We start from the raw sequence: 72,089 nt of genomic DNA on the forward strand, positions 1-72,089 counted from the left end.
CCAAAACAGTTTTAGAACGCTGGCGAAAAAATGGAAACTTGGAAGAGGAAAATATGCGGTTACTCAATTATGCTGTTAAACCACGTATTCTTAGCCTGGAAAATTTATGTTACATAACTATTAGAAAACATATGTGTCATGTCAAAAGGCATGCTCATCATCTCGGATTACCTGACTTAATGGTAAGACGTCTCACCCTCGAAGAATGGTAATAATATTCTTTAAAATAAGATCCCTTAGCCACCCCGCATTTCCCATTTGAAGAACCCATCCTATCTATTCTTTTTTTAAATGTCTAGGGATGTCATCCGACGCATTCTCTCCTCCAAAAAAAAAAATGAGTTCCTCCCACCTACCCCAAAAAGAAGAAGAAGAAGAGGAAATTTCCCATGAGTCTTTTCGAGAACCCTCCCTCTCTATTCCTATATATAAAAGAAGCCGAGAGAAAAGTTGTCTTTTCTTTTTTTTCCATCTCGTCCTCAGGAGAGAGAGAAAACCAAACGCCATGGAGTGGTTACGGCGAGAGTCTTTTTCCTTCGCGATTGGTTTCCGTTTCGCCAAGACGATTCCCCTCACGTTTTACTTGGGGTCGGGCACGCTCTATTTTCGAGGATCGGAACTCGTGACTTGCCTTTCCCAGCAAGGAACTTGGATGAGTCCGAAAGGTCAACGGACCCTTCAGCAATGGATCTCTCGAGCCCCTTTTCGCCCTTACCGATCCTTAACGACGGATCTCTGGATCGATACGTTGGACCGCCCCAGCCGGATTCTCCGCCATACCCCTTTTATCACCTTCGATTCTCTGGAAAGACTGCTCAACGATTTGGGTCCAGACGCTCTCCTCTTTTCGACCTGGCTTCAGAGTGTGATGAGAGAACCTCTTCAAATCCAAGAAGATCCTCAGACCGGGGAAACGTATTTTAGTCCCGTGGAGAACAAGGTGATGGACTTTCAGTTTCAAAATTTATCGGAACTGTTTCAATGTGCTTTATGTTTTTATTTTTCTTAAAGTGTGGGGAGAAAGAAAAAAACAAAAATTGTAGAATAATCATAAAAAATAATTTTGTTTTCTTTAAAAAAATATTGAGATAGTCCAATCTTGGGGATGAAGGTGGAAAATTCAAAACTATTATCTAAAACAGATGTGACGGTCAGTCCATTTCGATCCACGGAGGAGGATATGTGTTAGATTCTCTGATCCATAGAGGGTTTCAGAAAAAAAAAACTGCGAAAGTTTCCCCCCTATCTCCAAAGAATGGGTATCCAGGTTGAATGCACACTACAGACTGATGGGAAGCCGAAACTCGAGTTCCTTAAATAGAAAAAAATGAGAGCTCCTTCTAGAAACAATTTTGGATGTCTTGTTGTTTGGATCATCGAGTCGACTGGGGAAAAAATTCTCAGAGCTCTGGAAAAAATTTTCCAAATGATGAAAGAAAAAAAAAACTTTTGGTTAATTTTTATCATCTCTTATAGACATGATAAAAATTAACTCTCTCTTCTTTTTGTCTGGGAATGATGTCTCACCGTTTCGAAAAATAGAACATACCCCATTCTTGAAATTCTATTATTTTAGAAAGGATGATGAGTGATGGTCTATTTTTCGGAACGGTGAGACATCATTCCCAGACAAAAAGAAGAGAGAGTTAATTTTTATCATGTCTATAAGAGATAATAAAAATTAACCAAAAGTTTTTTTTTTTTTTTTTTTCGAATTTTGCTTCCAATGAGTCCACGCATCTTGGCCCTCTTCCACTCTGCTCTGAGAAAGATAAGGTAGATTGTTTTGGGTGGACCGTCCTGTTGACACTTCCGATTCATATAGAGAGCTATATATAGATAGGTTCTCTCCTAACTCCCTCTATTATGACTATTAGTCTTTTCTTTTTTTTCAAGAAATATACAGAGAATGATCCACAGTTTTTTTCCGTTAATGAAAAAAAAAATGCTTCCACCTACCGACTTCTTTTTAGTACCTCTTTAGGTGTCTCCTCCTTCTGGATCTTTTCCTTCTCCTCTCTTCCTCACGAGCAGGGAATTGGAAATGCTGTTCAGGATGCAACGCTCGTAAAGGCTCCATTTTCTTCCTGGAGAGGGCGTCTACGGCAAACACCGTCTTGTCATGAAATTGGAGTTGGTAGTAAAGAGGTCCGTGAATAATGTACACGGAGCGAGCTCGCAGTCGATAGGGAATCATACGATACCCGTCGGCTTCTGATTCCATTTCCCATCCATAAAGACGGATGGAAGCTTCTCCGGTTTGAAGAATATGAACCCACTCGGGTGAAACGTAAAACAGTTTTAAAAAGGTTCCAGCATCGACGGCGATCACATTTTCCCATCGCAGATAAGCGTGTAAGCGAAAGGTTCCTGCCTCCATCATCGATTGGAAAGCAAAATGCTTGAAAGCTTCGATGGACGAAAAATAATGCAGGATTTTTCCATCGTAACAGGATAAATAGCACATGGTTTCTTGGACGATTTTTTCCATACGCTCCGGGTCCCGAAACCATTCTTCGAAACGGGAGAGAAGTTGAACGGAAGACTACAAATAACCGACACGGCCTGCAATGGACCGAGGGTCGTCTTTCCTACGAGCATCTTCCTACGATCCTGAAAATGCTGACCGAAAATGTGGAGGCGATCTACGTCAATGGATACGATAAAGCCGAATTTTTCAGCAAGCTCTGCCAGCGATCCGTTTACGAGTTTTACATCCCAGGGGAAACCGAGTGGCGGAACAAGTCGAAATGCACGCGACACCAATATTTCCAAAAGATGATTCATTGTGCCGAGAACAAGGTGAGAAATTTTCGATACCATTTGATGTAGGGTAGTTACGTTTTTCGGAAATTACATTGTTACCCCTCCGAGAGCAAAGCTGTCGAAGACGAAGAGGAGGCGGAAGAATCTCCCCAGGAGAACTCGTGCGACGATGAGGAGGAGGATGAGGAGGATGAACTTTCTAATAATAATAAATGTCTAAGTTGGGATGCTTTAGAGACCCAAGAATATTGGTCTCAACCCTTATCTCACCTAGACCTGAAAGAGGATCCTCAAGTGTACTCTTTGTGGTCCTCTTCTAAAATTTGGTCTTGGAGAGAACCCTTGAATGTTCATGAATGAAATGGTATGTAAATCCCTAGAGAAAAAAATAAATTTTTGTAATTTTTGTAATGTGTTGATTTCTTTCCAATCCCATTTCTTTTCCATAACTCCACCCCAATCGACGAGAAGAAGAAGAATCTTCCAAGTTACACAAGACGAATCTTCCCCCCATAGCACAAAACATCCTCAGGATGTCCTATTTAAGTCGCAATATCCCGGGAGATACTTAGGATGTCCTAAGGATGTTGATTCTCAGATGTCCTGAGGAGATCGTAATTTAACATCCTGAGGATGTCTTATTTAAGTCGCTATGTCCCGGGATATGACAGGATGTCCTGAAGATGTTGATTCTCAGATGTCCTGAGGAGTTCATCAATTTCACATCCTGAGGACATTCATTCTGCATTGTCCGGAGGACTTTCGTTGTCAAACATTTTGAGGATATTTGTTCTCAAATTTACCAGTTTTAATTTTTTGACATTGCACATCTGAAACTTGCACATTATTTTATTTTTCATATGTATTTTACTAAGTTGTTTCTAAATGCTGTACATTAAAAATATTGATATGATTGATGATTTATTCTTGTTATTTTGTTATTAATTTTAACTGCTATTTTTTCTGACGTTTTTAAAAGTTTATTTAGTCACGGAAAAGATTTTTTTCAATGGATTAGCATTTTCTAGAATATTTGCAAAATTCTAGATAACATATATTTTTTTTATAAAAAATGTATAAATTACATGTATAATTACTTACAGATTACAAACCCTACTACAAATATAGGTAAAATTAGATATAGATATATTTAATTACGGAAACGAATTTTTTTTTTTAAATTTGGGTATAGAGACATTAGGTATTTTTTTTTTGGAAGCAGGAAACATGAAAAATTAGCAACTGCCTTCGCCGGGAATCGAAGGACGGACCTCTGGAATACCGGCCCAGTGTGCAGAACCACTACACCACGAAGACACGCTAGGTGTGGTGGTGGTGTATTTAATTATGCCAAAGCACACTAGGGCTATCTGCCTATGGGGAGGGATGTCTTCGTGGAGGACTTTCTAAGGGAAACTGGCTCGTATACACGTTACACGTGGGGAAAATCATGAAAACACCCATGCAGCCAGCCCGTACGCGGGATTCGAACCTCGGATCGCACTACCAGGGTTCAGTGACTTTACCGCTCGGCCGCTGGTGGGCCGAAGACACGCTAGGAAAGCGGGAGAAATACCTTATATTACTTCTCTTTTTAAAGGCCGACATTTTTTTAAGGGGATCCAATCACTAAATCCTGGGTGTGGATATACCTCATCCCACACCTTTTTAGTTCGGGCGCCACTGTAGAGACATTAGGATTTTTTGGGAAGCCGTAGAGATGAAAAATTAGCAACCGCCTTCGCCGTGAATCGAACCACAGACCTCTGAAATACCGGCCCAACGTGCAGAACTATTACACCACGAAGGCACGCTAGGAGAGCGGGAGAAATACCTCATAAGGAAATTTTTTTTCCTCTAATTACAGGACAGAAAGTGTTTTTCAATCGCGCGATCTGTTATTGATATTGAATTACAGTCGTGCGATAATTTCGCAGTAAAGATACATCTCTGATGACTATCCAAGATTCTAGAAACTTTGGTCTTATATAGAGATGGTCGTCTTATAGAAATAATGCTTAATATCAATATTTATTGATAATCTCAGAACTATTGGTCACTTTCAGAAGTGGTCGTTTGAGAGGCGATATTCTATATATTTATTTACTGATACTCTCAGATTCCAAAATTTGTTTATATTCTCAGAAATATTGGACGGAAGGTGGTCATCCCATACATGCAAAAATTTACATTTCATTAAAAATGAATTCGGCATTATTTAACTATTTCCCTATTAATTAATTAATTAGATAAAGAAAAAATTAGGAAATAGTACTGTTTATTACGGAATAATGTAGGAAGTTCTACAGAACTATATTCTTTCGCGTCATTGCACATTGTATCCGGCAAACTACTAGTTCCTAGTATTGTTCCGCAAATCCGTAAACATCTGTCTGATTTGAAACGAAATCCAAAATGGCTGCGCCATGAAGATGTATGGATGTATATGTATGGATATTTTTTGTTGCATGGACATGTATGGATATTTTTTGTTGCATGAAAGGTAAGTTCAGTTGCAATACTTGTATGTTTACTTTTTTTGCTTTTCGAATTTATGTTATTTATGTCATTTTGACAGTTAAATGTTTCACAGCTTTATGAATTCAATTGTTACCATTCTATCGTGAATTACGTGTATCTCAATGGCTGGCTGTCTTTTCAAATATCTAATTTGCCCTGCTATCCAAATGTTTATGATTGAATTTTTTTTAGTCTAGTTTATGCATTCAGTTTCAAAATAATATGTGTGATCAGACTGCTTATTATTTTATTGCAGCAATAAATTTTTGTTAAATAGTTTGAACAATTGTATAAAAATAAGAGTTTGCATTGTTTTGTCCAAAATATGTATGGTTGAAACATTATCTTAATCTAGTTTGTAATTCAAGTTTCTTTGGGGGGTACTGTTCTGTTATTGGGACCAGAATCGGAAATGTATGAACCTGTGTTCGTAAGTATGTGCATAGATGTGTATATGTAGACACACAAACATACAAATATACAAGCATACATAAATACATTTCTGAACCCGGTCCTGATAACAGAACGGTACCTTTTTTTAATCTTTTTTGAATATTTTATAAAAGGATTAAGCACTTTTCAAACTGCATATCATTTTAAGATTCAACTTGCAGGAAGACAAAATATGGTCATTCAATCAAATGCTTATGATTGCTTTTAACATTTTCTCATAAATATTGTTTGCATTTTTATTGTATTTTAGATACTTTAGTTATGTAAAGTGAACATGAGAATATTAGGAAAGCTGAAGAATATGAATAGCTACCATAATACGTGTATTTTTTCATCGAGCCCATTGTTTTAGAAACCAATGCACCATTATTATATGCTGGCTTATTTTATAGTTATATGCAGTTTAATTTTATGTTCATGTTACTGTAGTATTGTCATTATAATAAAAGTATTGATAATTTTTGTTGAATCTTGCAAGTTGCCTAACATTCAGAATTATTACTACCGAATTTTACTGATAGGTTTTTTCGAGTTGACATAATCTGTCTGATAAATAAAATAAACTGGTGTTTAAATTATATGCATTTCTCTTGATGTTTCATTGAAAGTGAGATGGAAATATAAATGCTATCCAAAAAAGTGAATTCTTTTTGCCTGAAATAACAAACTGTACTAAATGATTAATGTTTATATCATTTTAGAAATGTCAATATTAAAGTTTCTCCCCCTTCTCTTCTTTGATTTTGAAATAATTTATAATAAAATAATATATGCATAAGTGTAATTAATGTAAAGTGTCATTCAATAATATAATTTATTTTTACTGATATTTTTATATTTCTTATCTGGGTTTTCTTTTGGTGTTCGAAGGAGGAAGAGACTGTAATGTTTTAATTAAGGAAATAATTAAAACATTACAGTCTTTTAAATGACACAGTTACAGTAATGTTTATTGAAGCAATCAGTACTGTGTGATTGCCAGTGATTGAATAATGTTAAAATGCATTGTTCATAAGAAAATTTGCTTATCTTTGTGTTATAGATTTTATTTTGACACAAGCTGAAATTTGAATTATTGGAAGCACTTTGAAAACCCAAATTATTTCCTGAATCATTAATCAAGTCAATATATAACATACAAATTTTCATACAAAAATATTTCTTTGAGCATATTATAAAGAGCTCATTTAATTTTATTATTTGTACAAATTTTAGACAAAAGTAGCATGTAACAGTTAAAGATTTATTTAAGCCTACTTGTTACTTGTGGTAACAAAGAAGTGTAAAAGATATTGCCACATTAGCGAACATGACGATATTGATAGTTTAGTAATTTAATAATATATTGAGGAATGCTGGGAACTTTCAGAAGTAGACATTTCGGAAATGATGGGCTTGATAAGAAATTTACATGGTTTTATTATTTATTCTTTAGTTAAGAATGGATTTTAGATGTTCATGTGAAAGAATTCTGTTTAATTATATGTGAAAGAATTGTTAAAGTTTGGCATTTAAAAAAATTAATTAATAATATGCAATTATCTTTTTACTATACATATATTACTATATATTTCTAATGCGCTATGTAAATGTCAGTGCTAAACAATTGAGATACTATTGTCAGGGCAATCTTTTCTTGTACATGAAAAATTCTGATATTTTCTTATCATCTGCCCTCACAGCTTCAACTTATGCTAAAACAGCAAGAGTATGCACACGATAATAGCAAACTATGAATATGCATACCACACACATGTATTTACATGCTTTATATTTAATCTTTATTTCTGAATAGTATTCCATTGGATGAAAAATATGTGAATATTGACCCAATATATATATATTTTTGTGTGTGTGCATCCTAAAATTTCTTGTTTCTTATAAAGTGCTTATTTGAATTACTACTTGTGAACAGAGCAGTAGATATGAACCATAAACTAAGCATTTTGCCAATTTTCACAGCTTTGCAGATAGTCAGAAAGCACCAAAATTTGTAATAATGTTAAGTTTAAATGATGTTCTATACTTTTGTGTTAATTTTTCTATTCTATTAATTCTATTACTGTGTTATCAAACTTTCTGCAGGAATTTCAACTGGTTAAGATGTTATTACCATGTGGAGAAGAATTTGGTTTTCAAGCTAGAAAAAATTGCAGCTGAAGGATTTTGTAGAAGGTCAGTCAAACTGGTTTTAGTTAATTATAATTTAATTTTGGGTGAAGAATTCTCAAATTTATTTATCATAAGTGTCTAAAGGTCTTCTAAATTAAATTCTGCTTGTTTTTGAAATTTTTCATGACATTCGTTCTTTGATTATTATTTTTTTTTTTAATTTACTAACTTATGTCCAGGCACATAATGTTGCATTTAATGCCATACCTTAAATATTGTAAAATGTTAAAATAATACATTTCATTTAAAAATGTGGTTGTGACAGTAAATTTTCTGTTACATTTAATCATATCTATAAACATTGGTATACATCATTTTTCAATAACCTGTATATTATTTTGTGCATTTCTTTTACATCCAAGATCTGGCATATGACTTGCTTTTCAAACTGATAACACGGTGTAATAATGTAATCTAATGGTTAAAGTTTACTATGGAACAGGCCAAATTTAATAAATTATTCTTTGATAGAAATTTATTCATGTGTTCAGTGTGTCTCATCTCTTTAAATTGCTAAAGTAAATTTTATGTACTTGCATTTAGGAATTTTGACTGTATCAGAGTAATTTTGTTTCAGTTATTATAACATGCAAGGGAAAAAATTCATTCATAGCTCCGTATTTAAAATTAGTTAATTAAAGTCCTTAATAAAGAGGGACGTTTTGTTGTTTTTAATGTCGACAGAACCGAATAAAAAATGAACTAAACATTCTCGTTGACATTGAGAGTTGAATAAAAGCTCACCTCAAAATAAAATGAATTAATAAATTTATGGAAAATTTTACATTGCATATATTGAGCAGAAAGAGTAAACTGAATATACTTAATGGAATCAATGATTGGTAGAGTTGATAGCAGAATAAAATGCCTTAATTGCATGGTAAACAGTAGATCTTTTGAAGTTTTTCTATGTTGCGTAAAATGCAGATTTAAATTTTTGATATTGATTGTCATATAAATGGCAATTACTGTTTTATTTTGCTCTGAAATGAATGGTTAGTAATAAAATTCTGGATGAGACAACCTTTAACATGCGCTAGAATTTACAAAGTTTAATTTGGTGCTGATTTCAACGGGTAAATTTCATTTTACTGAATTTTGCGTAAAATAATACCAATGAACCATTGCAAATTATTTTCAGAACTTTTTTTTTTAATCTAAAAGGGCTATTAGTTTTGAAATGTGACTTCATATCGTCAGTCGTAAACTTGTTTCGCTTTTCATTCAAGTCTTGCCATTTGGCAAAATTTAACATATTTACCTTTAAAATCTAATATATTATTGACTAACAAGCCAAGCTATTTAAAAGCATTACACACAGTTCTTAACAGTGCTTTTTTAAATTTTTAATCTGATTGATTTAAAATGCATTTAATTCATGATATATCTAATTGAAAACATTTTAATATTTCTACATAATTACATGATATATTTCTTCATTTTTCAAATATATAGAAGACATATAACTTTCTGGTCTCAGTATCATATAAAATGTTTTGCTATTTCCACTGCCCCATCTGTATTGATAATCTATGCATTCATAAACTTTTAGCCTCTTTGAGTGACTGCTAAAATCTGAGGCCTTTCAGATTTTTTTTTTTAATTGTATAAGCAGAAAGATAGAATTTTAGAAGAGCTTCTTGAGTTACCTTTTGAATGATATAAAGAATTGTTAACATAATGTCAAACTTTTACAACTAAATATTAAATATATAAAAAAAGCCTGCAGCATTCTCATGTTACGAAAACATATTTATTTATTCTGAGGCTAGGAATTGATTTAGTTTTAAAAATACAATTTATTCCTTTTAACAATTTTCCAACAGTGTCATCAAAACACTATAAATTCCTTACATGTTTTAAAGAAAGATGATTCATTTATGTAAAGATTATTAAATGGGTAATTTTATTATTCAATTTTTAATACAAATTAACTGAAATTAGAGACTGATTTTGTAAAATAATTTAATTATGAATTTTGTAATCTTGACGCGATCCAAGAAAGACTTTGTATTTTTTTTAAATAGGCGGGGGGGGGGAGAGAAAATGTTCTCACGACCCTCAGATATCTTTTCATAAATATATATTTTATCAAAGTGTTTCTTTCATTCTGATCCTTTTAAGAGGTTGGAATGACCCTGACATTTAGATGGGGTCGCGATCCCGACAGATGTCGTGCGAGTATAAAAGTGTGTGTCCTCCGCGAGATTTCTTCAGAGAACAGAAGAAGACGTGAACTGAGCTGGTAAGTCCCTTTGGTCCTATGAATATGGTTATCTATAAAATCGATTTGATTCTTTGTTTTTTTAAATAATCATAATAATCATAACTTCATTAAAGACCTTTGAAACTTTGAAACTTCTTAACCCTTTGAAAAGAAAATGTCTCTTTCAAGACGACGACTCTAAAACGTTTTATTGTTTTTTTTTTCCCCTTTCTAGATCTTCCCTGTTATACATATATACCTTTTCGATTCTTTTTTTTTTTTTTTTTTCCTGTTTGTGGGAGACATCACCGTATTCATCGCCATGGCGTGTTCAGAAAACTTTATCGTGCTCGATCTAGAGGGTTTCCAGTCCTACAACCACAAGAAGGGTGAATTTACCTACGTTTTAAAAGAATTGGGCTATGCGAAAAAAGATTTTTTGACCGTGCGATCGTTGACGTTTGCTCCTCCTCAACCCTTCCACCAACTGAGTGAAAAAAACCAAAAGACGAATGCCTGGCTGACGAGAAACTGGCACGGACTTCGTTGGAACGAGGGTCATATACCCTACAACCATTTAGGACGCATTCTCCAATCGCTCACTCACAGCTTCTCCACGATTTATGTGGTGGGATGCCAGAAAGCTAAATTCTTTGCTAAAGACTTGGATTATCAAAAACCCGTGACGGAAATTTATGTGCAAGATGGAATCATTTGGAAGTATCGGGGAAAATGTGCCCGACATCATCAAAGGAGGAAATATTTCCATTGTGCCGAAAACAAAGTGCGCAACTATGGGTGGCATATTATGGAAGGAGAATTTTATATCAATCACGTCTATCCGGACGGAACGGAGAAAGAGGAGAGGATCCAGGAGGAAGCAGACAATCCTCTGCAAGCTTTTGATAAGGCCTACGATCAGTTAGAGAAGGATCCGTCCCCAAAAGCGTAGGATGACCTCATCCAGAAATGGGATAATCTGTCCTGTTTCCAAGTGATGGAACATCCGGATGAGCATACGCCTTTCCACTTGATGGGCTCTTCTTCTTCTTTGTCGTCAACTTCCTCCAATAACTCGAGGAAGACGGAGGGTTGGGGAGACATACCTGAAAATATTCCCCATTACGATCCAGCAGCCTGTTGGGACGAACCTTCCAAAGAATCTCCTGAGACCCCCAAAATATCTTCAGAGGATCCAAAGACAAAATCCACTGAGTGTTGGGACGATGAACGGACGACTCATGCTCCAAAATCCACTAAGACTATGTCCACTGAGTGTTGGGACATTGAACGGACGACTCATGCTCCAAAATGTACTGAGACTATGTCCACTGAATGTTGGGACAATGAACTGACGACCCATGCTCCAAAATCTACTGAGACTATGTCAGAGTGTTGGGACGATGAAACCGAAAAGACGACAGAGAATTGGGATGACTGTTCTCAAAAGTATTTGAATTGATATATACATAAACTCAGGAGAAAAAAAAGAAAAGATATTTAGAAATAAGTAGGGAAAGGTTCTCCGCTTTCCCTATATTTATGGAAATGGACTAAGAAGAGAGAGAAACGAATCAGAAGACCAAAAAAATGGGTCTTGGAAGGAATGAGTGCAAATGCATTCGATGATGTTATTTTTTTATTTTGTGGACTGCCCTATTTGTATTGGAATATACTGAAAAGGGCGTTCATGTCGGTTTTCAGTATATTCCAATACAAATGAAGCTCGATCCAAGGAAAAAAATTATGTCTTTTTTTTTTTATTTTGTGGACTGCCCTATTTGTATTGGAATATACTGAAAACGGGCGTTCACGTCGGTTTTCAGTATATTCCAATACAAGTGGAGCTCGATCCAAGAAAAAAATTATGTCTTTTTTATTTTGTGGACAACCAATTTTGTATTGGAATATCCTGAAAACGGGCGTTCACGTCGGTTTTCAGTATATTCTAATACAAATGGAGCTCCATCCAAGAAAAAAATGGATGTCTTTTTTTTATGTTGTGGACTGCCCTATTTTGTATTGGAATATACTGAAAACGGGCGTTCGAGTCGGTTTTCAGTATATTCAAATACAAATGGAGCTCCATCCAAGAAAAAAATGATGTCTTTTTTTTATGTTGTGGACAGCCAATTTTGTATGGGAATATACTGAAAACGGGCGTTCGAGTCCTTTTTCAGACAATTTCTATACACATTCCACTATATCAAAATGACGTCATCGTTGAGTCCAAACAGAGTCGTCTCCGGAAAAAGTCGTCCCCGGACAATTTTATACCGAATTTGTATAGAAGTATACTGAAAATGGGCTTGAGGGCCGCTTTCTAGTATATTCCTATATACATTCGGTTGCATTCAGAAACAAAAAGAATGTCTTTTTGAATGGACAGGATGACTATGGAAACCGGATCTCTCTCTCTCCCAATATTGGATGAGAGAGTCATTGAAGACATCAATTTCAGACGAAAAGGGTTTTTTATTAATTAGTAACACTGAAACATCAATTTTTAAACAACTCTTTTACTATTCTGTATCTTTTTCGTTTGTCTTCCCATCCTTATCTTTATCTATTATTACAAACTCGGGAATTTCTGATTTATATTCTTGTAAACGATGAAAATAAACCAAAGCTTCCTGAAAAGCACAATATTTTGTTCGGCCTAAATGTTTAGAACAAAATGATGTGTATGTATCTGTACAAGATACACTCGTTTAATCGCATAAATTTTCCCTCTCTGATCGAAAATTCACTATAACTGGACGAGCGAGAATCTCAGATAAAAGATTAATCTTCCAATAATCGGGACAATAAATGGTTTTATATCCTTTAGTTAATGAAATAAGGAATGCTTGTATTTCATCATATGGTAAATGTCCTTCGTTCCACGAAAAGCCATGCGTGCTGTCAGCTAAAGGTAAGTAAATGGAAGTCGGTTTTCAGTATATTTCAATACAAATGGAGCTCGATCCAAGAAAGAAATGATGTCTTTTTTTATTTTGTGGACTGCCCTATTTGTATTGGAATATACTGAAAACGGGCGTTCCCGTCGGTTTTCAGTATATTTCAATACAAATGGAGCTCGATCCAAGAAAAAAAATGATGTCTTTGTTTTATTTTGTGGACTGCCCTATTTGTATTGGAATATACTGAAAACGGGCGTTCACGTAGGTTTTCAATATATTCCAATACAAGTGGAGCTCGATCCAAGAAAAAAATGATGTCTTTTTTATTTTGTGGACAACCAATTTTGTATTGGAATATACTGAAAACGGGCGTTCACGTCGGTTTTCAGTATATTCTAATACAAATGGAGCTCCATCCAAGAAAAAAATGCTGTCTTTTTTTTATGTTGTGGACTGCCCTATTTTGTATTGGAATATACTGAAAACGGGCGTTCGAGTCGGTTTTCAGTATATTCAAATACAAATGGAGCTCCATCCAATAAAAAAATGATGTCTTTTTTTTATGTTGTGGACAGCCAATTTTGTATGGGAATATACTGAAAACGAGCGTTCGAGTCCTTTTTCAGACTATTTCTATACACATTCCACTATATCAAAATGACGTCATCGTTGAGTCCAGAGTCGTCTCCGGACAGAGTCGTCTCCGGACAAAGTCGTCCTCGGACAATTTTATACCGAATTTGTATAGAAATATACTGAAAATGGGCTTGAGGGCCGCTTTCTAGTATATTCCTATATACATTCGGTTGCATTCAGAAACAAAAAGATTGTCTTTTTGAATGGACAGGATGACTATGGAAACCGGATCTCTCTCTCTCTCCCAAGATTGGATGAGAGAGCGGCCCCTATTTGTATTGCAATATACTGAAAACGGGCTTTCGAGTCAGTTTCTAGACTATTTCTATAAAAATGGAGCTCTATTTACGAAAAAAATGATGTCTTTTTTATTGTGTGGACAGCCCTATTTGTATTGCAGTATACTGAAAACAGGCGTTCGAGTCGGTTTCTAGACTTTTCCTATACAAATTTCACCATCTATATAGAAATGATGTCCAAACAAAGTCGTCCCCGGACCATCTTGATGACCGAATATGTATAGAAATAGTCTGAAAATGGGCTTGAGGGCCGGTTTCTGGACGATTCATCTACAAATTCGGCCGCATCCAGAAAAACAAAAATACATAATTTCTTTTTGGGTGGACAGGAGATGATAAATTTCTTTTCTCTCTCTCCCAATATTGGAGCAGAGAGTGGCCCAAAAAAATTGGTCTCGGAAGGAATCGAATGCATCTTGAAATGCACTCATTCCTTCCAAGACCCATTTTTTTGGTCTCCTGATTCAACTCTCCAGTCTATGGTATAGGGAAAGCGGAGAACGTAATTGAAAAACATAATACCAAAATCGGTAACAACTTATTTCTCGCCCTTTTGGCGATAAAGGTAGACCTCGAATGAGGTAAAACTTCTTGAAATCTGCCACTTGCAGTAAGAATGAAAGATTAACTTAAGTTTGCAAAGTAACATAAAATTTTACTTATCTTTGTAATATTCGGACATCCTTTTCTGGGCCCAGTCCTTAAAGGTATTGCAGATAGTTGTTTGATTTATCCTCCTTCTTGTACGGGCTTGCCCTTCAGTGCCTTCCTCTGGAAGCTTCCTTTTTTCACCAGTTCGGTCACCCTTGAATACCTTCTTTTTCTCCTCTGCTTGTGGTCTTGGCCGTTTGATGGCAGCTGGTCTTGGCGGAACCGGGAAGCTTCTTTCGTGTTCCTGCTTGGACCTCGTTGCTGGCCGTTCAAATTTTCCTTGTAACTTTTCCTCCGCCGCTGATGGCCCTTCCGCAGTTCGGCGACATTTGCTGCGGACAGTCCTGAGAGATCTTCCGTTTTAGAGCCGGGTTATAGTTGCCGCCATTTCTCCTGGTTCCTCCTGCTTAACAGACCATCTATTAGTTCGTAATGGGCTGCCCTATTTCTTATCGCCACAATATCTTGGTGGCTAAAATTTTCAGGATCCTTTAAATACTCATAAATGCTTCCAAACTCAGGATCCTTACCCAGTTCGGTTATTACAGTTTCTCGGGAATTTATTGTACATGCTGTGAGCATTGCCACCTTTACGGTATTACCTTGTTCATCTATTTTAATTCTTGATAGGGCATCTGCTACGATATTTTCCTTTCCGGGGGTATGCTTGATTACCAGATTATATTCTTGCAGCTTGAGTGCCCATCTTATTAACCTTGGGGATAAGTTTTTCCTTGAGTACAATCTAGTTACCGCCGCATGATCAGAGTACACTGTTATTGGCGCCTTTTCAAAATAGACTCGAAACTTTTGCACTGCTAACAGAACTGCAAGTGCCTCTCTCTCGGTCGCGGAATAGTTTCTTTGTGTTTGATTTAAAGTTCGGCTAAAAAATGCTACGGGCTGCTGATTTTGCGAAAGTACCGCTCCTACCGCATAATCCGAAGCATCCGCTGAAATTTCTAAATTCTCATCCTTTTCAGGAAATTTCAACACAGGGGCTTGCGTTAATGCTTGTTTTAATTTTTCGAAAGCACTATTGGCTTCGGCCGTCCACGAGAATCTTGCCTTTTTCCTTTTTAATTTTAACAATGACTTAGCGATAGCTGCAAAATCTTTTATAAAGGACCTATAATATGAACAAAGTCCTAGAAAAGAAGAGAGCTTCTTTGCAGTGTTTGGAGTCGGATACTTTTGTACAGCGATTATTTTTTATCCATCTGTCTCGATTCCTTTTTGAGATATTTTGTAACCTAAATATTTTAATTCAGGGGCTGCAAATTTGCACTTTCCGACATTAACTTTTAGACCGGCCTCATTTAATAAAGAAAACACCTGTCTTAAATCCTGTACATGTTGGTCGAGATTATCACTAGTAATAATGATATCGTCTAAATAGATAAATGTGGAGTTTCCAAGAACAGGTCTTAACACAATGTCCATGCATCGCTGAAATGTTGCCGGGGCCCCTGAAAGGCCAAACGGCATACGCAAAAATGCATAAGTGCCAGACTTGGTTATAAAAGCAGTCTTAGGCACGTCCTCAGGCCTAACCCCTATTTGAAAATAACCAGTCGTTAAGTCTAAAGTCGTCATAAATTTGGTTGATTTTATGTTCCTTAGAATTTCTTCAATGATCGGTAACGGATATACCGGATATTTAGTTATGGAGTTTAATTTACGGTAATCAATAGCGAATCTCCACCTTTTTGGATGCGTCAAAGGATAGTCATTATTTTTCTTACATAAAACCACCGGGCTAGCATAACTACTTGAAATGGGCGTTATGATCTTTTTACGTAGCATATCGGTAATATGCCATTCTATAATTTTTTCCTTTTTCTTATCATACCGGTATGGTTTTTGGCGAACTGGCATTGCATCTCCGGTGTCAATACTATGGTTAGTAACCTGAGTAAATCCTGGAATATCACTAAATAACGAAGCAAATTCACTTACCACTTGTCGGATTCTTCCTTGCTCGTCATTAGGGAGGTGGTCAAGTTTTAACATCGGCGGTTCAGCCTTTTCTCCACGAACTGGTTTCATTGTCAGCTTAAGGGACGCTTCATTAAAATCCAGTGTTGCTTGTGTGTCTGAAAGAAAATCTATTCCTAAGATTATATGTTCTTGCAGATTCTTTACTATAAAAAACATCACCTTTACTTGTTCGTCCTTGATACGGATATACAGAGGTACTTTACCTATGCACTTACATCCTTCTCCTTGCGCAGCTAACACTGTCGTATTATCCGAATTATATATGCGATATTTACGAAAATACTTCCTAAAAAAATCTTCTGCCACACAGGAACACTGCGCGCCTGTATCCAGGAGTGCGGTGGCTGGGATATTATTCACCAACACTTCAATCTTCGGAAGAGTCAGATTTTTCACCATTACTGTATTTAACTTGTAGGAAGAGGGTTTTTCGTGGCCTTCGGATTTCCACACCCTCTCGTCAGCAGAAATCCGTTTTAGTTTAAATTCTTTTTCGTTTCCGTGCTTTCCTTCTTTTTCCACTGGCCTTGAGACTTTTTTTGCTGGATTGCTATTGAACTGTCGACGTTCGCCGGCTGTTTTTGAATGCTCGGGTTTCCTTGCCCACTGATTCGCTTTTTCTCCGTAGCCGTGTGCTTGAGTTTGCTGTAGTCTTGGCGTACCAAATTGGTTTCGCTGTTGATATTGGCGTCTTCTTTCAACGTCCGCCGTTCTACTTTCAAACTGGATTGCTAGCTCAAATAACTTTTCCAGTGTAGTCGGATTTCTTAATTCAATAAAGTCTTGCACTTGGGGCAGTAACCTCGGCAAAATCACTTGAATTATTTCAGGATCCGGACAGTTTCCATACAAGAGTTTGAAGACGTGAATTTTTCTTAAAATAAAGCTTGAGAAGTTTTCGATTCTTTGTTGATATATACTAAAAAGTTCCGTTTCTAATTTCGCACGATCCCTTACGACAGGGAAGGCTTTTAGTAGGGCAGTCTTGAAATTATCGTAAGTATAGGTGGGACTTCCTGCTTGACCCAAGAGACTTCTGCCTATACATTTGAACCAGTTAAGCGCTTGGCCCCTCAAAGCGCTGGTAGCTAAGGTAACTTTTTGAAACTCGTGCACGGGGTAGAGCATGAAGTGGTCATCCAATTTTTCCAAAAAACTGGTTACCGGTGAGTTTCCATTAAATGTTGCTTCTGGTTTCATCGAAGCGCGCATGGTCTGGACGATGTAACCAAATCCTTCCAGGGCGGCAGCTGGCATTTCTGGATTCTGAGCCGTTTCTGCAGGCAGCACAGGTTCTTCTTGAAACTCGGCCATGGTTATTCTTCTTCGTTGGGCGCCACTATCAGGGTCAATGTTTCTTCTTACCTTCTTCGGGAACATGCAAGGACCTGACTCGGAACAGGGAGCTTACTAAAGCTATGTTCAAAACTGTGGGAAGTAGATAGGATACACAAGAAGGGTATACAAAACCCTTTATTTTCTCTATTTACAATGACTTCCGTACTTCGGAATACACCGACCCGCTACTTGGGGTCAAAACGTAAAAGTATAAAAATAAAACTAAACTCTAATTTAACTTTAGAATAATAAACGTGGAAGATTGGCCTTATATTAACAGGAAGCGTATGTAGTACAGAGAACTGTGAACACTACAATACGTTTAAAATTTATCAAGAGGATTAAAACCTCTGGCCTGGAAGGCAACAAGCAACTGCGTAACTTCTAAGGTAAGCGGCCTGCTTCGACTCACTGCTTCCTCTCTCTCGCTTGGCAAAAAGCCACAACTTAAATACTTGGCGTTCGCCAGACAAACTTTGCATAAAAACCTTAACGTTTATAATTCTGGCCGGAAGTAGAAAATAAGAAGTGATAGTAAAGATTTAAAATAAAATAAACGTTAGTAAAACTTAACATCCTTACAAGTTAATTTCTTACATTAAAATCATAACCGCTTGTACTCTTTTTAAGATGTCCCCGGATAAAGAGCCATTATTCTAAAATAGAAATGATAAAATCATTTGAAATATCATTTTTCCTTCTCAAAAACTAACTATTTATTTCGCCAAAATATAATCGAAAATAAATTTAGAGCTATGAAATAAATTCAAGAAGATGAATAAATATTTTAAAATTCATTCAGTTGTATAAAAAAGTAAATAATGGCAGCACAACATTATAATGCATCATCATAATATTAGCTGAGAGCTATAAAAAAGTTTCTTTCCTACCAAAATGGTTTATATAACTCTCCTTTTATAAAAGCTCGAGAAAGAAAATATATGTATACGAGGGCCATCCAGGAAGTAGATTACGTTTCCGTCTGTGTCCGCTAGGGGCGGGGCTAGCGCGGCCATCTTGGGGTCAGAGCGTTGCGCAGCTCAGTCTGCATCTAGCCGTGCTAGTGAGAGGTTCGTGCTGTGCTCCGTTCAGATACTGTGACGGTTTGAAATGTCTGCGTTAATTGAAAATCCCGCGAGCTGCGAGGTGCGCTCAGTAATAAGGTTTCTGACTGCAAAAAACTGTAAACCGATAGAAATCTATCGGCAGCTTCGTGAAGTGTATGGGGACAACATTATCACTGAAGGTGGAGTGCGTCAGTGGGTCATAAGATTTCAAAATGGCCGAACCAATGTTCACGACGAAGATCGAAGTGGGAGACCCAGCATAGTGACCGCCGAACTTCTCGAAAAAGTCGATGCTAAAGTCCGTGAAAATCGAAATTTCACAATAACGGAACTTTCTTTGAATTTTCCACAAATTTCGCGAAGTTTGTTGCACGAAATCATCAGCGAAAAGCTTAGTTACCACAAGTTTTGTGCAAGATGGAAGGCAAGAAGAGGTAACGAAGTGGTTGAAGGCGCAGGCGGCCGAATTTTTCGACGAAGGAATTTCCAAGCTCGTACATCGCTACGATAAATGCCTTAATTTGTATGGTGACTATGTAGAAAAGTAGTATTTGAGTGTGGCTTTCATCTGTATATAATAAAATTTGTTTCCTATACTTTGTTTATTTTTTTATTCCAAAACGTAATCTACTTTCTGGATAGCCCTCGTATATCATGTGCATTTGGTGAATTGACGTATTAAAGGCATTATTGTATATAATATAAATATTTGCTTGTGATTTTATGAAATAACAAGCAAGCCCCCCAAACAAGCAAGTCTGAAGCCCATTCAAATACCCTGTAAAATTATAACAAATTATTTTGCAGGATACAAATATGCACATGCTTTTTATGAAATATGCAAACCTCATGCAAATATAATTCTGTTTTATTAAAATTAACGATTATGAAATTTATTTTAATATAAATATATTACTCTACATAAAGAAATCTGCAGGCATCTTTATTCTCATTATTTTTCTATTATTATCATAGCAAAAAAAAAAAAAAATAATAATAACAGTCTTTTTCTTATAATAAGCTAATTAGATTAGTTTAAAAATACGACCTGCGAAACTTTTTATCCTCCTTGCTTCAGTTTTTCTTATGACAATTACGCACTTTCTTTAACTGGTTGATATAAGATCCATTTATTTTAAATACTTTTCTAAAACGTATTAGAAAAAATAAGAAAATAATGCTAGCGCAAAATATTTGGTTGAAAAGTTATGTAAAATTGGGTTCAGTACCCAAAACAATAAATAAAAAATGAAAACAGACTTTATATTAGTTCAAACGGGCATTTTTTTTTTTTTTTCATTTACAGACACATACATGTTTCGAGAGCATTTGGGTTAACGCCACGTTGGGCTAAAAATATTTAGAAACAGCATATCATTAGAATTTCCGATACACAGGCTCGCAGGCTGTAAACAAAAATGTTTTGTTCCTTACAGTGTTGCCATTGCTCGCTTTGAAACTGTTGAGTTTTTAAAAATCCGGTAAAGTTTTACAGTATATGAAATAGACAATAAAAACATATTCCAGATTCTAAATTCGGCCTTCGAAGTGTCCTTGTTCGAGTGCAGGACTATGTGATCCAAAATGTGATGACTCCAGGTAACGTTGTTTTTCCGCAATGCGAAAAACATACTTACGTTCATGTAGATTCTCATTATTTAGTTTCTTTAAATAAATACAGGGCGATAATATTTGGTGGCAACAGTTTGAAAAGTAATTCGGGCATTTAATGTGATTCGACGCAAAATGCCGTTTCGAAACTAACAGCCCTTCTGTACTAACGCTCATTTGGATTTCAAAAAGGAATTATAAAATTAGAAACATTAAAATAAAATCCCGAAGCTTTCAGATTTTATATTACGCTCAAATGGGCTTTTTTTACGCTTTGTGTGTTACCTTTATTTATTAAATACCCTGTTCTTCGCAATTAAAGCACATAAATTCCAGTTCAACAGCAATATCATAAAATATTTAAAAACAGCATATCTTTAAAATTTCCGATAAACAGTCTCGCACGCTGGAGATAAAAATATTTTATTCATTACAGCGTTACCACTGTTCTCTTTGAAACAGTTGACTTTCCTAATCAAAAATTCGTCAAAGTTTTACAAAATATGCAAGAGATAATAAAACAAATTCGAACTTAAAAATTCCAGTTTCCAGGTTGCATATTCGAGTGAAGGATTAAGTTATTCTTAATTTGATGGCTTTAGGTACTGTATTTTTAATAATACAAGACATATATTCATTAAGATTCTTAATGGTTTAATTTCTTTAAATATACAGGACGATAATATTTGGTGGCAACAATTTAAAAGTTGATTCGCCGTTTATAGTGAAACACTATAAAATGTCGTTTTTAGACTAGTAGCCCCTCTGCCCTAGCGCCCCTTTGGGTTAAAAAAAAAAAAAAAAAAAACTACGATTTTTGAAAAACGAATTTGTAAATATATGTATGGTTATAAAATCCGTTCTTAAATTTTGTATATATTATGTACATATTTGTTATAAAATTGAAGCGTTTTGCAGAAGATTTTCCTACAAAATTGTACTCACAGAAATGCGTTCTTACATTCGGTTGAACGTATTTCTCTTGCGATACTGAGAAAAGTTTAGCTCTATTTCTAAAAACAGAAGAAGTATTTTCAAATAGGGTGCATGTTGAAAAGAAGCGGTAATGTGAAACGACTGGAAGAAAGAATAGAATATACGATGAAAATTAGGTGAGGGACGATAAGAATGAAAGGCAATGTGCATTGTCATTCTACGTATTATATATGGTTTGGTTTTATTATATTACGGCAAGGCACTAGAGGGCTATCTACTTTTAAGGGGGTATGCCTTCGTGGAGGGCTTTCTAAGAGAAACTGGCTCGTATACACGTTAGACGTGGGGAAATCCACGAAAACGCCCATGCAGCCAGCCCGTTCGCGGGATTCGAACCTCGGACCGAACTACCAGTGTTCAGCGACGTTACCGCTCGGCCGTTGGTGGGCCCGTATTATATATGGCACCTTTGATGAAAAAGACTTCTTTTCTGCTATCCAGGAGAGTCAGTACGCCCTAGACATGTATAACTATTATCTGTTCGTATAACTTGGCTCACGCTGTAAAATTTAGAACGATGCGAAAGAAAATTCGAAAGTGCAGTTTACATTTAAATTTTTCCAATATCGATATTACCTGCTAATTGCATTAAAATTAGCTAATTACAGAGCACAAGAAATATAGTAAGACTAGAATTCTCTTATTGCGAGTGTCGAGTTTAGTACTGTATGCGAATAAAATTTTTAAATTGGTTTCATCTAGTTAAACCTTGCTAATAGCCGAATGATAAAACACTTGCCGATAATTTGATTTAGGTTCGAACATAGGTGAATGGGATGACTGGATCATAGGGTCAGTTTCCCTTAGAAAGCCCTTCACGATGGCAGCCCTGGTATGTTTGCAATAAGTAGCTCTCCTATGTTCTACAATATGCAAATAGTAAAAACTATTTTTTATTGAAAATGATAAATTACGAGTTTTGCTTTGTAAAAAAGAAGTATCTTGTTGAATTTTAGTTTCTTAGAGGAAAGAAGGAATAAAAGATTATATATTTATTTCTAACTGAGCCAGCCAGCCACGTGAACAAAACTTAATTGTGCTTTTTTTAGTTGAAGTAGAAATATATTGTGCATTTTGGTGAATAAAAATAATTTTACACTTCAGTTTTGCCTTAGAATGTCTGCTTTGTATTTTGTTTTACGGAAATTAAAATCGTTAATTTTTTGTTGCAAACCCTAGATGGAAAAAACATTCTCTGTATAAAAAAATAACAGTCACACGTGTACGTAATAATAAATAAGTATGAGCCTATAGAAAGCAAACCCGCCAAGACTTTTTTAAATATTCAGATAGATTGTGATCATATTATCCCGGGTATTCGTTGAAATTAGTTGAATTTCTGTTGCAAAGCTTACTTCTACTTCAGTGCATGTTTTATATAATTTCTAACATTTGCACTTTGAGCATGTGTGTTCTTGAACACATCAATATTCTTGAGAAAAACCTAACTGAAAGAAGATGAGTCTAATCATGATCAGTTCTACACAATTTTATTTTAAAATTCGTTACCATTTGCATTTTTTTGAGCGCAAACATAATTTTTTTCTTTTCATATTTCAAAACTTTCACCCCTTACACCCTTTAAAAATAACTGCATATTATTATACTGAAAAATAAAATTTCAGACAGTATAGAATTCTGAGAAATCTTAATTCATTATATCGAAAACCAAATTATAAATATAAATATGTATAAAACTATATGTTTCTGCATTAGGTAACTACACTGAAAGTAATACTGATAGAAAATGTTTAGTAAAACTATGCTTTGCCTCTATTTAACTATAATATTTTGAAAAAAATATTTTAAATTTTCCTACTGCACATACAAAACTTATATTCAATAAAACGCATCAAGAGCGTTGGCCCATCAGCAAACGAGCAATAAAGTCTCTGAACGCTGATAATTCGGCTGAGAATTCGAGTTTCGGCGAACGAGCTCACTGCGTAGGCGTTTTCTTTGTTTTCCCCATGTGCAACATATATATGAGACAGTTTCCCTCAGAAATTCCTCCACAGAGACATCTCTACTCTTAGGCAGGTAACCTTCGAGTGCTTTGCCACAGTCACATTAAATAAAATAAAAAAAAAAAATAAGTAATCATCATGAGCATTTGACTAGAGTCACTGTTTAATTCTTTCTATATGTATAGAAAGAGAAAGAAGTAAAGCTATAGAGATTAATAAAATAATAAGAATCAAACTGTCAAAATCCGATGTCTTTTTTTCATTAATGCTCTTATAATTTTTCAATGCAGGAATTTCTAAGAGCACCTGTTTATTTGCTCTTAGCCCCCCCCCGAAAATAAGTAGTGGAATAGTAAAATACACTGATATTTTCTTAGATTTTAAAGAAAACAATATCATTATGGCACAATTAATAAACTCGCGGCTTTCCTTACTCATGGCTATACACAAGCGGAAAATTACATGACAAAAACTTAGACGTCTGTAATTATGATTATCAAATAAACAAGTTTTTGTTTCACGTTTAGTTAATTAGTTCTATCATTATATCAAGTAAATTGTGAAATATTATTTATATCCGTAGCGTCAAATAAACTCTGGATCAAAAATACCCGAAGTTGCAAATAAAATAAGAAATTTTCTAAGTTAAAAAGATATTTTATTAAAAAAAGTAAACTATCTTGGGAACTATCGCAAATCATATTGTTTTAGTGAGAAAATATTCCTTTTATCCTAGCAAGCAATCGTATATACGTATATTCCAATGAAAGTGCGTGAAGGTGTTGTGATAACCTGAAACTTGCTTATTTTCCACAGATAGTCTCAGGTCCTCCATCTGTGGTTACTATGGAAAAATAAGAAATGTTAAGAATATTTATACAATTTATTCTTCTAATTTGAATTTAAATTTATTTAATAATTTTTAAATATATCTAAAACTGAGCAAGAGACTTGAAATGAATTATTAATGCAAAATATTATAAGAGAAAATTTTGCTTTAAAATATTAATAACTTTCCTCAAGACTTTGTGTAAAACAAACAATTAATTAATGTAAAAACTATGTATGCTAGCTAGACCTAAAAGAAAATCCTCTTTGAAACTATGGCTGAAATTGTAATGAAATGTGAATAAAAGTAATGGCTGATTATTTGTGTTATGTTTTTCTTTGATAAAGTTAATATATAAAATCATTTTTTTCTGATTAAAGTAATATATACATAATCATAACCCTTATTTTCTAAAAAATATTTAAAAAAATCTTACCTTTCTCGAAATCCTTTCAAATAAGAAAAACACCATAATTTTATCATTCAAACTTCTATTTATTTTTTTTCTAAATAAGTTTTTTTATACTGACACAAATGTATGATTCTGCACATATATATACATATTTTTTTCACATACAAAATTTTATTTTCAGATAAGGTTCTAACATAAAAAGTTCTTCAATATGCTAATAACCATACGGCAATGTGCTCAAGTCTTTTTGAATCACCCGTTTATCTAATACAAATCTGTAAATTTTTGTCTCGGGTTTATTCATCACCTTTCTTCTTTTCGCTTCTCGAGTGATTTTGGAGGGGTTATGAATAAAGATGTTTTCTTTTTCGTCCAGACTGCAGACCAAGCGTTTGATACTTTCAAAATTCAGCAACTGAGAATTGCGAAAGTTCAAGGAAAATCCTCTAACTTTGCAGCAGGTTTTCCTAGTTGCCGCCTGATAAGCATAGTTCTTGGGACCTCCTGAAAAAAAAATCATGAGAAAAAGAGATAATAGAAAAAAACATGCATTAAACATTTTTGGTACGCATTAAATAAAGAACCTTTTAAAGGTCCTTACCATCACGGTAAAAAAAAAGTTCGCTCTTTACAGGCAAAAGTTTTGTAAAGTTACAGAAATCAAAAAGTTACAGAAGAATTTCCTGTAATGGTAACAGGTTGAAAGCAAACTGTAGTGGTAACAGCTGATTTGCTTGTAGCATTACAGATAATGTTTCAGTAGCCGCGCGGAAGAATCACGTGACTGACTGGAAATTAGCCAATCAGGAGATAAGTGTTTGAAAGCTAGTAGCAGAAAAAAAACATGGCTGAATGCATGTTGGTTGTATAGCGCAGGTAAGTAAGAAAATGTTTACAATTACTACTTGAAATATTTTTTGTTCATTTTATGCAGATTATTCTCATGCACTTTGCACTGTTATATGTAGTGAGTAAGTATTTAAACGTTTAAGCTTTGCGATTAATTAATATCAGTGTTCGTAATGTCTAATGAGTTGAAAGAGTGCAAAATATTTATTCCAAATGCAGATCTAATAGTAGTATTTTGTCATTGTGCATCCGATAAATTACGCCTTAAATTGCCCGTATTATTATATAAAACTAATTATTCCAAAATTTAATCACTGTTTGTGGTATTTAATTGAAATGGTAATGTGGTTGTTGAAAACAAAACTAATCATGTTAGCGTTCTTTTCCAATTGTCTGACCAAAGAACGTTCGACATCTTTTTCCCGGCAGGCCTTGCGAGAAACGTTTATATAAACATTTAGAATGCGACACACCTGACTGCTGTTATTTTCTTCTTTTTCCTCCCGCTCACTGCTCTCTCCATGGGATTTATTCTGGCATTTTTCATCACCATGCCGATTCTGGAATTACATCAGGTTTACAGGGAAGTACTGCGAATGCAGTAGACCCCCTGTATAAATACTTCTGTATCAAAGTATCAAAAGAATGTAATGTATATATTTTTTGCTTACTAGGTTTAGTTTATTCTTTTTCTAAGATTACCTAATTAATTATACCTGATTTATAATTCAGTCTAATATGTTTATGTACGAGTGTGTTATGAAGTAAATTTACAAAAACTTGAACAACGCGGTCGAGAATCTCGTTTATTCCTTTAGTGTAATAATATTTTTTTCAGTGGTATTAATTTCTTACGAAAATAAATTCCAAAATGAAGTAATTATATTGATAAAAAATATGCCGTATCATACTTTTCGTAATGTTTTGTTTTAATAACTAGATGCAACTTAATTATTCCATATATTTTAATATACCAATATCAACAGGGGAAAAATGGAAATGACCTAAAATATTTTCTAACAATTCGTTAAACTAATTATAAAACAAAACTAAAATTTTGTGCATTATTTCCAAAAATATCATTTCATTAATATTTTATAAATGACAACATATATTATATTGTATATATAACTACCATTGCATACTTATAAGTTTTTAAACATTTAATGTAGAATTTATGTTGATTTTATTTTGCCCAGTTTTAATACAGTTTTGAAGTATGATAGTCTTGTTACTAGGATAGCATGAATCTGCTAATACAAGTTTAATACATTTCTTAAGAAATGTTTCTCTTATTCATGTAATATAATATATAAATCATAAAATAAGTTTTCTTAAAAATAAATTATTATTGTTTATTGGAATTTAAAACAATTCTGTATCTGTATGTTGTATTAAAAATAAAATAATAATGAATTTTTAATGAAGCATTGATTTTAGCATTAACAGTATATATATATATATATATATATATACACACACATGAATAAATGGAAATGCAAGCTACTTTTCCTTTTTCCTTACAAAACCGCCTATGAATATATACTTTCCTTTAGGCTGATAGCCTTTGCATGCTTTGCCATATTCTATCAATCCAAATGATACAAATATGCAGAAACGTTTACTTTCTTTGAAAGTTAATACCGGAAATAAAATTCAGTGCATTTGTAAACTACATTAGTTCTCTTATAGCTTGGCATTTAATTGCCCAATGATTTACTAGTCCAAACTAAGGCAGAATTCAGATATCGTTCAAATAAAAGAAAATTAATAAGGTCTGATTTTTAGACGTATATATGAAGATTTATTTTTTTTAATATTATTTTAAGTCAACCAAATTAATTTCAAATTATATTGATAAAAAGTATTCATGCCTTTCAGTAGCATTATTTTTGATATCTTAAATTAAATAACTGAATGCAATATTTCTTGTTAATAAAAGAAAAGCAAAGTTATGAAAGACTAGCGAAGTGGATTTGCAAGTTCTAATTACGAAAGGTCCCATGCTATTTTGTTATTAATTACGTTAGTTTACATAAGATTTAAAATTATGTAAGGTACAAAAACCTTCTGCATCTATTAATATACGCTGAAGTGAATGAAATTATGCCAGTGAAATTTTTTTAATCAAAAACAAATTTCTGTGGAAAATTAAAGTTATAAATTCTAAATGCAAACAAAGGAGTGAATTTGAAAGTTATCAAATAAGCCAAAGTGTTGGTCATTTTTTCAGTTTTGCAGAAGAATTTTTATACTTTGCAGAATGGGAATATGATGTTTGGTTTTGTTAGCATTAATTATTACAACTGAATTATTGCAACTTACATTGCAACACATAATTTAGCTTAAAATTTATTTGAACTTAATTTTCTAATTTATTTTGATCATGTATATTTCATGTGTCATAAGTCTGAAATGAACTTAATTCTCATCCTATTTATTTACACAATTTTTTTAAAGAAGAAAAAGTCACATTTGTTTTGCTTAGTTGCATACGAAGATACATGTCTATATATATAGAGAGAAAGAGGAGTTATGTTTACTTGCAGACTTTTTTCTCCTTTTATATTATAGTATGAAAATCAAGGGGGAAATTAAGCAATCAATTTAATTTTGAAGGATGTGATTACAATAAGATCATAACCAATCAAAAATATTCATGAATGAACTACTGGTAACTATCATCGTATTATTATTTAAAAGAAACCTACATTCCAATAAGAATGCTTAGTAACATAACCATTTAAGTTATCTGATAAAAGTAATTTTCATTCCTACTTCCCTATACCTTGAATTTCACTCTTAGTATTGCCCACTGCTACTTCCTAGACCTCAAAGCATTTAATGCATCTGGAACTGCAATTTGTGTCTTCTTCTACAGCATGCAAGTTATCACCATTTAGTTTGTACTGCCACGAGCAATGATCTTCAGAATTACCGTATTGCGTTGCATATTCCACCCCACCCAACTTTAGAACCAAATTCTGAAAAGTAAAAAAATATTTACATAATTTTCCCCCTTTTAATGCATTCAGAAAATGAATATCCCAAGATTTTAAAATGGATTTATCAACATAACGATTGTTTTCGTCATACTAACAAAGGCAAACTTTTGCACACTTAAGGCCCCGTTGAATCTTTCTTTTCTAACTGTTGAATATTATGTCAGCCTAATACAAACAATGATCTATGATAGTGAAAGCAAATACCAACTGCCATTCACTGTGCAATTTTGCCATATCAGCCGAATGTTCACCCTAGCAAGCATCAGACGACAACTTTCTCTAATTATTTATGTATGATCTGAGGCCTAAGGATTTGCAAGAACAACAATGAGAATGACAGAAGTTCAAATTATAAAGAAGAAATGAGATAACTTATTAGATGTTGCAATTATGTGTATTCTTATTGAAATAGAGGTTTCTTTTAAATAAATAATATTGTGATAGTAGTAGTTTATCCATGGTTACTTTTCATTTGTTATATTCCTACTGTGACTGTGTCCTTTGGAAATTAAATTATTTGTTTAATTTTTCCCTCTTAATTTTCGGATGATAAAATTAGTAAAAATAAGTGGGAATATGGCATCAAGAGCATTAGATATCCCCATTTTCTTGAAGCTGTTCACTATTATTGTTTCATCAATGATAGGCCATGCACCCAAAATCCACTAGCAAATCAGTTAGTAAGATGAAAATGACCACTATGCGGACAAAACATTTAGGGTAACTTGTTTTGTGAGTGCCTTAAGGAAGACAAACATTACCTAAATCATTAAAACATATTCAGAATCCTGTGCTAAAAGAAAGCTAAGGGGAAAATGTTGTCCGAGTCCCAGTGATTCTTTTGGACGAATATGTAATATTGTTTTAGAAATTTAAGGTAATAAATATAATATTTTTCAAATGCTAAAACAGTTCGAGAAATTTATTCAAGTTCTGAATTCTGAATATAAGTATACTGTATATTATATTTAATAACTATGGTGGCTTCATTTATGAAAATATTTGAATATTGGCTGTTTTTGTACAATGAACCTTCTCTAAGCTAGCTATACGTGATTCCTGAAAGTTTTGATCTTTAAATGATAGTGGGCATCCTAGAGAATTTTGTTTACTAATTAGTTATTTTATGAGAAATGCTGGTTAAATTTAAAAAGTGATTGACTGAGGTAGCTTGTCGTAATGAGACGGTTCACTGTAATCCAATTTTTTAAAGAATTTAAGCTGTTCTTAATTAATTAAGATATTATAAAGAAATATGATTAAAAGTGTTATATAAGCACATGTTTAAAACATCTATTAAAATAATTTTATAAGCCTTTTTAAGAGCATGATTATGATTTTAAAAGAAATGCTTTTTTCTTTATTTAGGAGACATGGTTTACAAAGAGGGGAAAAACCATTCATTTTTTCCAAGCAGTCGAAACGAATTTTTATGAAATGTTTATTAAATTATATTATGTTATTTTTTAATTAATTCTTTTTTTCAGGTTTTATGTAAAGTTTATGAATTAAGTAATAAATTATTTTTACTTCTGTATTTTAGTTAGCATATTATTTGCTTCATAGTGTTTCACAATAAAATTATAAATTCAATAAACTTCTTAATTAACATGCTGTAACATGTTTATTTCACAATTTTGTATGTGAATCTCGAAATTTATAATAACTAGGAATACTTTTTAGTATCACTTTCGAAATGGTAAATATTAAGCTTAGATTTATTACATATTATGTTTGTAAAAAATTATAGGTAAAATTAAAATGCATTAAATTTTAAGCTAAATTGAAGTATTAATTTTAGAAATAAATTTCTTAAAGGCATAATTGGATTAAGAATTTTAAGGGAAACAAGGCTTTAAAAATTAAGGTCAGTTGGCAAAGTTTTATGCTTATTCAAAAAGCATGACACTTAGGTTTTTAATGAAAGACTTCTATCTGTTAATTCAAAGGAAATTATTTGAAGGTAAGTAAAAAAGTTATGCATTATTTCAAACAATAGCAGACTGTTGACAAACACTGAGTGCAGATAAGAATAAAAAAAAATTAGTTAGACGTTGTAATTCAAGCGTATGAACAAAATTTTGAATTCCTTGTAGTAACAAAATGAAGTTCATTGCTATGTTGAATTCTTTAATTTACTGAAAATGTCATTTTTTAGAAGGAGAGAGTATATTTTTGAAATATGAAGAACAGCTGTTCTGAGTTCTTCATAGAAATATTTCACAAAATGTCTTTTACTGTAATAATATGATTATATCAACATGCAACACGTTTACTCATATAAGTTAAATCTAAAGCAACATGTGTCTATTTTAGCTAAAATTACTAAAAAGAAAGTTCTAGAACATATCTTAATAACTGACACTAAAACATGCAAATAAAACATACTATTTTTTTCAGCTATTTTACAGGGCAAATATAAGGAGTAGCATATCAATTTGAACTTTTAAATTAATCAAAATGATAATATGAAAGGCCTTTCAATAATATCAGATATAAGTTTCTCTTCATAAAACAAAAATACTCTGCAACAGACTAATGTTACTTTTTGAAAAAAAGAATATTGCTGTTGAATTAATGCTATTCTGAGGTCAAATTGACTAATTTAAAAAGCCAAACTATTATGCTTCACTTGCATATATCTGTATAATGATATACACTTGCAGATATTGTTTTACTCAAAACATCTTGATTTCAATATATTTTATTATAATAAGCATCATTTTAGACAAAAAAAAAATGCATTACTTTTATAGACATATCCTTTAGTATTATTATCTATGAAAAATATATTTTACACACATAATTACTTAGTGGGATATTAGAAGGAAATAATCTGAAACCTTTACAATACAACCATTGGAATTTTACGTAAGAAAAGTATCTTCTACTCACATAATAACTTGCTATAATAATACAAGCAAATAACCTGTAACGGTTACAGATATATCTTAGATAGAGATTTTACATGAGAAAAACATGTTCTTTTTACATAATTATTTGCTGTAATATTACACTCAAATAATCTGTAACCATTACAGATATATTGTTTGGAATTTAAATGAGAAAAATATGTTCTACTTACATAACTATATACTGTGATATTACAAGAAAAAGATCTGTAATCCGGAAGATAAAGGCAAAACTCTTGTAATGTTACAAAGAAAACACCTGTTTCTGTTACTCAAATAACCCATGGCATCCCAGTTTCCATGAGTTTTCTTAGTTACCTTACAGATTTTTTTTTTTTTTTTACAGTGCAGAGACGAAGGTTTTGATGACATCTCCATCCAGTTCATCCGTAAACTCTCCAAGAAAATTTCCTAACGGGGGATCATTTCTTCCATTCGAGGCATATATTATGCAGTCTGTGTCATGATACAGTACGTCCCTACCCAGTTTTTCCATTTCACTATACAGCTTGAGACGAGCCCAAGCTGTTGTGAACGTAGCTAGGAAAATGTTGGTAGAGGCATGCTGCGGCAGAAACTCTTTCGCAGACTCCCAGCAAATGGCAGCCACTTCAGGTGTGGGAAGAAAGACATCTTCGATCTGAAAATAGAAGAGTCATGAGTTAACAGCTCAAAATACATTGAGTTTACAGATTAATAATATCGGTAAGGAAACTTATTTTTTTGGTAGGATCAGCCATCATCTTATTAAATTCTGGCACCGTATGCACATAGCTAAGCTGTCCTTTGTTGACGTTCATACGCCATCTGAAAAAAAAAATTCAACATAAATGACAAAGAATTAAAAATAAAAATGTTTACAAAAAATTAGGTATAAAAGAAATCATCTTACCTGCCTCAAAAGATATTCAGGGCCAACTTGGCGACGCCCAGGTTTCTTGAAAATCTTTCCTGCGTCTAACTTGACACCCTCTCTTTCTTCATACTGGCGAATATACCCCAATTTATCATCCGATGTCACACAATTTGTTGGCCATCCACTACTTTCCTGCTTGATCTTAAGAAACAAATCAATGTATGATCTGAACAGGGAAGTAGAGGATGTCGGGAAATGGTACACTTCATAAATCTAGAAAAAAGTAATAAATTTCAGTTATGACAAAAGATTTTAAATAATAATAATAATAAATTTGAGTTATGACAAAAGATTAAAAAAAACTTTGAATACTTACATGTGTGACGCGGTATCCTTTCTTTTTCGCCAGCTTGACTTCCTCCGATACTCATGTTCCGACAAGAGCTCGCTCGTCGTCTGTGTGGGTACACGAAGCTTGCATTTGATGAAGGGCACGGGTTCGACACAGGGTGAACTTGAGTTTTTTCCGGCATCGGTACGGAAGTACCGGAAGATAAAGGTTCCGTGGAGGAATCACACGACATTGAACGAGTCCAAAGTAGTTTTCTAGATCTCCGAAGCTTTCCGTGATGATTTCCGGATGCCCCACGGGGTAGATGCAGTACTTGTTCACCTGTGAAATAAAACAAAAAGTCAAAAAAACACATCATAAAAACATACATAAAAATCAGAAGACACATCATCCATGAAAAGGTTTTAAAATGATAAAAAAGTACAAACCCATGGATAGAGGGATCAGTATCAGTAGTGGGCACAGCCCGACCCGCCTAACCAAACAAGTTGGTCTTATGGTCATAACAGGCCATGCCCATTTCAACAAATGAAGAAATGAAACATAAAATAATAATTATAAGCATAAAAGTGAAGAAAAGGAACAATTACAAACATTTAGAGACACTAAAGACAAAACTTAGGAGCAGACACTAAAGACAAAAAGTGAATAACAAACACAAACAATGATAACAACAAATTATTAAAATATACCAATTAGTAATGGCAATAAAATGCAAATATCATACACTGATTCCGTCAATAAATTTCATCACAGATTTACATAATTGTGCGAAATCTTTATAATATAAAAAGGGGTTTTCAAAATCAATATTTTTATTGTTTCTTAAGCCATCAAAGTAGGGACAGATCTCGTGGAAATGCTTAGCATCACCAAACAGATCACATAGTTTACATTTATCGTCATTCTGTATCTTAAACCTACCGAAGTATTCCGGGAAACGCCCATGTCCGGTTAGAAACTGGTTAACTTCAAAATCATTAAAGATATTTTTTTTTTTTTCCTAATCAGTTCTAAATGTTTCAAATAGCGACATTTCCTTTTAGAAGAATTCCATTGTAACTGCCATTGCTTAAAATAAAACGAATAAATAACTTTAGTTGCTATTTTTTTTTAACTCTGAACATAAGGCGTCCCCGTAACACTCTCTATGGCAGCCTCTTTTGCGAGCACATCCGCTCTCTCATTACCGTATATTCCGATATGGGCTTTAACCCAACCAAACTTAATATTAAAGGATAAGGATAGTTTTTGGAAAAGATCTTTAATATCGATAATCAGACCATTATTATTTTCTGCATTATAAAGTGCATTTAAACAAGACATGCAATCTGTAAAAATACAGAAGTTAGAATTTCTTGCAAAATTACTTTTCAATATCCATTTAAGGGCATAGAGGACGGCGATGAGCTCGGCTTGATAAAGAGTTATATTTTTCAAGGCCCAATTTATAGTGATAGATCTCAGTATCAAAATAATATACAACAAAAGCAGAACCCACCCCGCCCTCATAACCCGATCCATCAGTAAAAATTTGGTATTCCGTTAAACAAGGATCATAAATATTATAATTGATAGAAATACGGTTTGCCGGATGGATCACATGTAAATTAAAGACAGAAAATGAGTCAGCAAAAACTGGTATTTCATCATAATTAAATAAGTCCAAAATATTGTTTCTTAATATAGTTTTATCATAATAAAACTTGTAGATTATCGAGAGAGGCGGAGTGCCCGCCAGGACGCAAAGCATCTCACTCGAGACTGTGTGGAAACAACGGGTGAGCGCGCGAAGCCAGCTCCGCTAAATGGAATTGAGTTTCGTACGTAAGTGTAGTAACTCCCCTGCCCTGCGACCCCAAGCCGTAATTCCATACATAACAATGGGTATAAAAACATTATTATAAAGAAGTCTTAAAACATCGTTTCTTTTATTCAAAATATTGGATCGGTAATTTCTTTTGTAAATATTTAAAATTAAATCAGTTCGTTTTTGAACATAATTAAGATGATAATTAAAATCGAGTTTTGAATCCAAATAAACACCTAAATATTTAAATTCTTGATTGATTTTCAAAATTTCACCGTTAAATCTTAATCTAGGGGGCCGAGTGGGGCGACCGGACTTAAGAAAGAATAAAAATTTAGTTTTGGCTTTTGCTCCTCAGAGCACCATTGATTAAAAATTTTCATAACGTTATTAAATTTATTTTCAACTTTTGCTAATGATTCAGCTGTAATTAGGAAAACCAAATCGTCCGCATAATCGACCCTCGAATCAAAGTCTGTCTTTAAAAATTTATCGATTATCACCCCCCAGAACAGTGGAGCACTACAAGATCCTTGTGAACAACCCTTGAAGATACTTCTTTTAATTTCAATCATGTTATTCGGTTTAGATTATAATCCTATCATTGAAAAAATCCCTAATGAGTCCGAAACTATTTGAGCTAATACCAATATTACACAATGAGGAAAGAAGAGAAGGCCAAGAAACGGCGTCAAAGGCACCGGAAATATCGATGGAGACCACCGCGACGTGCAAATTATGTTTATTATATCTTATGAAATCAACCACCCGGTAGAGAGTGCCCTCTGTTGACCTACCAGGGACAAAACCAAACTGTCTTTCTGAAATTAAGTTATTAATAAATAAATGGTGATAAATCCTTTTTGTAATCAACTTATCAAGAGTTTTAGCAAAAACTTTCAGTAAACAAATCGGTCGAAAACGATTCTCTTCCTTCGGTATCAAAATAATCTTAGCCATTTTCCAAGCGTTAGGAAATGTGTGTAATTCTAAACATTTATTAAACAGTGTTAAAAGAAAACCAGGGAAGAAATCAAAAATATTTTAATAAAAGTCTGGGTGATCCTGTCGAGACCCGGTGCACTCCTTAATCGAATCGCGGAAATAACAGAAACGACTTCGGACCTGGTGAACTGTATTTCTTCATAGCCAGCATAATCATCAAAGCAAATTGTGTCATCACAAAAAACCAAAATCAAGAGCATTATCCAATATATTTTCGTAATAATGTTGAGGATTCAATAAATCACTTGCCGAGTAAAAAATATTTTTTTTTTTTACTCTTATTAGTAGCATTTTTAAAAGGTTTATCATAATAATTTTTAATTTTTTGAAGTTGAATGTATTTAAACTCACGTTTAGATTTACGAATTAGTTTTCTGTATAATGCAAGTTCTCTTTTGTATTCAATTTTTCTCTTAATTCTTTCATCGCAATTAAGGTCCCTGACCTGAGATCTGGACCTCAGAGCACGGACTCTCCTATGAGTACGAGCCAGTCCGTCATTCCACCAAGTGGCTAAAGATTTATTTTTCTTCAATAAAGATTCTAGATTTTAAAAGTTTTTTCATATTTGAAGTCAAAAACTCTTCCAGATCAAAAACAAAGTTATTTAAGTCTTTTTTAGAGTCAATATTTCCGAGAAGATATTCAAATTTCCTAATTTCTTTTTTCAGTTTATTACAAAAGGAGCGAATTCGCCTGCTATCAGCCGAAATAACATAGTCATCAGAACTCAAAATTTCAATTTTTCTAATATCAATCAAAATAAAACGATGCTCTCTGTGTAATTCTTAATGAAGAATATCAAACTGATTCAAGGAGAAGAATCCGATTACAAGATCGGTCCACACCTGCCCAACCGAGGACACAAATGTAGGAGGGGAATCCGGCGCATTAAAAAGAATCAAGTTCATTTGAGTTATAAAATTAAGAGTTAACGGTCCCCGGGAATTGTTCAATCTAGCGCCCCATATAAAAATTTTTGCATTAAAATCACCACAAATTATAAAATTATCAAAAAGACTAACAATCCCTTCCAGTTTCAATAAGTGTGGGTTAAGGTCCTCGGCGGGCGAGAAGTAGACCGAAATTACACCAAGATCAATCCCCTCGCCGTAAATACTTACTGCCACTATAGTATCCTCCACATGGGCTACCAAAAAATTAATAGAGCTATTTTGAAAAAGAATGGCGGCTCTTCCCCCCTCCTTGTTAACTGCTCTCCAGTTTTCCGGTAGAAAAGCAGGGATGCTCCGAACCAAATAAGGCTCCTGGATTAATAAAATATCAATCTTACTTTGAATTAAATTTTCGACCATCGGGAGCTGACACGCAGCGGTTCTACAGTGTTTAAGATTAATGTTAAGAATATACATCAATTAAATTAAAATGAGGGAGTCCATCCACTCATAAAAAATAAAACCATGTTATATTAGTGTAAAATATAAATAATCCCTAACTCATGGATAGAGGGATGTGAAATACACATATTTAGCGCTCCCTCGAGGAACAATTTGAGGGCATTGGTCCGTCCTCCGAAAAATGACTCGCGAGGATTGAGCCGGTCTCTCAGATGGTGTTGAACCAGGAAAGCTTGGAGATCTGAATTTTCCTCTTTTTCTCTCTGAAACTCATGCTCCCACATTTCTATGACGTGGAAACCCTGGGCTCGAAGTTTTCATGTGGTGCCCTCTGTTTTCTCCCTCAACGTTGCCATGGAAACCCCTTTTAGCGGATGAATAACATCCCCGTCATAGCATGAAACAACCCTAAAATAATACAAATATATTATTAGGGTTCCACATGTAAATTAACATTAAAAGTGTAAAATCATTAACCCCCCCGAGCGTTACGGCTTTTTCAGGAAACGGCATGAAAAATAATCGTGTGTACTCATCTGGTTTGTCGCAAAAACGGCAAGTATTTTGACTCAAACTACTTCAAAAGCGGGCCCCCCCTTACCTTGTGGATAAAATTAAGCTAATTCTCTCCTCCGTTGAATTTAACGAGTAAAATTAGTTTTTCTCCCTATGGTATCTTTGTCACAGGTTTGGTTGCTAAAATGTTATTTTATCTCCTATTTGACTACATTATAGTTTGCATACTAACACATGTGTTGTATATTGCTCGTACCTTAATCAAGATATGTGCCGAATAAGAAAGTTAGTAAATATGCATCAGTAATAGAAACTTCGTAAAATGCTTTAAATTTCCAGTTTCTTTAAGGAATTGCTTCGATGATGGTGAAAAATTTATCTTGCATTCTTTACAGTTATTTTCTTAGAAAATACTTTTTAATATACAAAGGGAATTTGTGAGAATTTTTGCCCTCATGTTCTAATTATTCGAATACCTATGCCTCATGTTCAAATTATTTTAATATTAAGTTTATATTTAGTTTTCAAATATTTTAAGTTTATTCCAGATTAAAGTATTAGATTTAAATAATTCTTTAGATTGCATCATAAATTTATTAGAAGTTAGTTATTTATGACATTGTTTTGATTTGTGAGAAATAAGTAAAGTATTGTAATCCAGGGCTTAAATTCTAAAATTAGAAGTGCCGGAGCCCTATGGAAGACCGTCAGCAAAGAGGCTCAAAAGCGAATAAATAAATAAAGTAATTATTAAACTCATCAATAATTTTAAAATTAAACAGTTAATTATTATCAAATTAATTAATAGCTATTTAATTAATGTTTATAAATTGTTGTTTAATAAATAATTATTATATAATTAATTAATTATAATTTAATTGATAATTATTAAATAATTCACTATTATTTATTGAAATAAATAAAGATTGAAGTAATTAAATAATTAAAATTAAATAAAATGTAAAGCGATACATTGAAATTTAACAAGCGATTTTTAATATAATTTTATTGTTAAAGTAAAATTTTCGAGATAAACTTTCTACTGAAATTGTTATTCAATTGCATAAAAGAAGCGCCGCAACTTTCTTATTCAGGGCTCCGGTGCGTTCCGGCTAGAGTTATGTTTTATAACAAAAACTAAGAAAACCGGAGCCGAGATCTAGTGGCTCTCGCCCAATCTGAGTTCTGATCGTAGGGGGGGGGAGTTCTTTTATCATCACAAAAATTAAATATACTTAAAGTATAGCTGATGAAAATCCAGGGCAAAACAGAATGAGGGTATGAGTGGAAGGAAACAAAAAATGAGGGGAATCTTGGTGAGAGAGAACGTTTTCTTTGACCGCTGCTCTCTGCTGATATAATTATAGCCTTCAAGCAGATGTGTGTCAGAGGTAAAATGACTCCTGAATCTGACTCCTAAGGATGAATGTAAAGTTGCTGTTTACGCTTTTCCCCCCTCCCATTAGTGGATACTGTGGGAAAGACGATGTATAGGATGTGCTTGAGCAGTTTATCTCAGTATTTCACTCTTATTGTACTCGCTGTCACTTAACGCAAATTTAAGAACACAAATTTTCCTTCCTGCGAGGATAACTAACTGCAAGCATCGATAACAATACACTAGATACGATGGCATGGCGAGAAATTTACGCTTTCCTAAACAAACTTCCCCAAATTTATCGCTTTTCTTAGAGGGAAAGGTTTCCGCCTGTGAGTGAGGCAATTTTACTTTAACGTGTCATGTTCTCATGAGTTCGTATTTCTAGGGGAATAGAGTATTGCAAAGTCTGCTTATTGTTAAACTAAAACGTTAGGAATTCTAATTTTTTTTCCTTTTAAATTGTGGTTCAGTTTTATAAAAAGAAGTACCGGAGCTCATCTTATTTAGGGCTCCGATGCGCTGCGGCCAAGGAGGTTAGAATACATGGAGATGCCCTGCGCACAGTCCAAGTGAAGCCAAAAAGTGGGGAAAAGCATGCCCTTAGTAGTCGTGGCTTTAGAAAGATTGACGAGCTCTTCAGCCAATGAGGCAGAACCTAGCCACACCCAGTTTCGTAAATTAAAGACCGTGGATTCTTCGCGCGCTTTTTCCTTCACTTTTTCCCGCCATTTCATTTTATTTCTACATTTTCTATCATCTTGTAGAGGGCTGCGATATTGTTCCGAGAAGCAATTTTTATTCCTGCCAAAATGGTAAATTCCTGCGTCGCTTTCGGCTGTACAAATAGAAGAATAGCAGGATCCGGTATTACATTTCACAGGTAAATATTCTTTTAACATATATACTATCATTTATTTAATTATACTTTGCTCAAAGTTAGATAAAAATTTGCTGTGCATGTTTAAAACATATCCAAGGAAACGGCTGCAAGTGCTGATAATTGTATCAATTCTAATGATTATCAGGATATGCAGAGGGAAAATATATGTACAAAGGGACTGATTCCATTAAAATGAGTTGAATGAGAAATGCATTATGTAATTACATGCTGTCATTAATGAATGCTAGCAATAAAGGTATTGTGAAAATAAATAAATAAATACTCAAACCATTAATTGATTATATTTTAGTTATTCTAAATATATACAGGTATAATTCTCAATTTTCCATGTTAGAAATATTACTTACGTTTTGAAAAATATTAAATTGCATGAACAATGATAAAAAATAATATTTAAATTCTGCATTGTTATTTTTAAAACTCCCACAAATTTCACCCCAAATTAAATCCTGTTATTAAATATTTACTTGAACAGAAAATAAAATTAAATACATAAAATATGACTTGTAATATAATATGATCACACCTTTAAAATAACGCGTTTTCTTTTCCACGATGAGCTGACCACTCCCCCTTCCCTTGTTTACTTACCGTTTTGCTTTTACAACTCAGTTAATTACGAGTATAATACTCAAACCATTAATTGAAGAGAAATCTGAGAATTATAGATGTTTCATCGCGCACGTCACACCGAGAAAATACTCAAACTCTTTTCTGACGGCTTTTCAAACGCACATTTCAATTATTCTACTTATTTATGCATGTTAAAAAAACATTCTTTTATATGGAAATGAAATTCGAAATGTAGACATTATTTCAATGTAACCATTCAGTACCTTATAACCCTCTCACGTCTTCACGTAAGAAATCAGAAAACACACTCAAAACTTCAAACAAGCTGACGTTTAACCTCACTTGACATAGTAAGGGAAGCGTTTTCTTGCCCTCACGAGGCGTGGCTTATTTGCTTCCCCCGGCTTCACTCTCCTCGTATTGCGACAGCAGAGACGCCATCTCCATGTATTCTAACCTCCTTGGCTCCAGCTAATATTGTAATTTATCTTAAACATTGAAAAGTACCGGAGCTGGGCTCTGGCGGGCTCCGGCGCAACTTAAGCACTGTTGTAATCGCGAAAAATTTCGATTTTTCATATTTCAAAGGAAATTTCCATTTTGATTAGTTCCATCATGATGCTTATTTAAGCGTATGTCGCATAACTTCACCATAAAATGCTGAAATTTTATATTTGGAACTTATGACTAGTTTTAGCACAACGTGTGTCCGTACGTATGTATTCATGTATATCGCATAACTCAAAAACGGTAAACCGTAAAATGTTGAAAGTTTCTGTATGCGATTGCTATAACATCTAGTTGTGCACCTCCCTTTTTATTACAATCGGCAGTTCCAAATGGTCATTTTGAAATGGAAGAGCCTATTTCATTTTCAAACGAAATAGGTTTAAAAAAGTTTAGCAAAAAATGTGTTTAATATATTTGGTGTACAAGAAAGTCATGTGATGTCCGCGTCAGATTTTTTAAGATGTTTCAAAATAAATAAATATATGGTTTGAATATCAAACGATCTCAAATACATGAGCTTTATTTGTTTGTAAATATTTTACAGGAAAGATAAGAAGTAATCTAAATAGCATATCTTGAAGAGAAACACATTAAATACACTTTTTTTAAAGCAAAATTTAAAGAATAACATTAAATTTTCTTTAAATACCTTTTGTAAAATATTATATATGAAACCAGATATTGTTTTCAGAAAGACAATTCGTAGAGTGGTTAGGTTTTTTTGATGCTAAGGACGTGAAAATGAGCTATGCCCTCGCCGGGATTCGAACCTGGACCTCTCGAATACGCGCTGAGAGTGCTACCATTACACCACGAAGGATGCAGTGAGGAGATAGAAAATACCTTATATACTCCGCCTTTTAAAGGCCAACTGGAGATTAGGAGACCAAACTGCCAAATCCTTGTGGTGAAGAATCATCATCCATCTCCCTTTTTTTTAGTTCGGACGACACTGTAGAACATTAGGTTGTTTGTGGAGAAGACGCATAAAAAATGAGCAAAGCCCTAGCCGGGACTCGAACCTTGGACCTCTCGAATATACGCCGAATGCACTACATTACACCACGAAGGCATGGGCATGCAGAAAGAAGGGAGAAAATACCTTATAACTTTAAGGAGGAAAGTATTGTTTTAAAATGAATATCGCACAATAATTTCCGTCTTAAATTGTCTTTCTGAAAAATAGTTTTTGTAATATTCATTCTATAGTTCATCTAAAGCAATATTTCTATACATAAATTTGATATTCTTAAAGTTATGTTATCTAAATGTATTTATAAGCAGTCAGTTAAAACACAATATAACTACTGCACAAGATCTACGTAAAGATCCATTTCTATCGTCTATTTCCATATATTCTATTATTCGTTTCTGTCTATTCTATGATCAGCCAAAATAGAGTTATAATTATCCTCTTGAATATTTGAATGGGTAAAATATGTCAATATGGCATATGCGAACAAGTAAAATTATCTTATTACTATAAGGGATGTTGAATGTGAAACTTCCTTTAAAAAAGCGGCGAAACATATGACAGTTTTAGGTTTAGTTTAGTTTATTTGATTACGGCAAAGTAAGAAAGTGTTGTCTTACTAATGAAAGTATATATATTGTGGAGAACTTCCTAAGGGAAATTGGCTGGTATTGAACCATAGAAGGAAAATCATCGAAGCTTCCATGCAGTCAACCTGTTTGCCAGAACTTGAGTCTGGGTCGAACTACCAGTGTTCAACGATATTACCGCTCGACCATTGGCTAGCCCATATCTATTTAGGAAAATGTGACTTAGCGTGCTATGTTAAATTTTTAAATCTTTGTGACATGCAAATTATTTAGCCGATGCAATGTAATAGCAAAATATTTAATGACTCGATTCTTGCAGTTTTCTACGAAACTGGGTTTTCTGATGGCCGACTGGATAAGACCACAAAATCTGGTCCTTCGATACGGATGCAAATCATGGCGTACAGCCTGGCTACATAGGAACTTTTTAGGATTTCTCTGTGTGAAATACAATTATGAGCCAAGTTTCCTTTCAGAATCTTCCACGAAAGCATTCCACTTCTTAGTCAGATGATTCAAGAATGTTTCATCGTTTTCAATTAAAACAAACAAGCTTTTTAGGAAGTACGACGTAAAGTATACATTAATCATTAATTTTTTCCAAAATATTCTTATTAAAAATCTATTTAACAATGATTATATTGTTTATATATCCTAGTAAATTATGAATATTTTTTTAGTTTTTTTTATCTCTGTTTCTGTGTATTATAAAAATTCAAGCATTCAGAATTTAGCACAAAAACAAAATCTTTCCGTAGTAACAAATATAACGTTTGCAATCGAAATTATGTAAGAAAAATACAATATTTCTTTACAGCAACAGTATGCTTTGGCTAATTTGACTAATGTAAAGCATTCTAGGGCTATCTGCCTAAAAGTAGGGATGCTTTCGTTGGAGGACTTTTTAAGAATTCAGGATTAGTATTCCATTATTTCAATGCTAAGACACCTCCTGAGATCTTTGTTATAAATATTAAGATTTTAAAGCCTTAAATCATAGTAAATGCAGTTTCTGAAACTTATTATATTCATACAACTGCTTTGCAGTTGAAGAACACTTTCTATTTTGAAATTTCTTGCTGTAGGACTAGTGTAAAGGTTAAATTTCATAAATTAGTGTATGTAGATAAAATGATTTATATAGCATCTAGATATAATACGAAATTTTTTGGATTAAAAAGGTGACGATCGGTTTAAAATCAACAAGTTAAAAAATAATCGAACATAATATCCATTTGGAAATACATTCCATATAATTTTCGAAGTTGAGATGTCTAACAAATCATATAATGCTGTCGTGCTGGTACATTTATAAAGACTTACCCTTTTTTGCCTTGCGTCCCCTGGTGGTGCAAGTAGTAGCAGGTCCAATTAGTAAACTGAAAGATCTATGATTCAAATTTCAGTCTTTAAGAGAGGAGAATATATCCCCCATAACACAAGACATCCTCAAGATATCCTATTTAAGTCGCAATGTCCCGGGAAGCAGTTAGGATATCCTGAGGATGTTGATTCTCGGTGTGCGGAAAAAATGTCACCCGGAAAAAAGGGAAACGGAAAGAATATCCCCGGAAAATAAGAAACGGAAAAAATGTCACCTGGAAAATAAGGAACGGAGAAAAAAGGAACTCTAAAATCTCGCCAAAAATAATGTCGCCAATCGGAGTTGGGGAAACCTGCCAAGTTGTAATTTAACTGGCAGGGTCTCTTGAGGGAGGTTTTAAGGGTAAGACATTGAGCTGGCTGCAGCCGAGCAAGGTCATTTCGATGGTCGCCACTTTTTCAGATGGCCCAGACTTTCCTTTTACTATCGATAGGCAGACTGTTGTCATCGGTAATGAAATGGCCGTTGTTTATCGATTGCGAAGGTTTTAATGTTTTGGATTTGTGTATGAACTTTGTCAGAAGGAAAATGAATATCGCAAAACCTTGCAATTTAAAGGAATACTTTACAGACACGAAGTAGAAACTGTTAAAAAAATTTGCTTACTACTATAGAAAATCATAATCATTCGATGATAAGAGTATGTTATGTATGATACGAGTTATGAAAGTAAATGTAAAGATAATGTATGTATGTATGTGAAGTAAAATAAAATCCTCTAGAACGCAAATGCTTTATTTGGTTATCTAGTTGAAAGTTTGGCCATTTGTTCTATTTTTCTTAAGTACTTATCAACATAAATTTTTATTAATTTTATTGCCTAAGATCTAGTTGATGTTTCGAGATCCGTTCCAAGTTAAAAAAAAAAAAAAAAAATGTTTATAGACGTTCGTATTCATTAATTTTGTTGCATAACGTGTAATAGAGTACTGTTTGATTTTTATTTGGTTTCATTGTCAGCTATTGCAAGCTTTTTTTTTTTTTTTTTTTTTTTAATAGCTGTTGCTGTACAAAACCTTCCATACTATATTAAACATTAAACAGGGTATACTGTTTTAGATTTGAAAATTTTTATTGTTTCTTCAGAAACTCAACAATTGCCTCAATGACTACTGTATTTTTCATCTTGTCTTATTGTATAATTGCAATCTGTTGATTTGAAATATAATAATTTAACAGTCAGTGTGTAAAGAAAATTCATTCTTTAGTTTTATCACGAACAATGTTTTTCAAAATAATCTTATAATTAAACACAACCAATTCAAAAAAATATTCTGTTTTAAGTTAATAGCTCACCATAAAATTACACGCATTGAAATATCAGGAAGTTATAATAATGAAGATATTGACAGTTTTGGAAAACAGGAAAGTTTTCTGAAGTGTATTTATTTCTTCAGTGATGTATAAGTCAATGCTACTTAGCTTGTATAATATTACATTACTGTCTATTTTGACTGGCACCAGTAGACTAGTAGATAAGATAGCTGAACACAGGATGTTTGATCCGGGTACAAATACTGGTGAATGGGATAGCTGCATAGGAATTTTCCTGTTTCTCCTCATGTATTATGTGAATACAAGTCAATTTCTCATAGAAATACCTTTTCAAAGGCATCCCTTTACCTAAGGTACATAGCTCTTACTATACGTTACCTTGCTTTGTGTAACTTAGCATAGCCATCAACACCTTAATAATTTTAATACAAAATGACAAAAAAAAATTTTTTTTGCTACCATATTACCATAACAAATTTCGCAGAATGCACCAGACTGTGTCAACCATGTATATGTGCATATAACAATTCTTCAGTTTTTAATAAGCAGCATCACCATGTTTGTATGTTTTTTTTTTTTTTTTTTCCTTTTTTTGTGTGTATTTGTCCAAGTTACAATGATTTTTATAACTCATTTTTATTTTTATAACAAATCATTTATAAACAAATCATACTTTTTTAAATGTGAAATTAATTTTAAAATGTGCACTTGTAGAATTTGTCTGCAATGGATGAAATAGTAGTATGAATAAAATTATAAAGTTACAGAAGAATGGAATTTGCTATGTTAGTTGAATTTAAATTACCCAGAATCTTTCTCCCTTCGCTTTTGCTATACCACCAAAAGAAAACCAATTATGAAAAGCATCCTGCAAACAAAAACTTACTTGTAACAAGGTTTATTGATTGATTGGTAAAGACTTTAATGGCATATTTGTTACCAAATGAATCTAAAGCAAACCAGTATGAAGGGTAGTTTTACAGGTTAACTTGTTTTCAAATTAGCAACTCTGTAAAAGGGATCATCTAGCTGTACTGACACTGCATGTTCTTTCTCATATCTAGTTATTTGGTTGTAACAGGCAATTAAGATAAAAACACTTTTAACACTGCTTAATTTTTATGTATGATAGCCCAGTTACATGAGTAAAAGATTTTTTCACTACTTTTTTTACACTGTAAACTTGGTTTAGAAAGTTATTTACGAAGATTTTAGGATGTTGCATAGAAATATCATATGGAACAACTACAGTCAAATGTATTCTTTCAGAAGAGAGTATATCCTCTTACTGAATCTTTTCCTGCACTTATTGTTTGATTTAATATTTCCAGTATAGTGGAATGACCATCATGAAAACATAGCTCTTTCTTGTAGCTCTTTCTATATAATTCCATTCAAATATTCACACTTTTATTTTTGTAAGTTAATGCAGAATACAATACATATTTACATCTATTTCTGATACATCCAATTTTAAGAAATAATCATGGAGTCTATACTGTTACATAGAAGATGCTAAAAAAATACTTAACAGGGAGTTTAACATTATTCATGGAACAAAGGAGCTGAGGTTTATTGCACTTTTAACAATATGTTAAAACTCATACAAGCATTTATTTCTTTTATTATAGATGTAAATCAATGACCAGTTCCTAAAGTATTGAAAGATAAAAGTCAAGGAAAAAATTCTCAGTTCATAATGCCAAAGTATTTTGTTAATAATGATAAAATTCAATTAAAAAAGATTACTCATGTTATTATGTAGAATTGATGCTAAAATTCTATATTAGAAACATGTATCGATTGATTGTGTTAGGTAGAATTAAAGAATAAACAGTCGGGCGGAAATTTATTAAATGCATAAAACATAACAAAAGCCAGCGCTGTATTTATTCATCCATTGTGGCTTTTCTATCTAACATATAACATTATCTATCATTGTGGCTTTTCTATCTAACTGTCTTCAAATATGTGAAATCAGAAAAAACTCTAAAATTGCAATTTTTTCCAGAGAAGCATTTCCATCCTCAGAAAAATAAATGTTAAAAAAGCATTGAAATACAAAATTTGTGGATTTTATGCAGAAAGTGAAAAGAAAATCATTATTTCATTATAATTTTAATCATAAAAACAGATACAGATCTGCTTAATATTATTTTTTGTAACAATAACAATAGAATAAAAAATATTTCTTTAAATATGTCCAGTGATATTAAAAGTAGTTTTAAATTTTGATTTTGACTTGCAGATGCCCAGAGGAGCTGCATGAGATCTAAAATTTCTTTGAAACATAGTTTGAAAACCATCAAACTACTTGCAAACTTCAAATTATGTGAAAAAAAGAAATGTAGATGTAAACAGCAGTGATTAAAAAGTTTTAATCACCAAAATATTTTCATTCCATCAGATTGTTTATTTTGAAAATAACACTGTAGAGACATTAGGATTTTTTTTTTTTTTTTTTTTTTATGAAGCTGAGAGACATGAAAAACGAGCAATGCCCTCCCCGCGACCCGAACCATGGACCTCTCGAATATGTGCTGAGTGTGCTGATCATGTAGACATGCTACGAAGGCAAGAGAAATACCTTATAACACAATCCGATAATAAGATCACAAATAGAAGATAAGAATTTTTTTCTTCTGGAAAATTTTTAAAAAATATTCATATTGCGTATATACAAGCCTATACCATAAATTGTGCCATACATAAAATTCTTGGATTATCTAATGAAAAAAAAAAGTAATAAATGTAAATATTTCAATAAATGAATGGATAAAAAATGGCCTTAAATAACCAATAGAGAAAATAATTCCAACAAAAAAATTATTATTGAAACATTATTATGATTGGTACTGTTCTCTGTCTATACATTTTGAATCTGAAATAAGGCATTCAGCACGGCATGCATATTGGGTGTAAGGAAAGAGAAGAAACTGGAGAGTTTGGTTAAATGATAAAAACCAAATCTTTAATACCACTATTGACAGAGAGAGACCAAAATGCAAATAAGAAGCAAATTTCCTTAAAAGCTAACAATGAAGAGGGATTAAAATTAGACTCAATGATTAAAACCACGGAATTTTTATTGATATAAAATCAAATGAAGTGGTGTCTCCCCCCCCCCCCACAAGTATAATTTTTCGATGTGGAGAAATGGAAAACTTGATTTTTTTAACTAGCAATCGTAGGCAATGCAGAATTTATGAATTTTTTTTTCTTTGAACATAATTTTGTGCTTTTCAGTACAAAATTTAGGACACGCATCTCTGCTGTTTGGAGGAAACTTAAAATAGAACTCTGTGAGCATAATTTAAAAAAAATACAGATCACTAAAATAAATAAAACTTTAGATTCTTTTCTTGTGTTCTAACATATGTAATTATTACTTCACTAGATTCTAATATTTATTTTATAATCATGTATTATTACTACTTAGGCAACAATACAGACATATATAAATTTTCACTATTTTTTACTGTCATTACATGCACAATTGCTGTTTTTTATGAACAAGAGAACAAGAGAACAAAGCATATCAATACTTTTGTATCAGCAATATGAGTAAGTTTTTGTTTATTAAGACTTTTAAAGTTCTCACGATGAATTAATTGGAATAATGGAAATAATTGACTGTAGCATAGAGATTTATTCGTATTGCGTCCAGTCTCGTATACAGCAAGAAAAAAAAAATTAAATATGAAGAGCGGTCCTTATCAATTCCGCAAGATTTTCCATATACAATCTAATCTTACCACAATTCCACATAAAACGTAAACAAAGTATCGAGACTTCGTAATCGATTACAAAGTGCAAAGCTATCGGCTATTCGTCATCGATGGGGAAAGGAAAGTCTGGGCCATCTGAAAAGCGGCAACCCATTTCGATAGCAGGTTCTTCCAACTTGCCTGCGGAAAAATCGTATGTTCTTCACCGCGTTAGCTTCACCCTTTAAGGCCCGTTTCCACTACTGCGTGTGCGTTGCGGTGCGTATGCGTTTCTCCAATCAGCGAGCGAATTCACTTTGCTTGACATCTGCAATCCGGTCGGTGTGCGGTGACGGATGACATACGGATGGAGTTCAACAATGTTCAACTTCTATCCGTATGTCTGCGGTTGCGTTGGGGTCACGTGGTGAAAAAGGAGCAATCAGGTGCAGTGACTAAAAATTAATGGCGGCAGAAGTAGCGATGAACGCTCGCTAATAGGGAAAGAATGTTTTGCTAAAAAATACTTATTTCTGAATTAACATTATAGCGAGAAATCTGCGTGCTGAAAATGACAGCAATCAGCTGAATTTAGTTTAAAATGATAAGAAAAACAAGATAACTGCAACTACAGTACTTGTTCATTCAAGAAAATCAGCGGCAAAAATTATCATTCCAAGTCCATGAAATAGCAAAATTTGTTCTGATAATCATTTTTTAGTTCTGCATACTCATTTAGCTTTAATGAAAATGAATGTCTGACTATATCAAACTGCTATAGCAAATTAGATATGATTAAAAGATTTGCTATTTTTTTCTTTTGAAACAGGTAAAAACTAAAAACGTTAATTATAAATTAAATTTGATAGCCTTTTAAATACTCCAGTTCATTGAAGAGTATGTTAAATTTGTATTTCCCTTTATAAATATATCTTTTTGGATAACATATATTTGTAAGCACATGAAATATATTTTTAGGAGCCCGTTTAACTTCAATCGGAACGCCACTTTAGAAGATAATGATTTTTCCAAAAAATGTACTAGAAGCTGAAGAACAAACTTTGGTGAATTTTTCAGACAATAGCAAAGTGAAATAGGACCAAAAAACTTAAGTTTTAAGAATTGATTTACTTGATGATGTATATAACCCAAAATATGCATGTGACTTACGTGTAATCCTAGCTTAGTGGTAAAGCTGATGGTAACGATGTCCACTTTTTGGAGTCGTGAGTTCGAATCCCATACGCTTTTTGCACCATGTCTGCAACTTTCTTACCTTTTTATTCCAATTTGATCTATATTCGTGTTTTATAATTTATTTCTATTATTATATGCATTAAATATATTGTTTTATTTATGCTCTTATTTATTTAAATTTTTCTCGCAAAAAAGTTTGAAAATTGTATAATACTAATTTAAAGCATATCCTGTACATATATATTTGAATTTAACAAACATTCTCTATTCGTAAAAAGCAAATTTAAAGTTAATTAAATTTAAATGAAATTTAATGCAAACAAAGAAATGATTAATTATTGCTGTGTAAGTATCAAAATCCATGAATAAATATATAATTCCAAAAATTTATTAATCCTTAAAAAATTTATAAAAATGCATAAGTGAATAATGGGATAGATTATTAATCCTAAAAAAATTATAAAAATGCATAAGTGAATAATAGGATAGATTATTAATCCTAAAAAAATTATAAAAATGCGTAAGTGAATAATAGGATAGCTTATTAATCCTAAAAAAATTATAAAAATGCATAAATGAATAATAGGACAGATTTAATCCTAAAAAACTTATAAAAATGCATAACTGAATAATAGGATAAATAAATTTTTGGAATTATATATTTATTCATGGATTTTGATACTTGCACTTGATTTACATATGCTCTCAGAATTTAAATGATATTGTATATTAGTTCGCAGCAATAATTAATCCTTTATTTGTTTGCATTAAATTTCATTTAAATTTAATTAACTTTTAATTTTTACGAATAGAAAATGTTTGTTAAATTCAAATTTCATTCCTTGCAGCAATGGCGCAAGAGAATTATTTAAATTTAATTTATTTTGAAACCCTGCAGATATATATATATATATTTTCGTTTCACTTTTATGTGAATGTATATACATGTGCTCAGACTTTGGGATGTTTACGACTCTAAACTTTCATTCCAATTAACATGAGACAGTATTAATGCCCTAAACATTTTTTTAACAAAAAATTACTATAATAATTGCTTTTAAATTCAGTCCTCTCCTGCAGAAGCGCAGGAATTAATTAATTAAATATTTCCATTTTCTTTACCTAATGTGTGTATATATAAAGAGAAAAATCTTATTTTTATAACTTCTTGTATAAAAAGAGATATGAATTAAAAATGTTTAAATTAAAAATAATATTTTATGGATTATGTATAAAATATAACTACTGCCCATAGTGCATTTTAAAACAAACGAGATTTCTAATAAATTATCCAGCTATGACCCTGAAGTCAGCGGTATACAAGCATAGCAAATTTTGCTTAAATATTGTGAACCTTTCCTTACAGTTGCTCTGTACTTTTAAAGTACCAACTATTTTTTAATCCCTTTAACTTTTTTATTTTATGTTATTTATTTGTTTACTTTTTCACTAACAGTACATTTTAGTTTTAATAATATATATATTATTTCATAATATTTAAGGCTTCTAGAAACACAATTTTTTTTTTTTTTAAATTTAGTTCAGCTTCTACGGAATTCGTGATGTTCATAATATGCATTATAACCTTACTTATCTAAAATTCCATATTAAATCCAAAACAAACAATACTCGCTTAAGCGGGAAAAATTCAGTCGTCGTAACTTGCGAACTGCTTGCGCCAAAATATTACAGTGACACCTAGCGGCGGAAAATGAAAATATTTTACGCATACGCAGCAGTGGAAACGCTTGTACGGATGCCGTAGGCGTGTCTTCAATTGACGCAACGCGTTCGTACGCAGTAGTGGAAACGAGCCTTTACATTTAGGAAACCGACTCACGTCAAACGGAAGGAAAGAATTCATGGGAAGCAAATGTTTTTCCTCTGTTATACCAATGATTGCCCGGCCTTGAAACTAAATTTCATCCATCCCTAACTGAAAGCTAACAGTTTGTTTACATTAAAGTGTTGATAAATGACGAATTGTCAGTAAAGACGGCACGCGAAAGCTGTTTGTTCGCAGGACTAAATAGCTTAATAATTTGATAAGCTGTAAAAATTTAAACAGAACTATTGGCGTAGTATAGTCTGTTATTTTTTAATTACGGTTTAACGAATCTAGCAATAATATTATATTATACATTCCTTTATTATTTAATCTATCCGTAATATGAAATATAATTTTCTAAACACTGACGATTTATCATCAGTTAATTTATGAAATGACAGATATTTTATAGTGTCATTTTTTTTTTTTTTTCACTTTAACGGTTTATCATTAGTTTTTAGTCCAAAGGGATTTGTATACCGAAGGACTATTAGTTTCGTTTTGGCATTTTGCGTCGGACTCATAAATGTCGGTTCACTTTTCAAACTGTTGCCACAAAATGTTAGAGTCCTGCATTATATTTGAAGAAATTAAATAATGAAAAATCTGCATAAATGTATGTGTATTTCTCGTATTGTGATAAAACAACGGTACATAGAGTCATCGAATTTTGAATAACGTAATCCTCCAACGAATATGAGCATGTGGAAGACCAAATTTCAAATTTGAAATTTGTTTTATGATCGATTTCCTATTTTTTAAAACTTTGACGAATTTTTGATTAACAAACTCAAGGATTTCAAAGCGAGCAATGGCAACGTTGTGCAGAAAAAACATTTTTATCTCCAGCGCGTGAGTCTCTGTATCGGAAATTCTAAAGATATGCTCGTTTTAAAACTATTTTGCGATATTGCTGTTGCACTGGATCTTATGGTTTCAGTGCGAGGAACATGATATTTAATAAAGAAAGGTAACACACAAAATGTTAAAAAACGCCCCTTTGGACGTAATTTAAAATCTGAAACATTTCAGGTTTTTTTTTTTTTTTTTTTTTTTTTTTTTTTTTTTTTTTAAGTCCAAAGAGACTTTGTTCTTGGAAGACTATTCTATTCGTTTTGCAATTTTGCGTTGAATCACTATAAACGGCGAATCACTTTTCAAACTGTTGCCACCTAATGTTAGAGTCCTGCATTATATTTGAAGAAATTAAAACACGAAAAATCTGCATAAATGTATGTATATTTCTAGCATTGTGATAAAACAACGGTGCATAGAGCCATCGAATTTTGAATGACGTAATTCTCCTGCGAATATGGGCATCTGGAAGCCCAAATTTGAAATTTTTATTATCTATTTCATATTTTGTAAAACTTTAACGAATTTTTGATTAACAAACTCAAAGATTTAAAAGCGAGGAATGGCAACACTATATGAAAAAAAAAATATCTCCGGCGAGCGGAACTGTGTATCGGAAATTCTAAAGACATGCTCATTTTAAAATTATTTTGCGACATTGCTATTGACGGTTTAAGTGCAAAGAACATGACATTTAATAAATAAAGGTAACACACAAAACGTTAAAAAACGCCCCTTTGGACGTAATTTAAAAACTTTCAAATTTTTTTGTTATTATGTTTTTTTTTTTTTTTTTTTAATTTAAATATGAATGTTTGGCCCTCAGCCGACTTCAACTTGGCCACTACTAAGGCCAGAAGTAGTTGTCACTTTATTATGCAGGCGCAGCTAATAGGTCGGCCACATTTGCCTCTTATGAAGGGACGGACAATTAGAACTAGTATGTATTATCCTGGATTCGAACCCAGGCCGTTAGGTATCGCACTTGGCTCCCCTAACCACTACACCGTCTGGGCGGCATTAATCATTAGTTAGTTTATGGAATATTATATTCTATACTAATTAATAAAGTTATTTTAAAATAATTAGCTAAACCGGCTTGGCTAGTTTTTTTCGCATCAAATACTTACTTATTCGAGGAACTAACTGAATTATACGCTTTAACGGTAACATATACTTTACACTATATTTATTTTATATTATAATTTTTCCTATATAAATATAGATACGTTAGGTGGCGTTAGACCCAAAGGACTATTAGTCTCAAAACGACATTTTGCGTGGTTTCACTTTCTGCATTGATTCACTTTTCAAACTGTTGCTACAACATATTATTGCCATGCATTTAAAGAAACTAAATAATGAAGATTCTGCATGAATGCATGAATGTTTATCTCATTTTCAAAAAACAACGGTACCTAGAACCATCCAGTTTTGAATAACGTAGTCCTCCAACCAAACATGAGCACTTGGAATCACGAATTTGGAATTTGTTTTATTAGCTATTTCCAATTTTGTAAAATTTTAACAATTTTTTTATTAACAAACTCATCGATTTAAAAGCGTACAATGGGAACACTGTACGAAAAAAAAATATATCTCTAACTCCCGAAACTGAGTATCGGAAATTCATAAATTATGCTCTTTTTAAATATTTTGTGATATTGCTGTTGAATTGAATTTTATAGTTAAATGCGAAAAAACATTACATTTAATAAATAAAGGTACCATACAAAACATTAAAAAAACATCCTTTTGGGCGTAATATAAAATATGAAAGCTTTCAGATTTTCCTTTATTCTCTCTCTCTCTCTCTATTTTCATCCAAATATAAACTATAATATTAACAAAACTGACGTGGGTTCCTACTTAAGAAAGGAGTTGAAAATTCATTCAACTCCTTTCTTAAGTAGGAACCCACGTCAGGTAGTAGCTGTAAAGTGGTAGAGGCTTTCTGCTTTGGAAAGAATGCTTTTAAGGAGTGCTTTATAAAGGAATTCTCGTAATTACTTTGCGCACTTGAAAAGCACGTAAACTTTATGCACTTATATCTATAACTTTGGATTACAGTGTCTAATCAACATCTTGAAAGAACGGTAGTGGTACTTACTGGATAAAATTGTATCTCCCATTAAGGTTTTTATTTATGGGATCGACATTCCACATCGATACTGCATATGATCGACAAGGTATAACGTCGACACACGTAGAATCGACACTGACATACGAACGATAGTTATGAGCATAAACGACATGGTTCAAAAGAAATTTTAATAATGGTATAATAATAAGTAAAATAATTATTGCACATTTTTTACGTGCACAGAGTTTTCACAGGCATACAGTTTGCCTATATATAATAGGCATTTTCATAATAGCCAAGAAAATAAGAATTTGATAAAATTAGCAATTTCCAGGGTATTTGCATAAGATCGACAACGATGCAAATCGAAACCGGTTATTGAGCTGTTGTTTTGATCGTACACATTACCGATCGTGGGCGTCATTTTCGTCGTTACGAAAGAAAGATTTGAAATATTAGAGGGAATTATTATGTGTCTACAAGAGACAACATTTTTCCTTGATTTACCAATTGTAAAAGTGGGCCACCTGTAACCAAGAGCTGAACTCTGGTAGTTTAGTCTGAATCAATCCCTGCGAATGAGCTGGTTGTATAGATATTTTCAAGGTTATGTCTTATGTGTGATGTATACAAGCCAGCTTCTCTCAGAAAGTCCCCCATGATGCAACCCTCCCCTAAAGCACACCTCTTACAATTTTCTAATAAACATACTAGTATAAAAGTTTTTTTTTTTTTTTTTTTAAATAGTCCAAAGAGGCTTTGCTCCTGAAGGACTGTTGTTTTCGTTTGGCGTTGAATCACTATAAATGTCCGTTTCATTTTTCAAACTGTTGCCACCAAATGTTAGAGTCCTATCCATTATATATGAAGAAATTAAATAATGAAAAATCTGCATAAATGTATGTATATTTCTCGCATTGTGATAAAACAACGGTACATAGAGCCATCGAATTTTGAATGACGTAATCATCCTACGAATATGAGTATGTGGAAGATCAAACTTGAAATTTGGAATTTGTTTTAATATCAATTTTCTATTTTGTAAAACTTTAACGAATTTTTGAGTAACAAACTCAACGATTTAAAAGGGAGCAATGGCAACACTCTACCAGGGAATAAAAGCCTTTTTGTCTCCAGCGCGGAACTGTGTATCGCAAATTCTAAAGATATGCTGCGACATTGCTATTGAACTTAATTTTATGTTTTAAGTGGAAAGAGAATGATAGTTAATAAATAAAGGTAACACACAAAACATTAAAAATACGCCCCTTTAGACGTAATTTAAAATGTGAAAACTTTCGGAATTTTTTTTTCCCCAATGGCGTGGTAAAATGAATCATTAAAAATGAAGCTGAGCTTCTTAATAACATTTTGTAGCTTTAGAATGATACCGCTAATTCGATTATCCAGAACTCGAAATATTGAATAAATTTGAGTTAAATAAAATTCAAAATTAATGCGAAAGAATTTGTTTTATCAAATTTCGTATGTGTTTTTAGTTATACACTATATTTTTCTTTCTGCGTTTGTTGCGAGTGAAACAGGTTATGTTCTGCAGTTTTGTAATTTTTAATTTGGATCGTAACAGAAATGTTTCTTGATGAAGAGGTGAAAACTGTTAAAAACAGTCAATTTTCTATTCATGAGAAAACTTTATTATGACTTTGGAGATTAAAAAGTAAATATAAATATTATATTTCTCATTTTTCATGTTTTAAATAATTAGTAAGAAATATGAATTCGAATGCAGCAATTGTAGTTGTAATTCTAAGTGAACTATTTATAGCATTGTTATCAATGAAGCAACAATCGTATAATTAAAAAAATGAATGCAAAATTCTATTCTTATTGTTTTGAGCTCAAGTTCTATGTTTCGAAAGCTTTCAAGTCTGAATTAATTACTTTTCAGACTCAAAATTCCAGTTTAACTTTTGTATTTCAAATTTTGTTAGCAGTTCCTTAGCAGTTCTAAAACAAATATCATGCAGAATTTTAGCAATATTAAAAAAAGACTCAAAAAGAACTGATAAGGAAACTTCCGCCTATCTTTTGGGGTTTTTTAATTGTTGAAGTGTATGGAGTCAAAATTAAAGCTACTAACAACCAGTTTTGAAGGTTGTCATTACTTTGTAATTTTCAATTATAAAGCGTTCGTGGCAGTTATTAATTAAGAATGAAATAAATCATAATAAGCAGATTTAGTAGCATTGCCCGCTTTTATATTTGAATACAAATACGAAAGTGTTGCATTAGGTAAATATTTGATTAAAGGGTATAATTTACAACTAAGGGAGAACCCATGAATCAAAAGTTATGCTATACCATGTCGCTTCTCAGAAATTTTAAGTAGAACAGAATGATTTCTGAAAAATCAACCAAATTTCAAGTTATTCTGAAAATGTTTTCTACAACAAAATTTACTTGACAGAGCCATCGCATAAATGCTGCTTATTATTAAATCGTCATTTTGAGGAGATGGATTAGAATTTCATATTTCTTTTTCATGAGTGGCATTTTGTTTTTCACCTTATGTCATTTGGTGATTAAAATATTTAGACCGAGATTAGACTTTTCGGCAAATACTCAGTGATTGCTATAAAACTTGGCCAGAGAACGGGAGACCACTAGAGAGGAAAAATAAGCAATGAAAAGAGTCACACTGGCAAAAATTATTATGGAATACACCTCTTAGAATAATTAGAATTGATTTATAGGAATTTAGCAAAACTACGCTACAGTAACATATCATTGATAAAAGTATATCCCAGGAGAAAATATTCATATTTTTATATAATGTTCCCTTAAAAAGAATGTAATATTTAGCAATCATACTTAGTATTGCCGATTTTTCAAGAAACACAAAATTCACAACGTTTTGCAAGCGAGTACACCATTCAATGCTTTTCAAATGAGTCGCACTTAATCAAACAAACCATAGGCTTATACACAACCGTCCAGGAGTAATTTAGTCAGGTATTTTTTTTAATGTTAATATGCAAAATATAGAATTAGTACTAAATATGCATAAATTTTAGACATGATTTTATTTTAATTATGTTATAAGATCAAGGACACTTATAACATAATACTTACGTCAAGAAGGCTTGACGTGCTTTCGTGGTGCGTGGTCTGCACACTGGGCGCGTATTCCAGAGCTCCGAGGTTCGATTCCCGGCGAAGGTGTTGCCCATTTTTCAAGTCTCCTGCTTCCATAAAATATCGAATGTCTCTACAATGTAAGTAAAGAAATATGCGACATAACAAACATTTAACTTTTTATTATAATATCAATTTTGCGGGGGAACAGTTTTACATTGAGCTGGAAATAAGTTTATGCATTCTGCAGTAAAAATTTACATTTTCTGCATTGGCTATAATTTTCTTCCTTCTGCAGAAATTGGTATATAAACGAGACATATTTTGTCGAATGCCGTTACGGCACTGCCGTAGCACAGTGTCCGTTTATTTATACGATCATCGCATTTTTTGCGATCCTTTTGTGTTAATATATTCAAAAACTTAAAATGCTATTACGTAAATTACAGCATTATATGTTACACGAAGGGGATTAAATTGAATCCAAATTCAAAATATTTACATGTCTTTTCACTCATATTTCTAGCAATTTTATTTTCATAGGGACTAAACACTGATGATATAATAAGGTTGACAGTCATTTGTGTTCCATATTCTTAAGCAGAATACATAATGCAGCTCATCAGCCCTCCAGCGGTCGCTTAACACTGATAGTTCGACAGAGGCTCAAATCCCAGCAAACAAGCTGGTTGCAAGATAATTTAGTTATTTCTTTACGTGTAAGGTAAATACGATCAAGTTTCCCTTTTTCATACTTCGTGAAAACCTCCACGAAGGCATCTCTTCTCTTAGACAGACAGTTCACGTGCTTTGCCATGATTCAAATAACCAAAGAAGAAATGAGGAGAAAATACAGTGGATACTAGCTATGCAAAGGATAGAACAATTAATAATAGCTATAGAAGAGCAGTTTTGAAATCAATTCTTGAGTATCAATTCTGGGGAGTTCTAAATCACAGAAAGTTCTTAAATAACTTAAGTGTCTTTAATTGAGTCTGAAAATTGGAATGATAGAGTAGTTGAATTTTTTGAATTTTAAAATTTGCAATTTGCTAGGAAAGACGAATCTTCTGCTCAAGTGCTTGCAACAATTTTGAAAATTCAAAATTTGCGAATCTATGGGCGACGTGAGTGATTAATTACATCAAACGCTTCTAATAATTCTTCTAATAACTATTTTAGAGTTTAACATAAAAACTCTAAAATTGTGGGGGACTGTAAATAATCTAAAGATATTTTTAGAAACACAACAAGATTTGAGAGTTGAGGAAAATTGAAAAATACACTAATTATGATAAAAGATGAACAGAAAATAATTATAATGTAAGAAAGAAAAATTTTCTCTTTTCTTTTCTTTTTTTTTTTTTTTTTCCCACAATTAAAAAAAATGATATAAATCTAAAATTTGGTTATTTAGGGAAACTTCTATAAATTAAGCATAAACCAAATCAGTTCGAGAATGGTTTTTCAACCAGTTTTAACCAGCTTCAGATGTTAAAAAGTTCCATAATTAAGATCTTCTTTTTGTAAATGCACAATGTTTAAATCTTGGCATAAAATTAAATAACTTAGGCATTTAAAGCCCGAATATTGGAAATTATCATAATACGTACAAAATAATGATCATCACGTAGCATACGTACAAAATAATGATCAACCATTGATTCAAGGCTTTCATACGAATACAATAATCCGAATGGAATGTAAAAGATTATTACTATTCTAATTTATATTGAAAGTTGTTACACGACCTTGAAAAATCAATATTATAATTTGTAAGGCAGACATGTATCTGAAATAATTAAATGCCACAAAAATGCAAATATAATGAGACTTTTCTAATGCGACCACTAACGGTGGCTTCAAGCAATTTTTAAGCCACTTATATAGATGGTTGCATTAGAGAGACAAATATATAAAAGCCTATTTATTTATGTTGTAGGCCGTCATGAGATTCTCTGTACTTGTATGTAAAACAGTTACAAATAATACGTCTTACTAAAACGATCTGACATATTTAGGTTTCTAAAATGATGTCAAAAATTTAAAAAAGGAAATATAACAGAAAAAATCCTGATTTGGTTACTTTAAAGCAGTTAACACATTTTATGATAAATAAAACATTAATTAAAGCACCAGAGGCTTCAGTATGAGAGTAGATTAGCATGATCATCAAATCAGATTATTTAGGTTATGGCAAAGTACCATAAGATTATCTGCCGACGGGAATATGGATGCCTTCATGGAGGACTGTTTATAGCGGGGAGTTGATACAAAAATTGTTTCATACGTCTGATAGAAACTGACTCGTATTTATGTTACACATGGAAAAAACAAAGAAAATTTCCTGGTAAGCAGCACATCCGCCATGGCTTGAACGCCAGTCGAACTACCAATATTCAACGCTTTTTACCTCTCGGCTGCTAGTGGTCGAAGGTCATCCAAGTTATTCTCTGAATTTCAAAGTTATCGCACATAGCACAAAAACATCCTTGGGATATCCCGAGGATGTTGCTCGCAGGATATGCGCACATCCTCAGGACATCCCGAAATATCCCGAAATATATGTAAAAAGAGATTGACAGGTCCCACTTTACTTTCAGCCGTGATTGGCTAGCCATCATTTTTTAAAATTTTCACTTTACGTCACTCTACGTCAGAGTTGTGTCTGTGATAAGTCTAGGTAGTCGTCTTCGCTTCCAGAAACATTGAACTCGACAGGACTTCCTTCCGACACATTGGCTAATGGAGGAAATTCAACCCACTGACCTTTTTCGAAAACTGTTTGTGTGTGAGGTAGCGAAAATAAATCCAGTTCGGATTTTGCGTATTCTGAAGAATCTTTTAACAGAAAAGCCGTTACGAGTCAAAAATACCACGTCGTTGCAACTTCCTGGTTTTAGACGAAATGAAGTGTTTGGGGGTTTTGCCCTTCCTTTTAAACCTTCCGTGACCAATCATCTCGTCTGCTTTCTGAACTGCTTTCCTCACTAATTTTTTGCCAGCTTCTTTAGATCTGGTTTTGAGGGAGACTTTAAAATTTTCTCCCGACAATACGTCGTTTGCAATTTGTGTTCCAGTCCGCAAAGCTTCTTTTCCAACTGTTTTGGCTCCACTCATCAAAAACGGCATAGCACTGCGAAACAGCTTTGCAAAAAATCCACCAATACCATAACCTTTCTGTAAAATGGTTTCTTGAGAGTAAGGTAATCCATTTTCAGTTTGAGCTAAATAATAATTTTCAAATTTTTTCGTGCAACACGTATAAGGCACCCGCATATTTGATGCTTCTAATCTTGCATACACAATCCAAATGAAATCAATTTCCAGATGAAGGCTTCTTTTATAGAATTTGTCTCAGACGAAAATGCAACACAAGAAATACTTTGCCCCTTTCGAATGGTACTAAATCTCCAGAGTGAAGTCTTATGTCAATATGTATAGTCTGAAAATGTTGACGGATAACTGGCAAGTAAAAGGGCCGGGGGTAATGAACGTTTATGATGTCTCCGTCATTTCCTTTTACGGTGACAATTTTTAACAACGGGACTTGTACATCTCCCCCGATTTGAGGCTCTACGAGATCGCAATACACATACATGACAGGAAAAGATACTTTTGGATCGGCTACAAAAGGACTTTTTCCCAATCCTTTTTGTAAACACCCGGCTCGAACCCTAGAAGCTCAGCTAATCCTTCGTGAAGAATGACTTTGCAGTTTTCGTCGGTCTTAATGGTCACTTTTTTCGTGACAGTATGATAACTGAATTCAATCTTATTTTTATGGGAAGGTATTTTCATGGCTTTTAATAAATCTGGTATCGTTTCATAACATCCTGGAGGCACTCTTCGACCTTCCAATTTTCCATCACCCAAATCAAATCCAAATAAATTATTGTCTTTTCGGACGTTATACCATGTGTGAGGGTAAATAAAGTCCACAAGAGATAACTCCCACTGACTATTTAAATCCATCGGAGTAGGAAGCTGAGTGGTAAATTGTGATATTTTGTTGTCTGGAAAAAAACGCATGGAGCTGTCGCTGATCAGTATGATAAAGAAAGACATGTTTCGTTTAAATGACAGATAAGCAGAATGTACGGGCCTTTTATACCCTTCTCACATCATCCACCCAAGCATTGAAGCTTTCGAGGTACCCCTGAAATTTCACAAAATATTCTATTTTCCCGCGACGTTTCCTCTTTTTTGAAACTTTTCTACGGGATAATAACTAGAGTTCGAAACCTTTTGAAGTTCTTGTTTGTAAAACGTTCCTTGTATAACGTCTCCTGCTAGATCTTTCAGTTTATAGACAACAGGAATCCGTCGATTAATTTTATAGATTGTAAAAATTTCTCGTGTCCAGTTTTGTTCGTATCCTTTCTCAAAGAGCATTTTTTTCTCGGCTGATGCGTACCGTATCTCCAATCTTTAAATCTGAAGAAATAGGGTTTTGTACTGGTTGCTGACCATACAGCGTTTTCCAAACTTTTTCTTGATTTTGTAATGTAACGGATACAGATTCTGTCTTAATACTACGATGCCATGTATGGTTATAACTGGATATCAATTTATCTATCACATCAATGTACTTTCGTGTATTCATTTCGGTAAAGTATTTCCACATTTTTGTTTTTAGAGTTCTATTAAATCGTTCTACGACAGAAGCTTTGGTTGTATTATGTGTCGTGAAAAAGCGAACGTTTCTCATTTTCAAAGAATTTTGAACTTGTTTATTGGTAAACTCTTTTCCTGCATTTGTTTGTAATGATTGGGATGTACGTTCCGAAAATATCTTTTTGAAAGCGGATTGGATGGACACAGATGTTTTATGTTTGAGAGGGATAGCCCAAGCGTATTTCGAAAGGACGTCTATACAGGTCAGCAAATATTTATATCCATCATTAAAAGACGCCAGGGATTTCATATCCACTAAATCAGATTGAAATTGCTCGTTTAAGCTTCCTACGATGACTCTGTTCCTGGGAAACTTGTGCCTCAAAGGATTGTGCAAAGTATAAGAATCCTTTGTTTGCAACCATTTCTGGATGTCTTTTGTTTTTACGCGACCTTTTAAAGCACGATGCAAAGCAGCAACACCCCCGAAACTTGCGGGAACCTGTGAATCCCGATAGGTCTCAGACAGAGCTGCGTTCATTGCACCACTTGTTATGATCTAAGCGTACACTGATATTCATTTATATATATATTTAGGGAAATAATTCCAGAGTTTCTAATATCTTGCCGGTATAAAGGTTCCAGAAAATAGGTTAACACGTCTACAAGAGAGAAAATGAATGCTACTTAACATCTCAGTTTGAACAAGTAATGATATATATGTTTAAGAACAACCGTATTTATACTCTATAAAAATTAATAGGTTTGTACTCAATAGATATTTTTAAAATTTATGTAAGTGTTCATTGCAGATTAATTCTTTTAAATAAGGTCTGAACCTGGAGACAGTCATGAGATCATTGTTAAATTAAATAACATTTTATTGAATATCCTAATTAATTTACAAATATTCATAATATTCAATACCTAAGACACCATTGGTAGTACAAAATGTGTTTCTTACTTCATCGAGTACATGGTTTAAACAAACAGATTTTAAAAAGTCCTTAGTAATGTAGTGAGCAGGTTTCAGTAACATTGAATAGGATTCTTCACCCCAAATATTTCCGTAAAATTGTCTGGCGATGTCAACAGCATTGAATCTCAGAGCAATAGCATTCACAGTTTCTGTCTTATGAACAAGTTCTTCACAGTCTATGCGCTGGGGATATTTTAGTTCTTCTTGTGGGTTAAGAAGCTCTTCAAACGACATCTTTAGAATGGTTTGCAGGCGTGCTCTTCCCATAGAAATGTCAAAAGATTGGGGAAGATTTTCCTCCTTAATAGGTTCGTCGGATATGCTTTCGTGGGCTTCACAAAAGTTCATGGTTTGATAAACGAGGTTGGTGACAATGTCACTGATACGGCTAAAGTGGGTCATCAGTTCTTCCCACTGCGTAGTTGTAATGCTGAGGCTACTTTTTTCATCTCCTTGAGCAGAAAGTTGTTTCAGAGTAAAGTGGGAATCCTTATGCGTGACCACAAAGTTCTTGGGCAACTCCAGATTTAGTGTCAGCAGGTCTTGTTTCTCCACTGTCATGTTGGTTGCGAGAATATTCAAACACCATGGCTCAAAGTTCACTCCACGTCTTGTCGGATAGTAAGCTTACCATATTTGGCATACTCTGGGATGTGCACAATCACTTATCCCTTGTAAATGCTGGGTCCCACAAAGACATTGTTTCCCATGTGAGTGAGCTCCTCTGGAATAGCTTCTTCGGTGAAGAGTCCTTTGCGCTAAAAAAAATTAAATCAGTTATATACCAATCACATACATAAAAAATGGGGTCACATACAATATCAACTTTGATATATAAATTACTTTTCGAAAATACGTACTTTTTTCTCGAAATGGGATGTTTCTTCTGCTTTTCTTTTGGTATAAGAGCTAGTTGATTCTCTTGGAACATCTTGGATGCGGTCTTCATGGCTCAACATTTTATCGTTCAAAGGCATAGGTTCTTTCTCAAATAGGTTTTCCATCTGAAAAAAGTAAAGACAAATTAAGCACATATTGCAAATTCAACTATTTTTAAAGATTAAAAATCTAAAAAACAGTATATTTCAAAAATTTACTTACTTCTGGTGCGTTGTGGTTTCGTGCCTGATCCATTCGAAGCGGTGAAGAATGATTGTCGAAGCGAAAGAAGGTGCGTACACTCAGGGCGACAGAAGGAAAGAAATGCGGATCGTTGCTCGGGATAGCCTTATATCGGGTAGGAACTCTTTATTTCATCTGAACGGTGATTGGTTAAGAGTCGGTGACGTCATGTTTCAAAGAATCTGATTGGTCCATAGAAAAGTATCCATACACCTGAGCGGAGGTATACAAAGGCGTGATACGGCAGACGCCATTTTGTAAGACAACATACCCCAACAAGAAATGGATGATGTCATTCCAAATACGTGGTTAAGAGCTCGTTGCCACAAACATAAAAAATAGTATCGTTGCCACAAAAAATAAAAAACTTTGAAAAGATCGTTGAAACACAATCAAAACGGAACTTTGACGATGTCATTCCGTCTACGTCATCCTATCCGGCAACGTCACTTCCGGTTGTCACGTGATCCAAGATGGCGGAGACCACGCCCCCTTTTCTGTGACGTCACTTCCGTCGTGTGGTTACACCGGGTTACTAGTTGGGACACTTGTGCTTTACAAAAGATAACTGTGGTAAAATAAATTTAAAAAACATGTAAAAATTTTTTGTGGGTGTGTTTCATACTTAAATTTAGTAACAATTATTACATAACATACATTTTCTCAAAATATTAAAATATTAATTTAATAAAAGTACAATTGTTTAGAACGGAGCAAAAAATGGCTCACATAAGTGATGGGGCACTTACTTTTCCATCAAATATTTATCCAAAAATTTTACTTTTTAAAAGGTTTTTAAAATTTTGTTGAATTTCCTTTTACTTTTAAAACATGATTTAATCTTCTTGGGATGGATTCGACTAATTTTTTTTGTGATTTTTGGAGTGATTTTACCCCATTCTTCTTGAAGCACCGATTTTAATTGTTGTTTTGAAGAAATGGTGTGTTTGCGAATTCTTGATTCCAATTCTTGCCAAATATTGTCTATGGGATTCAAGTCTGGAGATTGTGGTGGTGTTTTTATTATTTCAGGACAGTTATACAGCAGCCAGAGTCTAACGTTCAAAGCAGTGTGTTTGGGGTCATTGTCCTGGGAGAATTTAAGATCGTTATGAAAGTTCAATTTTCGTGCTGAAGATTTCAAATTTTGATTTAAAATGTCAATATACTTGTACTGGTCCATTATACTGTCAATAAAAACAAGATTACCAACTCGAGCGGACGACATACACCCTCATACCATAACTCCTCCTCCACCATGCTTTACTGTTGGCACCAAGTTCTGTTTGCGAAATTCTTCCCTGGGTTTTCTCCACACCAAGATTCTACCGTCAGAACCAAATATATTAAATTTACTCTCATCAGCAAATATAACTTCATTCCAGTAATCAGAATTCTTATTTATGTTGGATTTTGCGAAAGCCAGTCTGAGTTTTCTATTCTTTTCACTTACGAAGAATTTTTCCCTGGCTGCTCTACCGTGATATCCAGCAGATCGAATTACTCTTCTAATAGTCTCAGGATTAACAATTACTCCATATAATGTTTGTAAATCAGCAGAAACTTTCGGAGCACTCATTCTTGGATTTCTTTTTTAATATTTCGAACGATAATTCGCTTTATTCCATTGGATAGCTTTTGATGGTCGGCCAGGTCTTCTTTTATCCTGAATCATAGGATTCTTTTTATATCGTTTAATGATATTGAAAACTGTTGACTGACTCAAGTTAACTGTTTCAGAAGTTTCTCTAATAGATTTTCCACGTTCAATATGCAAATTAATAACTAATTTTCGAATTTAAGGCAAAGTTTCTTTTCGTTTAGCATTCATGGCTGCACAGAACTAAAAAACACAAAACTTCCAAAACAAACTGGGAAGAAATACTGCAGACGATTTTATAAATTATTGCCAATTGCTTTTGAGTAAAAATAAAAACCCCAAAAAATATTTTTATTGTAGTACGTAGTAGTATCTAATGGGCGTATTTCCAAACCCTACCCCACTTTTCGAATTTTTGACGTCATGAACAAATCGACTAGTTTCGCCTGGATGGTAATTCTTGAGCATGCGCTGAAGGGCGAGAAGTAACATAAACAGAACTTTGGCTTGCACTTGTAAACAGTATTAAATATATTGTCTGAAAGTGTATTCGTTTATGTAATTGCATAATTTTACTGTTTCTGTAATAAGAAAACTTCGGTCATTCAGATAAAATTTATTTTAATATTATTATTATTGTTATTTGGTTATAGGATTATACGAAATGCTGAATACTCTAGGTACTGTCGTAATCTTCGCATGACCTTTCACATTGGATTTTGCCTTATCATTTTAAAATATATTGTATTATAAAGATTAAATCAAAGCAAATTACTTTGTTAGAGATTTGAATGTTCTAACTGCATTTTCTTTTTATCACTTATTATTTATTTCCTCTTTGAAAACACATTAATATTTGACAAATAATTATCTCCGCTGAAAATTTTTTGATTGTTTAAAAACTATATTTGTCAATAATGTAATAAAAACTCACTAATCTAGTGCTTCATAGATCAATATGACAACGAATTCAGAATGTTTTAAAAACAGTTCTTTAATCTTTATTTTGTAGTATAAGCATGTTAGAAGTTTTAAATAGAAGCTAAAGGTTTACTGTGCAATTTTATGTAAGAAACGTAATAATTTACTTTCATTCCTTTTAAATCGGCATGTTAGTTTCCAATCAACTAAAATTTTTGGCAAGTTAGAGACTTAACTTAACACACAGTATTCCGTCACTTAAAATATCAATTTATTGTTCTTTTTCATTTAGAGATACATTGGAATTGAAAATACCAAAGGCAAAATGAGTCACAGATCCAACCTAATTCCGTTATTTGGAAATTTTTTAAAAAAATTTCTGTCAATTTTATCATATGTCGTTTTCAATAAGAAATCTGTATTATTTTCTTTAGTAAATTGTGAAAAAAAGCATGTTTCTGTTTTTTTTTTTTTTTTGGTTCAATTCTCCTTGCCAAAGTATTGGCTTAGTTTTAAAAGCTTACATTAGTACAAACTGTGACACAGTGTGTCTAGGTAAGATTGTTTCAAAATGTCTGATAATAATTTCAAATATTTTCTCTCCAGTTGCTTTTCCTTCCCAAATATTACAACATAAAAAATATTCTACTGCATCGTTTTCAAAAACATATCTCACATAAACGATAAATTGAAACATTTTAGTACTGTCGGTAGTTTCATCAAGTTTTATAGTAAAGACTGGATTTTATAGTCTATAGTGTCTGATATGACAAAAATTTGGTGAGAAACAGTATCTTTTTTTAATGCTATTGTTTTTAAATCGTTACTATATTTTTCTGCATGCATAAATGATGTCATTTTAATTGCTGAAGGAAGAATGAGCGATTCTCCAATTGTATGAGGTTTTAAATTTTTTTCAATTAAATATGAAACTTTTAAGGATGCCTGTAAATCCTTCTCAGGAACTGTTGTATATTTTTCAAAAACACATTTTAATTTTAAATGCTCTCAGCTCATTCTTTAAAAAAATTCTTCAGATTTATTTGCTTAATCTTTATGTTTAGTTTCTGAGGTACTTTTCAGTTTCACTGGCGCAAATCTCGCCAAGCAGACTTTGTTGACGACAACATACAATATACAAATAAAAAATGTTAACAGACGTTAGTTCTAAGAATTTTTTATTTTGAAGGCACAAACATTTTAATATCTTTTAAAATTTTGTAAAAAGCCAATAAATAGAGATAATAAATTTGTTAAAAGACATTAAGAATTTACTATGCTTTCATGGTTCAACATCCTGATTCGCTGGTTCGTATCACGTAACACCACGCGATCTCCTCTCGCGTAAGCTATGCTACAAAAATCTAATTCTCTCAGTAATTATCTACATTAATTTCAAGTTAAATCTTAATTTGGAATACAAGTTTAAATGCAAGAATTATTTCAATTTGTACAAATAGCTTACTCAGAAATTATATAAAACCGCAGTGCTTTACTTCGCTACTGCATTCTCATTAGAATTGATGAATTTAACTCTTGATTTTGCCTTTGGGTGGGTGGAGTGATTGCAGTCTAATTGTCTTAATTACTGCGAATGGTCTTGGGGCATAAATTTTAATTATCTTGTAAAAATTCTATGTAGTTGTATTCCAGTATTGAAAGAAACAATCTGATAAGAAATGGCTGCAACTTGTTTCGAAAATGAGGTTGTTTTCGAAAAAAAATTACAATACTCTTGTATAATACTTACAAGGAATGAGTTAGGTTATTTAACTAAAGTGCAGTCAATTTTATTTCTTATTTACATGAATGATGTATCACACAATGCTGTGTAGGCTACTGACCTAGCGATGATGACTCAAAATGCATCTTTGCATTCAGGCATACACTCTTAATAAGAACATAACCATGCACTGGAGTCCTAGCTTCAGCAGGTACATTTTGTTATGCTATGCAATCTCTGTGAGTCCTAAATTCTAAAAACTTTTCCACTCCTAAATTCCAAAAATTTTGCTACTTGATATTACTGTACATTCCAAAATTTGCACACCTGCCATAACTGCACTGGCTGTGGCCTCAGTTATCCAATGTTCCAACAAAATCAAATAGTGTAACTTTATTTTAGACCAGACTTTCTTAAACTTTAGATCGCAACCCCCATCTACAGCTGGGGGTCGCAAAAAATTTTAGTAGTTTTGGTATTTCTTAAACTTAATATAATAATTTTACAATTACCCAATATTTTTACACAATGTATCTGAAAATAGATAAAGATAAGACAATACAGACAAAGAGAAAAACAAAAATGTTTTAACGCATTCTGTTTATAATATAAATGTTCACTTTACTTGCTTTGCACATGACGCTGTCATTTCGTCTGTTAATTAATTAAAATTTTAACATTGTTCTGTGTCTTAAAATGAGAAATTAAAGATATGACCTAAAACTGCAATATTATCTTACAATACAAGTGAAAAAATTGACAGTTTCACTCGCGCGTGTGTCAGATTTTCGCAATGCTTATGGGGTCGCACAAAATTTTCATAAATATTTTGGGGTCGTGAAAAAAATCTATGATAAAAAAGGGTCACGACTGAAAAAAAGTTTAAGAAGCACTGTTTTAGAACAATCAGTTTCCTGACACCAACCCATTTTTTTTTTTTTGCCTGTTTTGTTTCTAAGCCGAATTAAGTTTCTGTGGGAATTTTTCTATATTTTTACTGTTTCAGCTGAATGGAAAAACACGCTAAAATGTTTCAAATAACTATTAGGGGAAGAAAATCGAATATCCCACATTATTATTATCTCTATTTATCTCCTGTTTTGATTCTGAGTTATGTTTTTTGATAGAATTATTCCATATTACATATTTCAGTTCAACAAAAAATCAACTTTTAAAATATTGAGGAAAAGCATGTACTAAAATGTTTCAAAATGAAAATTTGGGATAAATAAATATATAAATTAGTTTTTTCTAGGAGTGTAGGAGTTCTTATATGTAGTATATAAAGAAATTTAGAAAGAACTTTTCCCAAAGACTAAATTGAAGTTCAAATGATCTTCATAAAATCCTATAAATGTGGAACAAGAATAATTTAAAATGTAAAAATTAACACGTTGACTGCCGCATGCATTTTACGTGATTTGCGCAGGACGCCAACTTGAAATTTTTATTGTGCGATATATATTATGTTGAAATATTATCTACAGAACATAATGTTATATAATTGTGCTTCATGCTGGGGGTCACCAGCGACCTCCAAACATCTGTAGACCATTTTTGTGATTTATAATTTAAATTCTTACGATTTATTATTCTTCAAACCATTATAGTAACAATGGTACTATTTAAAAATTTATCAGTATCAATATTTATTCTAATTATGTATTTTACTATTGGTCGCTTTGCCAGTTTCACCCACGGCGCTGTAGCCAAGTCGAGTGCAGGTCACTGGTGACCCCCACGGCAGTCAACATGTTAAAATAAACCATCACAAGAAAAACCAAAAAAGTAGTATAAAAGAACAAGAAAGGTGAGAAATAAAACCAACTTTAACATAATATCGTCAAGAGGAGGTATGTCGAATTTAATTACATTTCCCCTTCTAAAACAAAATCCTTGCTTCTCTGTAACCAGAATCAGCTGATGAACCATTTCAATATATTTTTTGACTTAATAGTTCACCAAAAAATTCTAGTCCTCCTCAAAGCGAAGGAAAATCATATTGAAAATATCTTCCGATTTAAAAATATTTTTCTAATCTAAAAAAAAAAAAAAAAAAAAAAAAAAAAAAAAAAAAAAAAAAAAAAAAGAAAGAAAGAAAGAAAACATGACCTCCTGCAAAGGAAAATCTTTGAAAGTTCAAAATAATTTTAACACAAAACTTTACTAGAACCTCTTATTAAACAGCAGTAGCAAAGGAAAATGGGGGGGGGAGGGAAGTAAAATCATTAAAAATATCTTCCTATTTAAAAAGATTTTACAGTCAAAAGTCTTTAATCCGGACTCGTCGGGACTTCGGTGATTCCGGATTATAGATCATCAGTTTAAATCTGGTAAGATGGCATGCAGAAATTATAAAATTAAAAATATGAAACCGTTATTTATAAAATAATGAGCAATTATGATCTAAAGGGTATCAAAATTTTGATAATTATTTGTTTACTTTATTAAACATTTCTTTCAACGCGTGCATGCGTAAAGCATACATTATGCATAGCCGAAATTAGAAAATTGCAACCAGAAAACTATTTGATTTGTATTCATGATATTTATAATGACAAGGAATTTGATTTAAATCATATCAAAGATGAAGTACATCGAGATGAAATACTACATTTAATAAGGAATTATAAGCCGAATAAAATAAAAACATCTGCCCTGAAGATAACGACAGTGTTGACAAATCAACTTCCAGTTCATTGCGCGCCGCCGTGTCCCCCCCTCCCCCGCACGCGGAGCAGCGTGAAATTGATAAACAGATTTCGGAACGGTTAGATAAACAAAGGATATGCCTTTATCCATTTTTTGGAGCAATTCCACTTTTTGTTTGTTGGACATCGAAACATACTTTCGTTTTCGTAGATCCTTTGGGAGCTCCAGCATCGGAAATTCTATTTGACATAATCGAAAGTTCAAGCTTACTTTTATAAAATTGCTCTTACAGTCTGCAAAAAATAATAAGCCGGATCCAATTCGAAGATTAAGGAACAACGCAATCATCAACATTAACTGAAATAGACAATTAGATAATTTTAGCTTATACCGTCCGTTATACATTAAATGTGCAGCGAAAACGTATTCTGCGCTTGTGCGCACGCAAATGCGCAGTCGTAAAGGTCTTACGCGCATGCTTAAACGCCTATGCGCATGCGCAGAAAGTTTTTAGCTTTGAGGTCCGGATTATAGATCATTCCGGATTATGGGTGTCTGAATTAACGACTTTTGACTGTACTAGTCTAAACAGGATTTTATCAAGTTAATTTGAATTTCAATTTTTATTCTTT

General features: G+C 33.0%; 3 long non-coding RNA genes across 4 annotated transcripts; 1 reads left to right on the forward strand and 2 right to left on the reverse strand.

The window, feature by feature from the left end:
• The first annotated feature begins 5,175 nt into the window (after positions 1 to 5,175).
• LOC146994429 (uncharacterized) lies at positions 5,176 to 32,074 on the forward strand. The gene is made up of 3 exons (XR_015044150.1): positions 5,176 to 5,269; positions 7,825 to 7,914; positions 31,940 to 32,074. It is a non-coding gene; the product is annotated as an uncharacterized LOC146994429 (long non-coding RNA).
• Positions 24,890 to 49,756, reverse strand: LOC146994430 (uncharacterized). 2 transcript variants are annotated; one of them, XR_015044152.1, is made up of 5 exons: positions 48,623 to 49,756; positions 32,826 to 33,122; positions 32,486 to 32,722; positions 31,767 to 32,400; positions 24,890 to 25,331 (listed from the first exon to the last, which is right to left on the reverse strand). It is a non-coding gene; the product is annotated as an uncharacterized LOC146994430 (long non-coding RNA). The 2 variants fall into 2 exon arrangements; XR_015044151.1 differs by having other exon boundaries at positions 43,742 to 48,896.
• Positions 49,757 to 64,059: 14,303 nt separating this feature from the next.
• On the reverse strand, positions 64,060 to 65,131 carry LOC146994431 (uncharacterized). The gene is made up of 3 exons (XR_015043874.1): positions 64,541 to 65,131; positions 64,300 to 64,443; positions 64,060 to 64,197 (listed from the first exon to the last, which is right to left on the reverse strand). It is a non-coding gene; the product is annotated as an uncharacterized LOC146994431 (long non-coding RNA).
• Positions 65,132 to 72,089: the final 6,958 nt, after the last annotated feature.

The sequence above is a fragment of the Stegodyphus dumicola genome, chromosome 11 (assembly GCF_044657685.1).
Source record: "Stegodyphus dumicola isolate Sdum_Otavi_A_Nest chromosome 11, ASM4465768v1".
NCBI classification, from domain to species: Eukaryota; Metazoa; Arthropoda; class Arachnida; order Araneae; family Eresidae; genus Stegodyphus; species Stegodyphus dumicola.